The sequence below is a fragment of the Triticum aestivum genome, chromosome 3D (assembly GCF_018294505.1).
Source record: "Triticum aestivum cultivar Chinese Spring chromosome 3D, IWGSC CS RefSeq v2.1, whole genome shotgun sequence".
Lineage (NCBI taxonomy): Eukaryota > Viridiplantae > Streptophyta > Magnoliopsida > Poales > Poaceae > Triticum > Triticum aestivum.
The window spans coordinates 515,548,974-515,621,062 of record NC_057802.1 but is presented as its reverse complement, the minus strand read 5'-3'; the positions used below and the strand labels follow the sequence as shown (position 1 = coordinate 515,621,062).

Sequence of the window (72,089 nt, the reverse complement as noted above, 5' to 3'; positions counted from 1 at the left end):
GGAGCACCACCATCCTCTAAAGGAATCTGTTCACCCGTCTCCAGAATCACTGTCGGCTGCGAGCCAGACAGTCCGGGGCCTTTGTTATCATCAGCCCCGGATTCCCGGACGGACGGAGATCCACCTTCGGGCACTGCCTCTTTTGTCCCCTGCGTAACTTGTTGATTAAGAGGGACCCTCCGTGATGACACTTCAGAGTCGTCCGCCTTATTCAGCGAGGAGGTCGGGGGAGGTGTCTCACCTTCCATCATCTCTGGGAGGAGACCTCCTGAAGAGGAGGATTGCCCGAAAAAAGTCGGTGCCGACCTATAAAAACGCACGGACACGTTACGTATATCTTCGGTAACGACAAAGGAGCGGGATGCTATCAAAGTACTCCGGATTCACTTACGGTTTGGCCGAGGTCTTGTCCCCTAGTTGGAGCTATTCAATGGCATCGCTTTCCAAACCCAAGCCGCTCGACGGTGGCATCTTGCCCCTCTTAGAAGACCGCCCTCCCAATCTTCGGAGGCGGCCCTTTTACTCCTGCTAGGAGAAGGGATACTGGATCCTTTTCCACCTCTGTCTTTAGGCGAGGAAAGGTCAATTTCTCCGGACTCAGTGTCCAACTTACCTCCGGAACCAAGGTCCTCTTGGACCTTCTCACTCTCCTCTTTACCCTCCCTTACCGGCGCCTGACATGGTGCCGAGGCCAGCATCCTTATTAGCACAGGAGTAGCTGAGTCTTCGGGAAGGGGAGCCGGACACCTAATCCGTTCCACCTTCTTTATCCAGCCCTGAAAAAGGATGACACTGTCGGCATCTCGCCACTGGGTATCTGATTATAAGGTATTCGGCAAACGGGTACTTACCAGGGTATGCGGATGGTTACAGTCTAGGCTGACATCTTCGGTGGTGTCCGGCCATTGCCTTTGTTTCCCGAAGAACAACCTCCACATTCCTTCGTGCGTAGTGCCGAAGAAGTGCTGAAGAGTCCGCGACCCTTCTGGATTGAACTCCCACATGTGGAGTGGCCCTCGCTGGCACGACAGGGTCCAGCGAACCAACATTACTTGAACAACGTTGACGATGTTGCCGTCCCTCTCAATGAGGTTTCGGATGCGACTTTGCAAAGTCTGCACCTCGTCCGTTGATCCCCGGTCCAACCCCTTATTAATCCATGACGCAAGCTGAGTTGGGGGGCTGGATCGAAATGCGGGCGCAGCTGCCCACTTGGAGCCACGGGGCTCGGTGATGTAGAACCACCCCTGCTGCCACAGATCGGAAGACTTGGCAAAGGATCCTTTCAGCCAAACAGCGCTAGCAAGCTTGCTCACTACGACGCCACCGCACTCTGCCTGCTCCCCCTCTATCACTCGCGGCTCCACCTTGAAGGTCTTCAGCCACAAGCCGAAGTGCGGAGGAGTTCGGAGGAAGGCTTCACACGTTACGATAAACACCGAGATAAGAAGAATGGAGTCCGGGGCCAGATCGTGAAAATCTAGCCCATAATAGAACATGAGCCCTCGGACGAAGGGATTAAGTGCAAACCCTAACCCACAAAGGAAGTGGGACACGAATACGACCCTCTCGCCAGATTTGGGGGTGGGAATAACCTGCCCCTTGGCAGGAAGCCGATGAAGAATCTCTACGGTAAGATACCTCGCCGCCCGAAGCTTTGCAATGTCCCTCTCCGTGACGGAAGAAGCCACCCACCGGCCTTGACGGCTGGATCCGGACATGATTGGAGCTTGCGGTGGTCTAAATCAGGGTGTAGGAACTCGGGGTAGCAAGGGTCGAGGAAGAAGCAAGCGTAAAGGAAAAAGACGGGTCTGTGCCCCTATATGAAGGCCGCGAATATCGAACGTCTCCTCCCGGGCCTTGCCTGTTCCCAAGGAGTTGTACCCAGGTGACGGTTGGGTTACCCACGTCTGGGTTGATAAGAATCCCTTAAAAAGGGGAGACACGATCTCTGCTCGGATAAGACGCGCCGATAAAACCGCGCCTCGAGGTGTGGGACGGCGGGCCAGCCAAAACGGTTTGAAAATAATGGCCGAGCAGGCGTGACGTCATATTACCAAAAAGTTGTCAGCAGATCAAACTCGTGAAATATTATATCCTCTGCAGCTGTGTATATAAGTCTGGATACAATCATTGCATCTGAAGATTACCTTGGAGTTCGGAAGGGGGAACCCGCCTTGCAATGCCGAAGACAATCTGCGCGCCAGACTCCTCGTCATTGAAGCCAGGTTCAGGGGCTACTGAGGGAGTCCTGGACTAAGGAGTCCTCGAGCGTCCGGCGTATTATCCATGGGCCGGACTGGTGGGCTGTGAAGACATGAAGGCCGAAGATCGTACCCGTGTCCGGATTGGACTCTCCTTGGCGTGGAAGGCAAGCTTGGCGACCAATTATGAACATTCCTTCTTATGTAACCGACTCCATGTAACCCTAGATCCCCCCGGTGTCTATATAAACCGGAGGGCATAGTCCGGATAGGATATACTCATTACCATAGTCATACAGGCTAGGCTTCTAGGGTTTAGCCATTACGATCTCGTGGTAGATCAACTCTTGTAATACTCATATTCATCAAGATCAATCAAGCAGGAAGTAGGGTATTACCTCCATAGAGAGGGCCCGAACCTGGGTAAAGTTAGACCGTAGCCTTGTCGAACAACCTCGTTTCTCGCTTTTGTCGATTGACTTACCGTTTCGTAACTATGAGAACGAAAAGCAATTTCAAGCCCAGTCAATTTCAATAATTACAGGTTCTAGACCCAAAAAATAGACATATTCCTCAATTAACGCAAAAGTACAATTCCAATCGAAACTTAAGAAACAACAACCAACATTTAAGAAACAACAACCGGAACTTCACATGTTTCTAGTGATTCACATGGCATCATCAAATGATACAAGTCTTGGATAAGAATCTACAACGCACTAGAACGCAAACATCGTGTCCCCCGTCTCCTGTTAAGATCACGGATATGACGAGGAGTCTCGAAATGGTCGAGACATAAATATTGATATATTGGAAGGTTATATTCGGACACCGGAAAGGTTCTGGGGGTCACCGGATAAATACCGGAGTACCGGGGAGTTACCGGAACACCCCGGGGGTCAATGGGCCTTCATGGGCCTTAGTGGAAATAGAGGGCAGCAAGGGAGTTGTGGGGCACGCCCCCCTAGGCCCAAACCGAATTGGTTTTGGGCTTGGGGGGCCGCCCCCCTCTTTTCTTCTCCCCTCCTCCTCTTTCCGTCCCCTCCTAGTTGGACTAGGAAAGGGGGAACCTACTCCTAGTAGGAGTAGGATTCCCCCCTTGGGGAGCACCCTATGAGGCCGCCGGCCCCCTCCCCTTGCACCTTTATATACGGGGGAGGGGGGCACCCCTAGAACACACAACTTGACAATTGTTTTAGCCGTGTGCGGTGCCCCCCTCCACAGATTTCCACCTCGGTCATATCGTCGTAGTGCTTAGGCGAAGCCCTGCGCCAGTAACTTCATCATCACCATCGCCACGCCGTCGTGCTGACGAAACTCTCCCTCGGCCTCAACTGATCAAGAGTACGAGGGACGTCATTGAGCTGAACGTGTGCTGAACACGGAGGTGCCATACGTTCGGTGCTAGAATCGGTCAGATTGTGAAGACGTACGACTACATCAACCGCGTTGTCATAACGCTTCCGCTTTCAGTGTACGAGGGTACGTAGACAAGACTCTTCCCTCTTGTTACTACGCATCACCTAGATAGATCTTGCGTGATCGTAGGAATTTTTTTGAAATTACCGCGTTCCCCAACAGTGGCATCCGATCCAGGTCTATGCGTAGATGTTATATGCACGAGTAGAACACAAAGAGTTGTGGGCGATAATAGTCATACTGCTTACCAGCATGTCATACTTTGATTCGGCGGTATTGTTGGATGAAGCGGCCCAGACTGACATTACATGACCGCGTTCATGAGATTGGTTCTACCGACATGCTTCGCACACAGGTGGCTAGTGGGTGTCTGTTTCTCCAGCTTTAGTTGAATCGAGTGTGGCTACGCCCGGTCCTTGTTGAAGGTTAAAGCAACACACTTGACAAAAAATCGTTGTGATTTTTGATGCGTAGGTAAGAACGGTTTTTATTGTATCCCCGTTTATTTTTATATGTTCCTAGAGAAATACAAATTGAAAGATGATAGTAGCAATGATGCGGACTTGGTCCGTGATCTGAGGATTTTCCTCATTGCTGCACAGAAGAATTATGTCCTTGATGTACCGCTAGGTGACAGATCTATTGCAGGAGCAGATGCAGATGTTATGAACGTTTTGACAAAAGCTCGGTATGATGACTAATTGATAGTTTAGTGCACCATGCTTTACGGCTTAGAAGCGGGACTTAAAAAATGTTTTGAACGCCACGGAGCATATAAGATGTTCCAAGAGTTGAAATTGGTATTTCATACTCATGCCCGTATCAAGAGGTATGAGACCTCTGACAGTACTTTGCCTACAAGATGGAGGAGAATAGCTCAACCAGTGAGCATGTGCTCGGATTGTCTGGGTACTACAATTGCTTGAATCAAGTGGGAGTTAATCTTCCAGATAAGATAGTAATTGACAAAGTTCTCTAGTCACTATCTCCAAGTTACTAGAACTTCGCGATGAACTATAATATGCAAGGGATCACGAAAGTAATTCCCGAGCTCTTCGCGATACTGAAATCGACGAAGGTAGAAATCAAGAAAGAGCATCAAGTGTTGATGGTTAACAAGATCACTAGTTTCAAGAAAAGGGCAAAGGGATAGAAGGGGAACTTCAAGAAGAACGGCAAGCAAGTTGCTGCTCAAGTGAAGAAGCCCACTGTAATTGCTTTACTTTATCACTATGCGTTAGCGATAGTTGTATAAGCAATAGTTGGCGAGACGACCACGACGCAACGATGGAGATCAAGGTGTCGAGCCGGTGAAGATGGAGATCATGATGATGCTTTGGAGATGGAGATCAAAAGCACAAGATGATGATGGCCATATCTGAAGGAAATATGCCCTAGAGGCAGTAATAAAGTTATTATATATTTCCTTATATCAAGATAAATGTTTATTATTCATGCTAGAATTGTATTAACCGGAAACATTATACTTGTGTGAATACATAGACAAACAGAGTGTCACTAGTATGCCTCTACTTGACTAGCTCATTGATCAAAGATGGTTATGTTTCCTAGCCATAGACATGAGTTGTCATTTGATTAACGGGATCACATCATTAGGAGAATGATGTGATTGACTTGACCCGTTCCGTTAGCTTAGCACTCGATTGTTTAGTATGTTGCTATTGCTTTCTTCGTGACTTATACATGTTCCTATGACTATGAGATTATGCAACTCCCGTTTACCGGTGGAACACTTTGTGTGCTACCAAACGTCACAACGTAACTGGGTGATTATAAAGGTGCTCTATAGGTGTCTCCGAAGGTACTTGTTGGGTTGGCGTATTTCGAGATTTGGATTTGTCACTCCGATTGTCGGAGAGGTATCTCTGGGCCCTCTCGGTAATGCACATCACTTAAGCCTTGCAAGCATTGCAACTAATGAGTTAGTTCTGGGATGATGTATTACGGAACGAGTAAAGAGACTTGCCGGTAACGAGATTGAACTAGGTATTGAGATACCGACGATCGAATCTCGGGCAAGTAACATACCGATGACAAAGGGAACAACATATGTTGTTATGCGGTCTGACCGATAAATATCTTTGTAGAATATGTGGGAGCCAATATGAGCATCCAGGTTCCGCTATTGGTTATTGACCAGAGACGTGTCTCGGTCATGTCTACATAGTTCTCGAACCCATAGGGTCCGCACGCTTAACGTTTCGATGACAGTTATATTATGAGTTTATATGTTTTGATGAACCGAAGGTTGTTCGGAGTCTCGGATGTGATCACAGACATGACGAGGAGTCTCAAAATGGTCGAGACATGAAGATTGATATATTGGAAGCCTATATTTGGATATCGGAAGTGTTCCTGGTGAAATCGGGATTTTACCGGAGTACCGAGGGGTTACCGGAACCCCCCGGGGGCTTAATGGGCCATAGTGGGCCTTTGCGGAGAAGAGGAGAGGCGACCAGGGCAGGGCCACGCGCCCCTCCCCCTAGTCCGAATAGGACAAGGAGAGGGGGTGGCGCCGCCCCTTTCCTTCCTCTCCTCCACCTGTTTCCTCTCCACTCCTAATCCAACTAGGAAAAGGGAGGGAGTCCTACTCCTGGTGGGAGTAGGACTCCACGTGGCGCGCCCCTCCTGGCCGGCCGCACCTCCCCCCTTGCTCCTTTATATACGGGGGCTGGGGGGCACCCTAGAAACACAACAATTGATCGTTTGATCTTTTAGCCATGTGCGGTGCCCCCCTCCACCATAGTCCACCTCGATAATACTATAGCAGTGCTTAGGTGAAGCCCTGCGTCGGTAGAACATCATCATCGTCACCACGCCGTCGTGCTGACGAAACTCTCCCTCAACACTCAGCTGGATCGGAGTTCGAGGGACGTCATCGGGCTGAACGTGTGCTGAACTCGGAGGTGCCGTACGTTAGGTACTTGATCGGTCGGATCGTGAAGACGTACGACTACATCAACCGCGTTGTGCTAACGCTTCCGCTTTCGGTCTACGAGGGTACGTGGACAACACTCTCCCCTCTCGTTGCTATGCATCACCATGATCTTGCGTGTGCATAGGAATTTTTTTGAAATTACTACGTTCTCCAACAGTGGCATCCGAGCCAGGTTTTATGCGTAGATGTCATATGCACGAGTAGAACACAAGTGAGTTGTGGGCGATATAAGTCATACTGCTTACCAGCAAGTCATACTTTGGTTCGGCGGTATTGTTGGATGAAGCAGCCCGGACCGACATTACGCGTACGCTTACGCGAGACTGGTTCTACCGACGTGCTTTGCACACAGGTGGCTGGCGGGTGTCAGTTTCTCCAACTTTAGTTGAACCAAGTGTGGCTACGCCCGGTCCTTGCGAAGGTTAAAACAGCACCAACTTGACAAACTATCGTTGTGGTTTTGATGCGTAGGTAAGAATGGTTCTTGCTAAACCCGTAGCAGCCACGTAAAATTTGCAACAACAAAGTAGAGGACGTCTAACTTGTTTTTGCAGGGCATGTTGTGATGTGATATGGTCAAGACATGATGTTAAATTTTATTGTATGAGATGATCATGTTTTGTAACCGAGTTATCGGCAACTGGCAGGAGCCATATGGTTGTCGCTTTATTGTATGCAATGCAATTGCCCTGTAATGCTTTACTTTATTACTAAGCGGTAGCGATAGTCGTAGAAGCATAAGATTGGCGAGACGACAATGATGCTACGATGAAGATCAAGGTGTCGCGCCGGTGACGATGGTGATCATGACGGTGCTTCGGAGATGGAGATCACAAGCACAAGATGATGATGGCCATATCATATCACTTATATATTGATTGCATGTGATATTTATCTTTTATGCATCTTATCTTGCTTTGATTGACGGTAGCATTATAAGATGATCCCTCACTAAATTATCAAAGTATAAGTGTTCTCCCTGAGTATGCACCGTTGCGAAAGTTCTTCGTGCTGAGACACCACGTGATGATCGGGTGCAAAACAGTTGCACACGCAGAATACTCAGGTTAAGCTTGACGAGCCTAGCATATAATAGATATGGCCTCGGAACACGAAGACCGAAAGGTCGAGCGTGAATCATATAGTAGATATGATCAACATAGTGATGTTCACCGTTGAAACTACTCCATCACACGTGATGATTGGACATGGTTTAGTTGATATGGATCACGTGATCACTTAGAGGATTAGAGGGATGTCTATTTAAGTGGGAGTTCTTAAGTAATATGATTAATTGAGCTTAAATTTTTCATGAACTTAGTACCTGATAGTATCTTGCTTGTCTATGTTGATTGTAGATAGATGGCCCGTGCTGTTGTTCCGTTGAATTTAAATGCGTTCCTTGAGAAAGCAAAGTTGAAAGATGATGGTAGCAATTACACGGACTGGGTCCGTAACTTGAGGATTATCCTCATTGCTGCACAGAAGAATTACGTCCTGGAAGCACCGCTAGGTGTACCACCTGCGCCAGCAACTACAGACATTGTGAATGCCTGGCAGTCACGTGTTGATGACTACTCGATAGTTCAGTGTGCCATGCTTTATGGCTTAGAACCGGGACTTCAACGACGTTTTGAACATCATGGAGCATATGAGATGTTCCAGGAGTTGAAGTTAATATTTCAAGCAAATGCCCAGATTGAGAGATATGAAGTCTCCAATAAGTTCTACAGCTGCAAGATGGAGGAGAATAGTTCTGTCAGTGAGCATATACTCAAGATGTCTGGGTACTGCAATCACTTGATTCAACTGGGAGTCAATCCTCCGGATGATAGCGTCATTGACAGAATGCTCCAATCACTGCCACCAAGCTACAAGAGCTTCGTGATGAACTATAACATGCAAGGGATGGATAAGACGATTCCCGAGCTCTTCGCAATGCTAAAGGCTGCGGAGGTAGAAATCAAAAAGGAGCATCAAGTGTTGATGGTCAATAAGACCACCAGTTTCAAGAAAAAGGGCAAAGGGAAGAAGAAGGGGAACTTCAAGAAGAACAGCAAGCAAGTTGCTGTTCAGGAGAAGAAACCCAAGTCTGGACCTAAGCCTGAGACTGAGTGCTTCTACTGCAAGCAGACTGGTCACTGGAAGCGGAACTGCCCCAAGTATTTGGCGGATAAGAAGGATGGCAAGGTGAACAAAGGTATATGTGATATACATGTTATTGATGTGTACCTTACTGGTGCTCGCAGTAGCACCTGCGTATTTGATACTGGTTCTGTTGCTAATATTTGCAACTCGAAACAGGGGCTACGGATTAAGCGAAGATTGGCTAAGGACGAGGTGACGATGCGCGTGGGAATGGTTCCAAAGTCGATGTGATCGTGGTCGGCACGCTACCTCTACATCTACCTTCGGGATTAGTTTTAGACCTAAATAATTGTTATTTGGTGCCAGCGTTAAGCATGAACATTATATCTGGATCTTGTTTGATGCGAGACGGTTATTCATTTAAATCAGAGAATAATGATTGTTCTATTTATGTCGGAGTAAATAGCCGCGGGTACCCTAACCGACTCCCCCTGGCTCTTCGAAAAATTATCAGGCCATTCGAGCCTTTAAGTATCCAGAGCATGGGGCCGCCTTCCCCCGGCCGGCTATCCCCAGGGCCGACTACCAGAAGGCGACCCGGCCTCAGAAACCTTCCCAAGAAAGCTACGAGATGGCCGACTCCAGGAAGCCGGCCCCAAGAGGACCGACTCCCAGAAGCCGGCCATGAAGAAGCCGACTCCCAGAAGCCGGCCAAGACTGCACCCACCAAGACTGCATCCACATAACGGTGATAAGACGGGGCGTGGCCGCAGTACAGCCCACTACCCCGAATCCCGGAACAGGCATGGCCACAGGGCGCCGTACGGGTCAGCCATCTCCCGTCCGGCGCGGCACTGTAGCCATGTTGACCTCGATGTCACCCACGACAGGCGCCAGTACGGCCGCGGGCGGCGGGCCCCTTTAGCCAGAGAGACGCTCGAAGGCGGCCCGGCCTCCCCTAGTCGGCCAGGGGCGTAGCCGGCTCCCAATAGCCGGCTACCTCCCTCCCTCGAAACATGTGCCTCATTAAGGAGACAAGACGAGGTGAGGCTACAGTGAGAGCCCGCAAGGCGGCGGCACTGTAGCCACGCTTACCTCGACAAAGCCCTCGTCATCAGAGGCGAGGCAACAGTAACCAGCCGCCGACAAGGCCCCCAAGCGGTGGGGCCGGCCTGTCGGCCAAGAGGCCGGCAGCCGGCGGGACCCACCAGTCGGCGGGCCCCAATGGCCGGCGGAGAAGCCGGCGAGCACAGACACTGACGGCTGGGACCCGCGCCCAGCCGGATTACCATTGTACCCCTGGGGGTAGGCCTATATAACCCCCCGGGACACCCATGCAAAGGGTTGATCTCATAGAGTTTCACACACCACATAGAGAGAAAAGGAGAGCTAGCCTTGCCCTTCTTCTTCCTCTAGCCAAACAGCTCAAGGAGCACTTGTAGCTACTTGTATTGATCTAGTGATCATGCGGAGACCCCGCAGAGCAGGACTAGGGGTGTTATCTCCACGGAGAGCCCCGAACCTGGGTAAGATCCGCCGGCGTGCATGTCTTCGCCTTATCCCGTTTCCAGGCACCGGCGATGTCTTACTGGCTCCCACAATGATAAGCCACCCGTTGGCATATGTCGCACCTACCACCCGACATTTGGCGCCCACCGTGGGGCCAGGTGCACCGTCGTCCGGAGACCTGTTCTGGACGGGAACCCTTTTCCTCCCCCGCGAGCGTAGCCAGCCTGCTACGCCCGATGGCGCTTGCCCTGACGCGCTGCAAGGCGTCGACGACGCCTACGCGGCGAGCTGCCTCGCCGACCTTCTTGGCGAGACTCGCATCTCCGACGAGCCCGCGTCCGACGCGGGCACAGACTACCCCGAGAGCCGCCTCGTCAGCCTCCTCGACCAGCTTCACGTCTCCAGCGAGCTTGCTGTGGACTTGGAGTCGGTCGGCTCCACCGACCCGATGCTTGTCGACTTCGACACGGCATCGCTTGACGCCTACCCCACCGACGTGGTGATCTTCGACGACCCTCTCCCTCGAGCCGACAGTGGCAGCAGCGCTGTCACTGAGGTGCTGGTCATCAGCCACGGCGCCGACTCGGGCGAGAACGCCCACGACGCCCTACAAGCGGCGATGCATGACTTGTCCGTCCCCATCCCGGCCGACGCCGACGCCGAGACTCTGGAGGCACGCCGCCTCGCCCTCATCGCGGAGGGCCAGAAGATAGCCTCCATGAGACGCCTCACTGAGGCTCACCAGCGCGAAGTCGACCGCGCCGCCTTTGGTACGCCGCCTCATGGCGGGCCGAGCCGAGCCGGCCTCGTCAAGAAGCGCGGCGCGGCCATCGCCAGCATGCTGGGGGCAGACCGCCCAGTCTACGCCACACCGCTCGAGAATCTGCGAGCCGCTCAGGCGGCCGCAGAAGAGCTGAACGGGCTGGGGGCTGATGAGCTCCCCTACATGACAAGGCGCATCCAGCAGCTGATCGACGCGGCCGCAGAACGGCATGAAGCCGGCGCCCGCGCTGAGAGTCCTCCCCCACGCCGAGAACACGCCGCGACATCCCGGTCGCCGACTGCGAGCGGCGCCCGCGCAAGGAAAGACAAGGAGCCGGCTGCTAGCCGCAGCCGGACTCGAATCACCATCGAGCGCGACGCAGAAGGCCGCCCCGAGCGGTGGAGCGCCAAGGCAATCCGCCTCCTCCCCCGCCTCGTGGGGAGAGATATCCCACCCCGCCGCCTGTCACGCATCCGACTCTCGGTGGCCGACTAGGCCACCGCGAAGGAGTCGGCGAGAACGACGCCCGCCACCGGATCGACCGCCTAGCACGATCCCTGGCGCTAGAAGAAGAAGACGATGTCGGCCCGCCTTGCTTTGGCCCCCGCATCCGCGACGAGCCCTTCCCCAAAGGGTTCTCGCTCCCCAGAGACACGCCCAAGTACAACGGCTCCGTGAAGCCGGAAGATTGGCTGATCGACTACTCTACCGCTGTCAGCATAGCGAACGGCAACAGGCGCGTAGCCGTGAAGTACGTCCCTCTCATGCTTCAAGGCACGGCACGCACCTGGCTGAACAGCCTCAAGCCCTACAGCGTCAACAGCTGGCTGGACTTCACGGAAGTCTTCGTCCGCAACTTCACCAGCACGTACAAGCGGCCTCCCAAGCCCCGCCAGCTCTCCTTGTGCGTCCAAGGGCCCAGCGAATCGACTCGCGACTACCTCACGCGGTGGGCCGAGCTCCGCAACTCCTGCGAGGGGGTGCACGAGGTTCAAGCCATAGAATACTTCACCGCCGGGTGCCGAGAGGGCACCCTCCTCAAGCACCGACTCCTCTGCGACGAGCCGGCTACCCTCGACGAGCTGCTGGTCATAGCAGACAAGTACGCCACGGCCGACTCCTCGATGAAGACCGAGCTCCGAGTGGACGCCTCTGGGAAGGTGCTCGCTCCGGCTCCCAAGACGCCGGCTGGTGACTCCAACCGACGCCCCTACCAGAACGACCACAAGCGCAAGGCCCCTATGCCGCCTTCCACCAGTCGGCAGGTGGCCACTGTCGAAGACGAGCAGCCCGAAGAGCGGCCCGCTCCCAAGAAGAAGGGCGGCAGGCCGGCTTGGCAGCCGGCCTTCTCCTACGAGCAGACTCTCGATGCCCCCTGCAAGTTCCACAGCGGCGCGAAGCCGTCCAACCACACGACCCGGAAGTGCCACTGGCTCACACGGATCTCCAAGGGCGAGGGGCTGGTGCCGCCTCCGCCTCCCGGCCCGCCGCCTCCAGCCCCCCAGCAGCCGGCTGCTCGACCAGCAGTCGGAGCCATTCAGGATGAGTTCCCAGATGAGCACGCCGCCTACGTCGTCTTCACGAGCCAGGTTGAAGACAAGCGCAGCCGGCGCCGACAGCACCAAGAGGTCAACGCGGTCGCCTCCAGCAACCCCGAGTTCATGCATTGGTCTGAAAGGCCTATCAGCTGGAGCCGGGCCGATCACCCAGAGGTGATGCCGTCTCCTGGCTCCTACGCATTGGTGTTGGACGTCACCCTCGCGACGGAGAGGCGAGCTGCCCGATTCTCCCGCGTGCTGATTGATGGCGGAAGCAGTATCAACATACTGTACCGCGACACCATGGAGAAGTTGAACCTCAAGGCGAAGCAGCTCATGCCAAGCCGGACCGTGTTCCATGGCATCGTACCCGGCCTGTCCTGTTCCCCAATCGGCAAGATCAAGATGGATGTTCTCTTCGGAGACAAGGATCACTTTCGCCGAGAAGCGATCTGGTTTGAGGTAGTGGACCTAGAGAGCCCTTACCACGCCTTGCTTGGCCGACCTGCCCTGGCCAAGTTCATGGCTGTGCCCCACTACGCCTACCTCAAGATGAAGATGCCGAGCTCGAAGGGGATCATCACTGTAGCCGGCGACTACAAGAAGTCCATCGAGTGCGCTGCAGCCAGCAGCCGACTGGCCGAGTCCCTCGTGGTTGCAGAAGAGAAGAAGATGCTGGAGCGAGTTGTGGCCATGGCCGGCAAGCAGCCGGCCCTGTCCCCCAACCCCAAGGAATATGATGCTCAGGGCTCCTTCCAGCCGGCCAAGGAGACGAAGAAGATACCTCTGGACCCGGAGAACCCGGAGAGGTTTGCTGTCATTGGTGCAAACCTGGACAGTAAATAGGAAGGCGAGCTCGTCGACTTCCTCCGTGAGAATCGAGACATCTTTGCATGGTCCCCAAAGGACATGCCGGGTGTTCCGAAGGATTTCGCCGAGCACAAGTTACACGTCCGAGCGGACGCGAAACCAGTCAAGCAGCCTCTCCGCCGACTGTCGGAGGAGAAGAGAAGAATCGTAGGAGAAGAGATAGCCCGGCTCCTGGCCGCCGGCTTCATTATGGAAGTGTTTTTCCCAGAGTGGCTTGCCAACCCGGTCTTGGTGTTGAAGAAGAACAACAAATGGCGTATGTGTATAGACTACACTAGCCTCAACAAAGCCTGCCCCAAAGATCCGTTTGCCCTACCACGGATTGATCAAGTGATAGACTCCACAGCCGGATGCGAGCTGTTGAGTTTCTTGGATGCCTACTCAGGATACCACCAGATCAAGTTGGACCCAGCTGACCGCCTGAAGACCGCCTTCATCACACCATTCGGAGCTTTCTGTTACCTGACTATGACATTCGGCTTGAGGAATGCCGGTGCCACTTTTCAGCGTTGCATGCAGAAATGCCTCCTCAAGCAACTCGGCAGAAATGCCCACGTCTACGTAGACGATATTGTGGTGAAGACGGAGAAGCGCGGCACCCTGCTGGAAGACCTCAAAGAAACATTTGCCAACTTGCGCCGATTCCAGATCAAGCTCAACCCCGAGAAATGCGTGTTCGGAGTACCAGCCGGCCAGCTTCTAGGCTTTTTGGTCTCCGAACGCGGCATTGAGTGCAACCCTGTGAAGATCAAGGCCATTGAGAGAATGGAGATTCCCACCAAGTTGCGAGACGTTCAGAAGTTCACCGGGTGCCTGGCCTCCCTAAACCGCTTCATCAGCCGGCTAGGAGAGAAGGCTCTCCCCCTGTACCGACTCATGAAGAAATCCACTCACTTCGAGTGGAACGACCAAGCAGACCAAGCCTTCCATGAGTTGAAGAAGATGCTGACCACTCCACCTGTCCTGGCGGCGCCGACTGAGAAGGAGCCCATGCTCCTCTACATTGCCGCGACTAGCCGAGTGGTCAGTACAGTCATCGTGGTCCAGCGCCCAGAAGAAGGCCGAGCCCAGTTAGTCCAGAGGCCGGTATATTATTTAAGCGAAGTACTGTCCACCTCAAAGCAAAACTACCCGCACTACCAGAAGATGTGCTATGGAGTGTACTTCGCCGCCAAGAAGCTGAAGCCCTACTTTCAAGAGCATCCCATCACGGTCGTATGCACCGCCCCGCTTGCCGAGATCATAGGCAGCCGGGATGCATCCGGCCGGGTGGCTAAGTGGGCCATTGCGCTGGCTCCTTACACAATCTTCTACCAGCCCCGCACCGCCATCAAGTCCCAAGCATTGGCCGACTTCCTTGTCGACTGGGCCGAGACCCAGTACCTACCGCCGGCTCCCGACTCCACTCATTGGCGGATGCACTTCGACGGGTCCAAGATGCGCACCGGCTTGGGAGCCGGCATCGTCCTCACCTCTCCCAAAGGCGACAAGCTCAGATACACGCTGCAAATCCATTTTGCCGCCTCCAACAATGTGGCTGAGTACGAGGCGCTCATACACGGGCTCCGGCTAGCCAAAGAGCTCGGCATACGCCGGATCCTGTGTTATGGCGACTCGGACTTGGTGGTCCAGCAGTCATCTGGCGACTGGGACGCCAAGGATGCAAACATGGCGAGCTATCGATTCCTCGTCCAGCAGATCAGTGGATACTTTGAAGGGTGCGAGTTCCTCCACGTGCCACGGGCCGACAACGACCAAGCAGATGCCCTGGCACGGATCGGCTCCACCCGACAGGCTATACCAACCGGTGTCTCTCTCCAGCGCCTCCTCAAACCGTCTATCAAGCCGTCTCCAGAATCGGACTCTATCTTCGTACCGCCCGCCCCTGATGCAGCCGGATCCGACTGGAGGAACCCAGCAGGCGGCTCGGGGACTTCGACAAGCGGCCCGGGGACTGCCGTAGTCGCACCCGGCTCGGGGACTTCAGAACCCGGCCCGGGGACTGCAGCAGTCGGCCCGGGGACTGCAGCGACACAAGAGGCGGTGGCCGACTCCAACTCTCCACCACCCAACCCACCCACCCGGGTCACAGTGGCCGTACTGACAATAGAAGAAGTCACAGCTCCATCATGGGCCCAGCCCATCCTCAACTTCCTAGTCAACAGAGAGCTGCCGACTGATGAGATCTCGGCAAGACTAGTGCAACGCCGAGCCGGAGCATACGCAATAATAAACAGAGAACTTGTCAAGCGTAGCGTCACTGGAGTCTTCCAGCGCTGCGTCGAGCCAGAGAAGGGCATAGCAATCCTCAAGGATATCCACCAAGGCGAATGCGGCCACCACGCAGCCTCAAGATCACTTGTCGCCAAAGCTTTCCGCCATGGTTTCTTCTGGCCGACTGCTTTGGAAGATGCCAAGGAATTAGTCAAATGCTGCAAAGGATGCCAAGTCTTCAGTTCCAAGCAACACCTGCCGGCTTCTGCACTCAAGACCATCCCCCTCACCTGGCCCTTTGCCGTTTGGGGGCTGGACATGGTGGGCCCATTCAAGACAGCCCGCGGCGGCATGACACATCTGCTTGTCGCCGTGGACAAATTTACCAAGTGGATTGAAGCGAAGCCGATCAAGAAGCTGAACGGGCCGACTGCCGTGACATTCATCGCAGACATCACTACTCGGTATGGTGTACCACACAGCATCATCACCGACAACAGCACAAATTTTGCCAAGGGAGCACTGGCACGTTTCTGCGCGACACAGGGCATCCGACTGGACTTAGCGTCCGTTGCCCACCCGCAGTCAAACGGCCAGGTCGAGCGAGCAAACGGCCTCATCCTCTCCGGCATCAAGCCCCGACTGGTCGTACCACTGGAGCGTTCGGCCGGCTGCTGGCTCGATGAGCTGCCGGCTGTCCTCTGGAGTCTGCGTACTACCCCAAACAAGTCAACCGGCTTCACTCCGTTCTTCCTTGTATATGGTGCCGAGGCTGTCATCCCAACTGACATCGAGTTCGACTCGCCTCGGGTCACCATGTACACGGAGGCGGAGGCCAAGGAAGCACGAGAAGACGGCGTCGACCTGCTGGAAGAAGGCCGGCTGTTAGCACTCAGCCGGTCCGCCATCTACCAGCAGGGTTTGCGCCGTTACCACAACCGGAAGGTCAAGCCAAGATCCTTCCAAGAGGGCGATCTTGTGCTCCGGCTGATCCAGCGAACAGCCGGCCAGCACAAGCTCTCGGCCCCTTGGGAAGGCCCTTTCGTCGTCAGCAAGGCCCTAGGCAACGACTCCTACTACCTGATCGACGCACAGAAGCCAAGAGCACGCAAGAGGGATGATTCCGGCAAGGAGTCGGAACGACCATGGAACGCCAACCTCCTGAGAAGATTTTACAGTTAAAAGCAGTATGTATCATGCTACCTTTTTGTATTAAGTACGAGACAACGGGCCCCCCGAGGCGCACTCGGGGACTGCCCTCCTTTATCTATGAATGACGAGTGTCATACCCATGAATGTATTATTACATTTGATTTTCTATCTGGCACCGGGTTCGACTAGTCGGCCCGGGGACTGGCCGCCTTAAGTTATATTAAAAGTTCTACCTGAAGTCAGACAAGTAGTGTGCCAGCACCCGAGCCCTCTCTTGTTGTAAGTCGCAGCTCGAAGAACCGACTGTCCGACTGGCAAGAGCCAAAGGCAGAAAGGATGCCCACACGAAAAACGGCTAAGGACTAACGAACTTATATAACACAAGCCGGCCTCCAACCACGCCTACCGGCTGTCAAAACAGCCGGCTGGCCGGCTTCCCAGTCACTTCGCTACAATCCAACAAAGCTAGAGTACTTGCCCTCCCAACCGGCCAAGCACTTCTCCAGCCACAGACTGCAGAGCAGCTGTCCGGCTGGGAAGGCGGCAACCAAGGGAGGGCGGCAAAGGAAACAGCCGAAGGATGAAAAGCAAAGAACAAGGGAAAGCCAAACGCATGCATGATTATATTTACACATAAGGCCTTCAACAGGCCGGCAGTCAATATAGTTTGAATACACCCCCAGTGGGTGGAACTGTGCAAACTTAACAAAATACTGTTCCAAGAGTAATAAAACAGGAAAGTAGAGGCAGCAGATTAGACTAAGGGCGCAGCAGGGGAGCCGGGCTGGTCGGTGGAGACGGCAGCGCCGGCTGGAGGAGTGGCCGGCTGGCGAGTCTCGGCTTGATCATCGCCGGCTGCAGGCGGTGCGCTCGCACGCGCCTTGTTGCTGGAGGCACGGTCAAGCTGAGGCTGACCGGCTGCTCCACCATCTGGCGCGGCGCCTTCACCCTCCTCCTCCTCCTCCTCCTCGCCCTCGTCGCTGGAGTCGATCTCCTCCGCCGAGTCCTCGCCCTCTACCGGGTTCAGCCCGAACCACTCCTCCGGCTGGGCAACGCCGTTATCATCCACCTCAGGAGCAAAGGCGCTGGTGTCGGTGTAGTCGGCGATCGCCGAGGCTCGCTGGATGATAGCCGGCCGCACCGGCTCCAGCTCCGTGTCGGCCTCCTGCCGCCAGGTGGCCAGCTGGTCCAAGCTCAGCTCAGGATACCAGGCCTTGACGAACTCCAGCGCCCGCCTGGCGCCTGACCGAGCCGCAGAAGCCTTCCAGGCCTCGAAGCGGCCGGCCGCCACCTCCAGCCAGTCGGCAGTCCGACTGGGGGTGCGGGGAATCACCTCGCCGGGCCAGAGAGCGGCCAGCACCTGCGCCCCAACACGCTGAAGCCGGCGGAGCATGCGGTGAGCCGGCTGGAGGCGGGCTTGAATCGCCAGGAGCTGTTCCTCAAGCGACCGGCGAGCGTTCGGCGCGATCTTGGCGCCAGCCTGCCTTTGCGCCTCGCGGTGGGCCTCGACGACCTAGTTGGCGGCAGTAGAGTGGCCAGGGAAGTACTCTGCGCAAGAAAGAAAGAGAAAGAAGAGAAAAATACCAAGTCAGAAAATGAACCAAACGGCAAGCGGCAAGCAAGGGACGAAGAAGAGGGCGGCCTACCGTCAACCAAGTCTTCGATCTGGCCGTAGCCGTTGATCAACGACTGCCTCGCCTCGGCCCAGCTCGCCGCCTCCATCTCATATTCGGCTTGGAGGGCGGCCTCGCTGTCCTGCACCGCCTTTAGGGCCGCCTTGTGGCTCTCCTCCTGGTCGGCTAGCTTCTTGGCCAGGCGGTCACGCTCCTGGGCCAAGGCGTCAAACTCGGCTTCCTTAGCGCGAAGGGCGGCCTGAGTCCCACCCAGCTGCTCCCTCAGTTTGGCGTTGGCCGCTGCAGACATGGCAGAGAAGAAAGAAGCAATAAGAAAGAAGTCGTCAAGAAAGATCCGACCCGACTGCTCAGCAGTCGGCCCGAATCTCGGGGACTACACCCAGTGGGTGCGCTGACGCGCCCCCACGTGAGATAAAAGATGAAGTACTTACCCCGGCTCTCAGATAGATCAGCATTCTTCTGGGTCAGCTCCCGAGCCTGGGAGTTGAAGGCAGCCGCACGGAGGTTGTGGTAGTCCTGCAAGTCAGGCAGAGAAGCGAATGAGAACAAGATAGCAAACAAAGCCAGCTAAGAAGTTCCAAGCCGCCTGCTTAGCAGCCGACTCGGAACTCGGGGACTACACCCAGTGGGCGCGCTGACGCGCCCCCACGGAAGAAACCAAGATCAAAAAGCAAAAACGGGAAGACTTACCCGAATGGCCGCCAGCGTCGCGAGGAACTCGTCATTATATTGCCTCAACGCCGTGGCCTAGGACTGAAGCCGGTTCCGGACTTCCTGCGCCGCCACATTCACCACGGCCGTCCCTCCACCCGGCGTCCACCCCGAGCTGGCGCTGGCCGCCTCCACGAACTGGGCCGACGAGCTGGAGCCCGCGGCCTTCTGCGGGTCCGGAGCCGAAGTGGCTTTCCCCGCGCGCTGGCGTGATGGCGTCTGGACCATCAGGTCCGTCCTCGCAGCCGGCTCGCCCCCAGCCGATTGCGCAGGCGGCACGTTAGGCCGGCTGCCTTGGGCCGCCCCAGTCGGCGAGGACGGTGCCGCCTCCCTCTCCGGGACGACGACGTCGTCCTCCCTCTCCAACCCCGGCAGGTCACCGCCGGCTTCCTCCGGTGGGGGCTCTAGGACCTCGGGCGCCGCGACACGCAGAGGGGTGACAAGCAAGGCCCCCTCCACTGTCGCCGCGGCTGCAGCCTCCGCCTGGGCCTTGGCCGCCGCGTCGGCACGCGCCTTCGCCGACTCCTCCTCCTCCTGTGCCGCCTTGGCGGCAGCCGCCCTCAGCTCCTCCGCTTCCTGCTCCTCCCGCGGCTCCCGCGCATTACGCTCTGTCGCCGCTTGAAGCTTGGCGCGGGGGTCCACACGGTGGGTGCTCCCGGATCCTCCCGGCGATCCAACCACGGAGGCGGCAGTAACCCGCTCAAGAGAAAGCGGAGCCCTGATTTTTAAGAAAAGACAAAGATTCAGAAATCGACAAGAAGAGAAGAAAGAGTATGCAAAAGAATCTACACTTACGCCGACACCGTCTGCGGCTGCTTCACCACCTTGTGGAAGCGGGCCGCCTTCGCGGCCGCCTCATCCCGCCTAGTCGCCGCCGCCCCGTCCTTGGGCTTCTTCGGCCGACTGCCAAACAAGCCCGACGCGGCCCGGCGCTTCTGCCCGCCGCCCCGAGCAGGCGGCGCGACGGAGGAACCCGCGCCATGGCCAGACGCCGGCTGGCGGCGTGGGACGATTTCCGCCTCGTCGTCATCCGGCCAGTCGTCGAAGCTGGCTCCAAGCACGGAGCCGCATGCTTCGCCGCCGGCTTCGCCGCCTCCCGCCTCGGTGTTGTCGTCCATGGCGGCCGCCCCCAAGTCGTGGTCCTCCAAGTCATGCTCCGCCCGGTCGGGAAGAAATCGGAGATCCGCCCCCGACCCGGCCGCAGGTCGAAGGAGAGGGCTCTGCCAAGATGTGCCGACTGGTCAGAGTCGGCCAAGAAAAACTTGGCGGCAAAACTAAGAGAAGAAAGGATAAAGAGAGCATACCGTAGGCGGGGGATGAGCACGGGAGTACGGCTCCTTGCGAAACCGCCACTCTGCGGAGAGCTTGCAGTTCGCAAGATAATTCACCATATGAGCCACCTCGTCGTGAGGCATATCCTTGGTGCACATCCGACTCGGATGGAGTATATGAGATGTTCCAAGAGTTGAAGTTAATATTTCAAGCAAATGCACGAGTTGAGAGATATGAAGTCTCCAACAAGTTCTATAGCTGCAAGATGAAGGAGAACAGTTCTGTGAGTGAACACATACTCAGAATGTCTGGATATCATAATCAATTGACTCAGCTGGGAGTTAATCTTCTAGATGATAGTGTTATTGATAGAGTTCTCCAATCACTGCCACCAAGCTACAAAGGCCTTGTGATGGACTATAATATGCAAGGGACGGAGAAGACAATTCCCGAGTTCTTCGCAATGCTCAAAGCTGCGGAGGTAGAAATCAAGAAGGAGCATCAAGTGTAGATGGTTAACAAGACCACTAGTTTCAAGAAAAAGGGCAAGGGAAAGAAGGGGAACTTCAAGAAGAATGGCAAGAAAATTTCCACTACCGGGAAGAAGCCCAAAGCTGGACCCAAGCCTGAAACTGAGTGCTTCTACTGCAAAGGGACTGGTCACTGGAAGCGGAACTGCCCCAAGTATTTGGCGGATAAGAAGGATGGCAAAGTGAACAAAGGTATGTTTGATATACATGCTATTGATGTGTACCTTACTAATGCTCGTAGTAGCACCTGGGTATTTGATACTAGTTCGGGTCATATTTGTAACTCGAGACAGGAGCTACGGATTAAACGAAGATTGGCTAAGGACGAGGTGACGATGCGCGTCGGATGGTTCCAAGGTCGATGTGATCATCGTCGGCACGCTACCTCTACATCTACCTTCGGATTAGTTTTAGATCCGAATAATTGTTATTTTGTGCCTGCGTTGAGCATGAACATTATATCTGGATCTTTTTTTAGTGCGAGACATTTATTCATTTAAATCAAAGAATAATGGTTGTTCTATTTATATGAATCATATCTTTTATGGCCATGCACACTTGAAGAATGGTCTATTTCTGTTGAATCTCGATTGTGGTGATACACATATTCATAATATTGATGCCAAAAGATGCAAAGTTGATAATGATAGTTCAACATATTTGTGGCACTGCCGTTTAGGTCATATTGGTGTAAAGCGCATGAAGAAACTCTATGCAGATGGACTTTTGGAATCACTTGATTATGAATCATTTGATACTTGCAAACCATGCCTCATGGGCAAGATGACTACAACTCCGTTCTCTGGAACAATGGAGCGAGCCAATGACTTATTGGAAATAATACATACCGATGTATGTGGTCCGATGAGTATTGAGCCTCGCGGCGGGTAATGTCGGGGATATACCCCGCGGTATGACCCGGCCAGAAATATGACCCGGCTGAACTTGGCGGCTCGCCGTGGACCCGGCTGACACTTGGCGACGCACTGGAGACCCGCCCGAGCCTCGGCGACTTATTAGTGACCCGACGGGTGGGTCAGATGGACGACAAGGCCCAAGGCCCAGTAGGCCGGTTCATGTGATGGTGGGCCGGCTTAAGAGGAAAGGCATGAGGAATATTTCCCTTACAAGGAATCAAGACCTGGACTTGTATCCGGCTTGTATTAGAAGATAGACTAGTCCTAATCCTACTAGGACTCCACATGTAACCCGCCCCTCTAACTTATATAAGGAGGGGCAGGGCACCCCAAGAAGGGGAGAGAAATAATCTAGAAGGATAGACACAACAAAGGGGAGCCGGCTTATACAGCAACTCCCTCATGAGCATAATGAGACCTAGCCACAAAAAACATGTAGGGCTATTACCGGATGATGTTTCCCGGGGCCCGAAGCTGTCTAAACCCTTGTCTTGTGTTAATCCGCCTCGCGTCTCTCATCCCGATCAACCCCTCGCAAGCTACCACATAGATGCGTTGGCCTCACGACTAAGTCCTCACACTAGGACATCTGCCGTGACAAATCCACGACAGTTGACGCCCACCGTGGGGCTCGCGCACGGTGGTGTTGAGTTCTTGAAGGGATCTTTTCCAAGGGATCGAAGAGTTCATAATTTTCTAGATGAAGAAAGGATCTACATCAACGACGAGCAGTCGGAAGAGCATATACAAGATTGAGATCAGGAAGGTTTAGGGTTACAGTTTTGTTGAGCCGTCGTCTTGCGATTGGTTTGATTGCTTCCAAGTCGCCGAGACCGACAGCGATTGTTTCTTGAGTCGCCGAGACGGACAGACTTCTGAAGAAGACGCGTCAACTCTGAGTCGGCTAGCTACCTCTGGTTCTGGTCCGGTTTACCACGACCTGGAAGCGGGTGCAGTGTTGACTCGGCCTCGTCAGACTGCCTTCGTTGACAGGCATCACCTCTAAGCCGCCACGGCCAGAGCTCGCACCTGTGGCCCTGCGTCATCGAGTCGCTGTCACCGCCTCTGCGTCTGCCTCTGCAGATTTTCCATCTTAATCCCCGCGGCCAAATCACCAGGCCATGCCTGAGAGTCGCTCGGTGGCGTGGCTGCCTCATGTCCGGAGGCGACCTGCTAAAGTCTTGATGTGAAGACCGAATCAGACAAGTACTCCAATTAGTACTATCTCAACTAGTATTCACGTACCAAGACTGAGTCAAATCACATCAGCAGGCTATTTTGGTTGTTTCCCTGATGCTACTACTAATCAAGACCGCATAGCAACTTTATCTGATGTCAGATGAGCTATACTAGAAACTTGCGCATGCATGCGTTCTATCTGCTGTAGATCAGAGACAAGACGAAGAGCAACACGGTGTTCTGCCTCCATCAAGTCGCCGGGCGGCTTACACTGGCCGCTCTGCCTGCCCATTTTCCTCCGGCCGCGCCACGCAGCCGTGACTCGCTCGGCCTTGAGCCGCTGCCGGTGCGGGCGGCATTTGAGCCCGTAGAGGCCATCTTGAGTCGCTGGGACCACTCTAAGCCGCCATCAAGCCCGGGCCCTCGGGGCCGCGTTGAGCCGCTCTTGCTGTGTTGAGCTCGGGGCCGCGTTGTGCCGCCTCTGCTGTGATTGAGCCGCCGGGGTCGCGCTGAGCCGCCTCTGCTGTGTCGAGCCGCCGGGGCCGCGTTGAGCCGCCTCTTCCGTGTTGAGCCGCCGGGGCTATATTGGGTCGTCGGTCTGCCTGAGCCGCCTCTGTCGCGTTGAACGAATCATCGATCATCCGAACAAATTAGGTGATATCTATTTAAATTTATCTTATTGGCACATATTATTTTTGTCAAAGAGCAGTTTATCTTTGCCTTGGTCTGCGATATTGTTTATGCAGGACAATTATTCACTGCAAGAGCGATGGCCGTGTCATGGATGTATAGCTCGCGCTACCATTATCATGCACCAGCATCTGACCGTACCATGATGCTCGATGAATATATGTGGAAACCGCCGTTTTTACGGCCCAATTTACATCAATATGACGTGGTCGATTCGCCCGTCCCCGCTGGCTTACAAACGCATGTGATTGACTCGCCCGTCCGCAATGCCGCGGCCGGCTCATCTGTCTGCTCCCGCGGCCGATTTTGCCGTGATTGATTTCAGCTTCACCGTGGTGATCATCAACTCCGCGGTAGATAATTACTGGCCTGGCATATCAGGTGAAATCCATCCAGTATATTTTTATATTACATATTGCTTTCTTTGAAAGAGCAATTACTCTGTCTTGTGAGGTTTTTTGGTGCAGGACAAATTGTCTACTGCAAAAGTGACCGTCATATCACAGAGGTTTATTGAATAACTCATACCGGAAGTGTGCAATGAATGTTGCGAAGATTGTCAATTCGCTTCAAACCTCCGGTTTACATAAATTTCAGCGTTCCGCTGTTCAACTATATGCCGGTTTATATCACGGCCAAGTATGAAGAATCTCAAGTCAACTCCTCGAGTCGTCTTGAGACTCGGGGGCTACAATGACATGACTCGGCAGAATTGGCCGGTATCAATGAATTCAAGAACTCCGAGTCATTGGAGGGAACAATAACCCAGCCCCGGAGACTACTGCTATATTGATGAAAGTTTAAAGGCCGTCAGAAAGTTTCTGGCTCAAAATGAAGTTTCCGGTTTAAAATTCGGTTCAAGGGAAATCTGTCTCCCAAATCTTTGAAGCTCTCAAATATCCGGTTTAAAATTCCAGTTCAAAAAGAATTTATCTCTAGCAAGATTCGAGTTCTTAAAAAGTTTAAAGGTTGCCGAAGAGGACCTGCTGCCATGATGCGCGGTTCAAACATGGGCATCCTGCCTTATGGGCTTATCTTGTTACAAATTGCATGGGGGCTTCCTGCTCATCGAGCATAGCTATGACTACCCTTTTGATCCGGCTTATACGCCATGATTTCAAAATACTTGGGGGCTTCCTGCTCATCGAGCATAGCTATGACTACCCTTGTTGACCCGGCTTGTAAGCCTGGAATGAAACATCACTTGGGGGCTCTTTGTTAATGAACAAGAGCTTTGTTGACCCTTGTAATAGGCTTGGACGCCAAGTGTATTCACCAAAAAATCCGGGTTATCCTGCCTTTTTAAGTCTGCCACTTCGCCCAGGTAATCCTGGAATGACTCGTCGTACTCTTGACAGTCAATCTTATACAGACCCTGAACTTGTCAAAGTTAAAACGGCGATTGGTCATGTGAGGGCCGGCTTATAAGGTTGAATGAAGGTTTAACTCAGTGGTTGTGCGGCCCTTGAAAAGCACTTGAATTGAAGGCTTGGCAGCCTGTGAAAGCCTTGTTTTGTCTTTAATTTGTATTTGATTTAAACATTTTTTTAGATTCGTTTCTTATGACATGTTAATACATGGTGGAAAACCGACGAGGACTATGTTGCCTTATGGTTCATATATGAATTTATCCGGCGTACCTCAACCCGGCCTGGCTTTGGACTTTAAGTCGCCAGTATATGATGATTTTATGTGCTTAAAGCCCTGTGCTCTAAGTTTTGGAATATTACCACTTGTTGCATGCAGCGTTGTAAGCCGGCAGTATGAATCAATTGAACAGGGCGTTGTGCTCTCAATCTTTGGGTTGTAACCCTTACTGCACAGGTATGGTAAGCCGGCAGTATGAACCAATTTCACAGGCCATTTAGCCTTGATTGTATGACTCATGATTGAGTATCTTTGGGTTTGATTACCCGCCCTGATAGCAGACTATAAGTCGCCAGAATATTTTGCCTTGAGCAATCAAAATGATGACATTTCATGACTCCGGGTTGATATTGGCCCCGGATTATAATTATCAAGGCATCACCATGGTATTAATCTACAGGTATGTCTTTCAATAAATGGTATGAATATTTTTGGTTTGGTAAGCCGCCCTGGCTTTGAACTTTAAGTTGCAGGTATACTTTGATTGCGCAATTGGAACTATGCGCTTATGAGTACTTGGGTTGTCACCCTCACTGGATATGGCGCTGTAAGCCGGCAATTTGAGCCAATCTTCCAGGTATATTTTAAAATTGTTGGATGAATACGCGAAGTTTGATAACCCGCCCTGGCTTTGGACGTTAAGTCGCCAGTATATTTTGGATTGCGCCATTGGAATAATGCGCTTATAAATCATTGGATTATTACCCTCACTGGATATGGTGATGTAAGCCGACAGTATGAGCCAATTCTACAGATATTGCCGGATTATTCAGCTCCGGTTTATATTGTTCAATATTGAGTTATTGAGGCTATGAGCCGCCAAAGTGATCTTGTCAAAAACTGGACATGACTATGAGCCTCCATGGATGGGGTTATCAGTTCTTGATTTTTACAAAGGCTATAAGCCGCCGGGTTACAAAAATTCCGGCTTACAATGAATGCGCATTAAGTCGCCATCGGCCAAGAGCCGCCGGGTATTTAAACTCCGGATTTACTTGTCAACCGATGAGGTATTCAAATCTTTAATAGCCAAATTGGCTGGATTTTCATGATGATATTGAATGATTGAGGTTTTCATACCGGATTATAATTCAAATCTTGAATAGCCAACATGGCTGGATTTTTATTATGGATATCAATAACCAGTATTATGATTGAGGTTTTCAAAGTCGCTTTAGCGCAATGGCTATTATTTATTTATCAATGGATATGATTTATTCTGCAATGAAAGGAATAGTCCCGAGTCGCTGCAGGCTTACGACCCGGTACTTGGGGGCTACATTATTCAAATCATGATTATATTAAATATGGAAGTCTCATGTCGCTGCAAGCATGCACCATGACACTTGAGGACTAATGCAAGGTCATTTTTTACTTGCCTTTTTGAAGACCCGACTCATCACATCATAATGATCCGGCCCTTGGGGGCACCAGTTGCTCCTGTCAAAAGTACACAAGCCTTAATCCATTATATTGAAGGGTCCACTGCTCAGTTGGTAGAGCACAAGGCTCTTAATATTATGGTCGTGGGTTCGAGCCCCATGGTAGGGGTTACATCATTTGGTGTTATTTTTTGAAGTACATATGAAGTCCCAGCTCAGAATTATCTTACTGAGCCGGCCCTTGGGGGCTACACGTTGCTACTCAAGTTTATAGGATCATATCTACCGAGACCCTGCTCATTATTGCATAATGACCCGGCCCTTGGGGGCTACACTGGTTGAAGTTTTTATGAGCATAAGGCAATTTCAAGTCCCAGGTTGCTGCAAGCATGACAACCTGGCACTTGGGGGCTACATATGTGGAATATTCAGTTTTGACTAGTGATTGAGATGAACAACCTGGATTTCTTCAAATTGCAGCATTATATTGAAGCAAGTCTTAAGCTGTTACTACGCTCCCTTTTTAAGACTTGGGGGCTACAAGTGATATGCATATAAGGGAGGTACATTTTCAAGTTTGATGTTAGCAACAATTATGACCCGGTGCTATCAATATTTACAAACCGACAATTTTGGCAATGATAAACCGGCAAGTTCTACATCTTCAAGCCGGCTAAAAATCAGATGAGTATTTCAAGACCAATATTTTGGTTAAGCACTGGGAGCTGAATCAAATGAATTATTCTTCACAATATTTTTCTATGAGAAGCCAATGTCAGCAAATTAATTATGAAGCCTGCCTATTGACCCGGATTTTCTAGAAGAAGGAAATGACAAGGACTTAAGGATGATCAGGTGCCGGCTTACAAGATATTTAACCCGGAGCACAACCTGTCAAAATTGTTCTTGTGTTTATGTTGTAGGATCAGTTTAACATGGATAAATCCAAATTAAACTGGGGGCTAATGTCGGGGATATACCCCGCGGTATGACCCGGCCGGAAATATGACCCGGCCGGACTTGGCGGCTCACCGTGGACCCGGCTGACACTTGGTGACTCACTGGAGACCCGCCCGAGCCTCGGCGACTTATTAGTGACCCGGCGGGTGGGTCAGAAGGACGACAAGGGCCAAGGCCCAGTAGGCCGGTTCATGTGATGGTGGGCCGGCTTAAGAGGAAAGGCATGAGGAATATTTCCCTTACAAGGAATCAAGACCTGGACTTGTATCCGGCTTGTATTAGAAGATAGACTAGTCCTAATCCTACTAGGACTCCACATGTAACCCGCCCCTCTAACTTATATAAGGAGGGGCAGGGCACCCCAAGAAGGGGAGAGAAATAATCTAGAAGGCTAGACACAACAAAGGGGAGCCGGCTTATACAGCAACTCCCTCATGAGCATAATGAGACCTAGCCACAAACATCATGTAGGGCTATTACCAGATGATGTTTCCCGGGGCCCGAAGCTGTCTAAACCCTTGTCTTGTGTTAATCCGCCTCGCGTCTCTCATCCCGATCAACCCCTCGCAAGCTACCACATAGATGTGTTGGCCTCACGACTAAGTCCTCACACAAGGACATCTGCCGTGACAAATCCACGACAGGTAACGTTATTTTCTGACCTTCGCAGATGATTTAATCAGATATGGGTATATCTACTTAATGAAACACAAGTCTGAAACATTTGAAAAGTTCAAAGAATTTCAGAGTAAGTGGAGAATCATCGTAACAAGAAAATAAAGTTTCTACGATCTGATCGTGGAGGTGAATATTTGAGTTACGAGTTTGGCCTTCATTTAAAACAATGTGGAATAGTTTCACAACTCACGCCACCTGGAACACCACAACGTAATGGTGTGTCCGAACGTCGTAACCGTACTTTATTAGATATGGTGCGATCTATGATGTCTCTTACCGATTAGAGACAACTGCATTCACGTTAAATAGGGCACCGTCTAAATCCGTTGAGATGACACCGTATGAACTGTGGTTTGTCAAGAAATCTAAGCTGTCGTTTCTTAAGTTTGGGGTTGCGACACTTATGTCAAAAGGCTTCAGCCTGATAAGCTCGAACCCAAATCGGAGAAGTGCGTCTTCATAGGCTACCCTAAGGAAACAATTGGGTACACATTCTACCACAGATCCGAAGGCAAGATCTTTGTTGCCAAGAATGGAACATTTCTAGAGAAGGAGTTTCTCTCGAAAGAAGTGAGTGGGAGGAACGTAGAACTTGATGAGGTAATTGTACCTTCTCTCAATTTGGAAAGTAGCTCATCAGAGAAATCCGTTCCCGTGATGCCTACACCAACTAGAGAGGAAGCTAATGATGATGATCATGAAACTTCAGATCAGGTTACTACTGAGCCTCGTAGGTCAATTAGAGCACCATCCGCACCAGAGTGGCATGGTAATCCTGTTTTGGAAGTCATGTTACTAGACCATGGCGAACCTACGAACTATGAAGAAGCTACGATGAGCCCAGATTTCGATAAATGGCTTGAGGCCATGAAATCTGAAATATGATCCATGTATGAGAACAAAGTGTGGACTTTGGTGGACTTGCCCGATGATCGGCGAGCCATGAAGAATAAATGGATCTTCAAGAAGAAGGCTGATGCTGATGGTAATGTTACTGTCTATAAAGCTCGACTTGTCGCAAAAGGTTTTCGACAAGTTCAAGGAGTTGGCTACGATGAGACTTTCTCAACCGTAGCGATGCTTAAGTCTGTCCGAATCATGTTTGCAATTGCCGCATTTTATGATCATGAAATCTGGCAAATGGACATCAAAACTACTTTCCTTAATGGATTTCTTAAAGAAGAGTTGTATATGATGCAACCAGAAGGTTTTGTCGATCCTAAAGGTGCTAACAAAGTGTGCAAGCTCCAGTGATCCATCTATGGACTAGTGCAAGCATCTCGGAGTTGGAATATACGCTTTGATGAGGTGATCAAAGCATATGGTTTTATACAGACTTTCGGAGAAGCCTGTATTTACAAGAAAGTGAGTGCGAGCTCTATAGCATTTCTAATATTATATGTGGATGACATATTATTGATTGGAAATGATGTAGAATTCCTGAATAGCATAAAGGGATACTTGAATAAAAGTTTTTCAATGAAAGACCTCGGTGAAGCTGCTTATATATTGGGCATCAAGATCTATAGAGATAGATCAAGATACTTAATGGGACTTTCACAAAGCACATACCTTGACATAGTTTTGAAGAAGTTCAAAATGGATCGGTCAAAGAAAGGGTTCTTGCCTGTATTGCAAGGTGTGAAATTGAGTCAGACTCAATGCCCGACCACTGCAGAAGATAGAGAGAAAATGAAAGTCATTCCCTATGCCTGAGCCATAGGTTCTATCATGTATGCTATGCTATGTTGTGTACCAAACCTGATGTGTGCCTTGCCATAAGTTTGGCAGGGAGGTACCAAAGTAATCCAGGAGTGTATCACTGGACAGCGGTCAAGAACATCCTGAAGTACCTGAAAAGGACCAAGGATATGTTTCTCGTTTATGGAGGTGACAAAGAGCTCGTCGTAAATGGTTACGTAGATGCTAGTTTTGACACTGATCCGGATGACTCTAAGTCACCAACAGGATACGTATTTACTTTCAATGGTGGAGTTGTCAGTTGGTGCAGGTTCAAGCAGAGCGTCGTGGCGGATCTATGTCTGAAGCGGAGTACATAGCTGCTTCAGAAGTAGCAAATGAAGGAGTCTGGATGAAGGAGTTCATATCCGATCTAGGTGTAATACCTAGTGCATCGGGTCCAATAAAAATCTTTTGTGACAATACTGGAGCAATTGCCTTAACGAAGGAATCCAGATTTCACAAAAGAACCAAACACATCAAGAGACGCTTCAACTCCATCCGTGATCAAGTCAAGGAGGGAGACATAGAGATTTGCAAAATACATACGGATCTGAATGTAGCCGACCTGTTGACTAGGCCTCTTCCACGAGCAAAACATGATCAGCACCAAGACTCCATCGGTGTTAGAATCGTTACAATGCAATCTCGATTATTGACTCTAGTGCAAGTGGGAGACTGAAGAAAATATGCCCTAGAGACAATAATAAAGTTTTTATTTTATATTTCCTTATTCATGATAATTGTTTATTATTCATGCTAGAATTGTATTAATCGGAAACTTAAATACATGCGTGAATACATAGACAAACACTGTGTCCCTAGTGATCCTCTACTTGACTAGCTCGTTGATCAAAGATGGTTAAGGTTTCCTAACCCTGGACATGAGTTATCATTTGATAACGGGATCACATCATTAGGAGAATGAAATGATGGACAAGACCCATCCGTTAGCTTAGCATTATGATCATTCGGTTTTATTGCTATTGCTTTCTTCATGTCAAATACATATTCCTTCGACTATGAGATTATGCAGCTCCCGGATACCGGAGGAATGCCTTCTGTGCTATCAAACATCGCAACGTAACTGGGTGATTATAAAGATGCTCCACGGGTATCTCCGAAGGTGTTTGTTGAGGTGGCATAGATCGAGATTAGGATTTGTCACTCCGAGTTTCAGAGAGGCATCTCTGGGCCTTCTCGGTAATACACATCATAAGAAGCCTTGCAAGCAAAGTGACTAATGAGTTAGTTACAGGATGATGTATTACGTAACGAGTAAAGAGACTTGCCGGTAACGAGATTGAACTAGGTATAAAGATACCGACGATCGAATCTCGGGCAAGTAACATACCGATGGACAAAGGAAATAACGTATGTTGTCATAACGGTTCGACCGATAAAGATCTTCGTAGAATATGTAGGAACCAATATGAGCATCCAGGTTTCGCTATTGGTTATTGACCGGAGAGGTGTCTCGGTCATGTCTACATAGTTCTCGAACACGTAGGGTCCGCACGCTTAACATTCGATGACGATATTGTATTATATGAGTTATGTGATTTGGTGACCGAATGTTGTTCGGAGTCCCGGATGAGATCACGGACATGACGAGGAGTCCCGAAATGGTCGAGAGGTAAAGATTGATATATAGGAGTGTAGTATTCGGACACCGGAAGTGTTCCGGAGTGTATCGGGTATTTATCGGAGTACCAGAGGGGTTACCGGAACCCCCGGGGGCAATATATGGGCCATATGGGCCATGAGAGGGGAGCACCCCATCCCACAAGGGGTGGCGCGCCCCCCTATGGCAGGTGGCCGAATAGGAGAAGGAGAAGAGGGGGTTCGGCCCCCTTCCTTCTCTTCTTCCCCCTTCCTTTCTTCTCCGGTGAAAAAAAGGAAAGGAGGGCGCCACTTGGGGAAACCCCAAGTAGGATTCAGATCCTACTTGGGACGCCCCCTGGCTGCCTCTCCTCCACTCCCACCTATATATATGTGGGGAGGGGGCGCCTAGAACACACAACATCAATTGTTAGCCGTGTGCGGCGCCCCCCTCCATAGTTTACACCCCGGTCATATTCTCGCGGTGCTTAGGCGAAGCCCTACGCGGATCACTTCACCATCACCGTCTCCACGCTGTCGTGCTAACGGAACTCATCTACTTCCTCGGCATCTTGCTGGATCAAGAGGACGAGGAATGTCATCGAGGTGAACGTGTGCAGAACTCGGAGGTGCCGTACGTTCCGTGTTGTCAAACGCTTCCGCTTTCGGTCTACGAGGGTACATAGACATACTCTCCCCCTCGTTGCTATGCATCTCCATGGATAGATCATTGCGTGTGCGTAGATTTTTTTTTGTTTTCCATGCAACGTTTCCCAACACTTCGATCCTTCAAATTTTCTTCACAAATGTAGACCAAGATGGATAGATTCCATCGGCTAAATAGTAGCCTTGGTCATATTGTGGCCATTCACAATGTAGTTCCAAGGTGGAGCAGTACAACTAGCTAGCCTTACAACGTATGAGATCTCCGTGGATAATGACGTCATTGTGAGATCTAGGAAACTGAAAGTAGCAATGCCAAATACACAAATATTTGGTGGCAACAACTTCCAAAAGACTTGTTGGATCATGGCATTGCCGGCTGAATTGTCTATGCCAAGGTACATGGCAATTCTTCCACTTCCAATGCATGCAGTCAAGACTCCATAGGATATCCCATGCAATCCACTTGTTGCATCCATCGCTAAAAGCATTGCCATGTCATCGACATTGAGTGCTTGTTGATACTGCTCTACATAAACCCTCACCATAATTTCAACGAACACTTTCGTGCACTTAATGGTTGTATCTTCGGCCATTTGAAGATACTCGTCCAATTCATCTACAAGAACGCTATATGCAATCGTTCGAGGTGTCGCGGTCACCTTCTAAGAAGGGAAAATCCATTAGATCAACGCTTCTTTGTTTTTGGAAGAAAGATTTATTGGCTTCCATGGCATCGGCATTTCGATGGAACAATCGTTCGGTAATGTGGGATCATCGACGGAACATGTAAGTAGGGAAGGTACAACCAGACAGAAAGTAGTCACGTATGACCTTCTCGTGGCCTTCGGTTATGTTCCCATGAAATATTGCACGACCAACCTTCAATCTCCCATGCTTCCTCTTTGTTCTGGCTACCGCTATCCAGTCAGCAACCACTATGAGAACCTCGTTTTCTTCGGCGTCTATGATTTCACTCTCCGACTTGGAGTTTGAATCCTAAGATAAATCATCAAAAAATAGCTCTACCAACGGATCCATGTACACATAATGTGAATCATATGTCATGTACACGAATCTATGAGCCACTAAACTTTGATTTACAAGGATACGTTGGGAAAATGTACCTTTTGTCAATTCGTCAAACACCTTGAGGTTGCACGGAGAAAGGGGTGGCACGGCCGGATGACATGAAGCAGGCACGGGGCTGCGGCGGAACGTTTGGAGGTCCAGGGACGTCTTTGTGGAGGCGACCGGGGCCAAATCATGGCGGTCCGGACGGCGGAGGTGGCACCAAACGTCGGCAGGGCAGGGATGAGGTGTGGGTGGCGCATGAGTCCTGGAATTTCCGTGGCGCCAAGATTTAGATGGATGGAGGACGTGCTATATCGCACCTCCCAACCGCCAAATATGGAGACTCACGTGTTCAATTTAGAGCGGCCTCCAAAGATTATGTCGATCGAGCATGTGATGGTGGATCTGCTAGAGCGTTTTCTTGGCGAAAATCACCACACTAGCGGTTATTACGACTACCGGGCCCATACGACGACTTAGCTAGAGTTGCTCTTATGCAAGATAGCTTTGCAACTGTTAAAATTTCCAGCTAGATTTGGATAATTTATTTATACCTCCTCTAAATGCTCTATTTGATCGTTTGGTATGGCTCAAGTTTTTCCTTGGTTGGCCAAACTTTTTCTTCAACCATTAAACATTTCAGAGCTACAGATTAAACTCCACATGACTCGGTTTTGTAGAACGAACCATAGAACCACTCCAGGTCTGTCAGAACAAAGTTAGTGACAACTGTTCTAATCAGAATGCCACTGTAACCTGCATCAGTGGCTATTAGTCCTCACCCTTTCGAGTATTTTTCAACACTCCTCTAGTCCTGTGTCTATCAGGTTCAGACGGAGCTCTCAGAAAAGTTCAGCTTGAACCGTGTCATTTGCGTCAGCTGAACAGTTAATCCAGAAGACCAATCGAGAGACGATGCTGGCAAGCTATTACAGCATGAAAAGAGCTTGCGTCGTCGATCCTAGTACGTCTCATGCATTATGTTATTTCTAGGTGCACCTAGCCTTAGCAGCAGGAAAGAGCTGAGCGTGATACACGAGCTACCGTCGCTAACGTCGACTGATCGATCGTACCAAGTAGACCAGGAACACCGAGCCGCGAAATCAGCATTCATGCGTGATTGAAGTGACGGCGACGAAAGAAGAAGAAGATAATTATTAGTCCTATCACACAGCCATGATATTTCTTCTGAAGTTCCATCTGATTATGTAGCCACAATCATTACAAGAGGATTCTGAAATCCATGGGTTCAGTACTTCATTAACTCACCTTTTTTTTCCCGGGGAATGAGTAGTTAAACCCTGGAGACGAGCCGGTGAGAGGTGCAGCTTATGCATAGGGTTTATTGTTCTTCCAGTGCCGCGTTTGTTAGAAAAAAACTGAAAATGCATGATTCGGTTTGACAGTGCTGTGGGTGTTGCAGAAAATATGATAGTAAGTCTATTCTGGTTTGTTGTTGTTCAGTTCTAATCTTGCGTCCAGATTGCGCTTTTGGCATCTTTGGTGGCTCCATGTTCAAAATGTGCAGTCATTGTCTTGCTGCTGAACAGACACAGTGCCTATTTCCTGATCCTACTTTGAGCTTTAGTTTTACAAAATTTGAAGTTCGATTCTGAAGATGCCACTGAAATTTGAAACATGTAGTCGCATTAATTTAAAGGACTGCCGCATCTAGGAGTACATGAAAGGGGGTTAATGGAGATGGTACTCTGGATTTGGATGTATTTCCGGTATGCTTAATGGAAAGGGGGTTAGCCCGGTTCAAGTAAATAAACAAATCGAGGAGTACACGAACAAAATTCTCATAATGAAAATCAGGTACTTCCAAATGGTGCACAATTGGTGTGTATTGTTCAACATGCGTGGAGAGAAAAAGGCTTACAACAACATGATTGTGCTTTGCATGAAAACCGAGTCTTGCAACACGACGATGACACAACAGGAGATTACAGGAGAGAGTTGCAACCAACAGATTCAAGAAACTGTACAAAGTAGCAAAAAATAGTTACCACAAACGAGAGCAGCCAGCAGACTCAATGGGCATCAAATAGTACAGAAGATATTCAGAGCACACTGTCGGCCTTGTGCGACAATCGCCTATAGAAGTTCCAAACAAATGACGGCATCTTCCGTTGAAGCTTGGGGTGCCTCATGATGTAGAGTCCAACCATCGCGACGAGAATTTTCCATGGTGTAAAACACATGATAACGGCTGCTGCTAAAGTAAAGAGCCCAAATACTGCTGTTGCTGTAGGATCCCTCCATGTTGTCAATGCAGTGATCCTCTCGCCACAAGATGCTACGTCTCCCATGACCGTCTGTATCCTGCTGGCAAGGCACCTCAGCCTATCATACCTCATCATTGTTAAACCAGAGCTACGAGAAGTAGGGAAGGTATCAAATTCCTCGTCAAGCTCATCTGGGTGTACAGTGTCTGTCAAAGATATCTTGATGTCGACGTGGGAAGGATGAGTAGGGCGATGCCGGTAGTTCCATACTATACTGAAGAAGGTAAATAGGAGCGTTGACGGGAGTATGAATCGATGGAACATAAGAGCCAAGAGGAAAACAGCATGGACCAGCAAAGTGATCGCGGGGTTCTCCCATGAACAAACATAGAGAAACCGCTGCCAAAATGTGATGACGATTGAGAGGGCGGACATGATCCTGTAGAAGTTGACCTTGCTTTTCCGCATGCTCCACAGGTGGCTTTGCACATCACACATGTATTCCACTGCTTCCTTGCGTAGGGGTGGATCCATCTGGCTCAGTCGGAATGCCACAATCTGGACAGCATGAAACTGCAGACCTTCTATCAGAATCTGCAGTGGGTCCCGATGGTGCATCTTTGGTAGATTGGGGGAGCCATACATACGCACCATGTTTGTTAATGACTTTGATGTAAATCTCACAGACAGGCACAGTTCACCCATTTTCTTCACACCTGAAGGCTGTAGAACGAGAAGAGGGTATGCATGACAATATATCCGACCAGGTTGGAGATCGGAAAGATGTATCCTTATTTTCCCTATGTTGACACCCTTGTAGCCTCCTGAACTTGACTCTTCCACCTGGGCATTATCAAACACTCCAACGATCAGGACTGTTGCTGTATCATAAACATCCCATGAGTACTGCTCTTGGAATAAAGGATCGCGGCTGTTGATGATGGTACGAGTTCGTACCCACTTCCGGCCATATCTTGCCACACAATATGGATGCGACGACAATCTCCCATTTTTCCTTTTTATAGGAGGCAGGCCCCGTGCTCCAATGATGCCAACCTCAAGCAAGCCAACAAGTGGAGGATTTGCGATTTCATCCGTGTGGTCTCCAGAGCCATAGTGGGCACCGTACTCACTGTCGAGGCAGGTAGTGAGATGAACGCGGCACGATGACACAGTCAACTCATCCCCAGCACCATTGGCAACTGCTGCATTGGGTGGAACTTGAAGATCATGCCATTGATGCTCGAGTTCGGCAGACGACAGACCTCCAACTCGACGCTGAACTGTTTGCACGGGTATGATGATTCGGCCGAGAACCTTGTCTCTGCCAGGCCCTAGATGTGCTTGGATAGATATTTGAAGGTCATCCTCAAATGGCTCTGCAGCAACGAATGTCAGTTCTTCATCCCAGACATAATGTGCTAGTGGCTTCTTCATTCTCTTCGTCGTCTTTCGCTGACAACCTACCACCACTGTGACATATGACTCTACAATTTTGCTTCCACATGCTAGTGCAATACATTTGAACTCAACTATATGGACCCGCAGACACCACAGCCTGGGTAAGTTGTACACTTTGGGCACAATGTGCGGTCGCACAACTCCGCTCGCCTCTAACCAGTCGGACTTCCATGAATCACAGAATGCCTCATCAGACTGCATGCCCTTCCAAACCGAAAGCATCAACTCACCTTGTGCTGTCCTTCCGCTTTGGTCAATAAGTTGGTGCCACTTCGGTACTACTGGTTTGTCATTTCGGGAACGCTCAGGAATGTCACTTAGGTCAAATGAGATCAACCCAACAGAATCATCTGTGAACCCGTCATAGACAACAACATAGATTCTAGTTATCTGTGCATTGTCCAACTGGCGTCTGGAGAAAGCAAAAGTCGAGTTCCACTCTGGGTTCTGCTCCTCAGGTACAGAGTTTGTGATGCTTCTAAGGTTACCAGCATTTACCTCTACATATGGATCAGGCTTTTGGTCAACATCCACATCAGGCAAGCATCGAGCCTTTACCACACGTACAAACAAGTAGCATATACGCCCAACAATCATTCCATCTTCAAAGTTTGGTTGAACGTACTTGACTACAGCATCCGCGGGTGCCTGTACAGGAAGTCCCAGAACAGGAGAGGGTATAACTTGTGAGACAGGGGCTTCATTTTTCAGAAATACTCTAAGAAGCAACACTCCCTTCGATCGCTTGAACATCCGACCCTTCAACTGATAGTCTTTGACAATTTCATCAGATGAGTCAGAAAAGCTAGCCCCAGAAATCCGGATCTTACCAAGGAAAAACTGGCAGCCATCAATGACATTATAGACATAAGCTTCAAGAGCAAGAGAAGGAAGCCTTTCCTTGTCCAACACATCAAACAGGGTCTTCTCGAACCATACAGGACATCGAACCTTCCTCTTGACCGATGTAGTGAAACTTTGGTCAGCAAAACGAAGCTGAACACAGGGACTCAGTAGCTCAAGACTGTCCGAAAGGTCATTGGCGCTTACAACTTCCACAAAGAGTTTCTGTCTGAACATTATTTCTTCAAATATGACCTGATTATGGCCTGCAAAAGGTAATACGACTTTCATAATTTCTTCCAATTGGATGATGGCCTACGAGAATAAATTGAAATCCTTCAAAAAGACACAGCAAACAGTAGAATACCCCTACTAGGAAACAAAAGGATCAAATTATAACATACTAGGTATGCATAATTTGAAATCATTCTAAATACAATGAGGATATCTTCTGAAGCATGTTTGAGTAAGTTCTCACAATGTATATCTGGATCCAGACAAAAGCTAACTGAACGGAAAAAGTAATCTCACCAATCCTCTGATCGTGTATGTAACAGAAATAGTGAAATACTAGATCAGAGTATTCATACTTGGGAAAAATTTCAATGCACCCTGCACCTTGTTAGGTTGATATTCCAGTTACATAGCACCAGTTACTTCTTTTTATGGAATAGGACCAGTTACTCTTAAACCTTAAGTAAATGGTTTGCCTCTTTAAACCTGACTTTGAACTGTAGTACTCAGACTAAAAAGCAAATATTGCTGATTACTACCATCACTTTATTACAGTAAGTTGAAATATCAATTTTGAATACAGAACCCAAAAGTTTTTTTTTTACGATACAGAATCTAAAAGTTGATTACTTCACCCCTTTAATCTGATCTTCACATATGCTGCCTAATTCATTTTTCAAGCCTAATTCCATAGTTTCACATATGCTGCCACCTGCAAGTACACCCTCTGTTCCTATATATAAGACGTTTTGGCAGTTCAATGAACTGCCAAAACGTCTCACATTAGTGAACAGAGGTGGATGATGCAAATTTCAGCACTCTCTAATTGATTCCACGGATAAGGAAAATATATGGGCCTGCGTTTTGGATTGAAGCTAGTAAGAGTCTCAGGGAAAGGATCTCGGGGAGGAAAACTGAAGCACCTGGACGGCCGAATGGCACGGCGCCATCGGTGGCAGACCTCGTTCAGCTGCTGCTCCCGGCCGCCGCCGCGACAGGGACTGCAGCCACGCCCACGCCTGCGCCCGGCTTCCGTCCGCATCCCCTTGCTCGGACGGCGGAAGCCGCGGAGCCGATGTCCAAGGCGGAAACAAGAGCATGGCTACCTACGGCAGCGTCTAGTTTGAGGGTACGCCCCTACACCCCCAGCCCGCCCCCCGACCCCCGTGAGACCGGCCCGCCCCCGCCCGCGGCCGACGCACTCGCGTCAGCTCGCCCGCCGCCACTCGGAGTTGGGGTCAGCGGAGCGGAGCACGGGTCGCAGTTACCACGGCGGTAGAGCGGGTACACGGTGACTTTTTTCTTTAGTTTACCCGTGGAAATTTCTGCTGGTCCCTTAGTTTTACGGAAATGATACATACCTTAGGTTTTTTTCTGGACCTGATGGCAATTTTAGCTGGGAAACATGACAACTTTGTGCGTTTTATTGACAGAAAATTACCAACTAGCTTGTCATCTTTGCGTCACTAGAATTACCATCTAAAACGTTTGATTTCTCGTATACTTGTACATGACGTAAGGTACTTATCATTTCTGCTAATGTTGTTATCTGAAAAATGGGGGACATCTTTCTTCTACAACTTGACAGTGAAAGTTTTTGTACTAGATTTCAACATGAATTTCAACTAATTTTAACATAGATTTACTAAATGGAATTCAAGAAAGATTACAACTAGGATTTTAACAACCTTTAAATTATGATTTTCTACTAATTGAACTACGAGCTTTTCCTCCTCTTGAAAGTGACCTCATATGTGGGGAAGGCTTCGGTTACGGAGACTTCTACGGTCGTGGAACGTATGTACATTCTTGATGCATGATAAGGCCACAGTCTTGAACGTCGACGTGAATCCAACGTTCATTTCTACCCAGGAGGCCGTTGACCTGCAGTCAAAGCAGGCGAGGGCGGCAAGTAGGCGAGCGTTGTCGACGGCTGATTCGGCCTTAGGGTGCGTGTCGTCCTTGATTCACTCGCCGTTGTCTCACACCCTCTCGCAGAACTCTCTCTCTCTCTCTCTCTCTCTCTCTCTCTGTCTCTCTGGTCCACTTCCATCTCGCCAGGGAAAGGTCCACGAGGAGGGCGCGGTGGCACCAAAATGATTGATGTTTTTTTAATAGTGTTTTCAATTTTTTTGCCTCTATTTCTTGGTTCCTTCGGCAACGGGAAAAAGGGGAGGGGGTAGGGGCACAGTAGCGAAGGAGGCCATGGGGTATATATACCCGCGAATGGTCGCGCTCTGTGGGAAACATGGGCGGATTGGTCCGCCTATGGGTGGGAAACGAGTGTGAAACCCAACGTCAGCCATTAGTTAGCGCTCTTTTTGGTGGAAAATCGGTTACAATATTGATAGGGGCGTATTGCTAGCAATGTATACTTAGAGGTGTATTTCAATTATTTTGCATTTTTATTTTAACATTGTAGACTTATTTTAATTTATAAACATTGCTAGCAATAAATTATTGTAATAAAATACTTAGAGGAGTATTGCTAGGTTTATTTTGAATTCGTTGTAATATTACAGTGGAGTGAAGAATTATAGTGGTGTGGAGTTCGAATTTGAACTCACTTGTAAATTGTAATTCATATTTATACATAGTTTAAGCAAAAATAAGAAACTCCGTCCGCCTCGGTTGACATTTTGGAGGGAAGATCACCTTGGGCCTTAATTGGATCCGCGGGCATGGCTATGGATATCCGATGCAACTAGCAGAAAATCTGATCAATGTTCAACATCTGACGAAAAGATAGTCATGGGTGGAGGCGATTTCTTCGGAGGTGGCGAGCTGAGCGTAGCTCAGATGATCTCTTCGAGCTTGGGATTGTTTGACTCCGAAGCCACCATGAATAGATAACCCACGACCACGAGCCTCTGTATAAATCACAGATCCACTGTTCCACAGCGCGCCGCCTCCGAAGAGATCGTCTCCACCTATGATCCCCATGACACGACACTAGTTTCCGGATGCAACCTATGCTAGGCTGAAGCTCACACAAACTGAATACGCAGCCGACCAAATCACGAAGGAATGTGATGATCGCGGGCTAATTGACCGCTCGATCCGTAGTTCCGTACAAGCAGCAACGCAGCATTGCCGCTGCAGATCATCCAGCAAAAAAGCCAAACGAAATGGAAAAAGGCGAGCACCCATGGTGTTAGTAGCTACAGTACCTTGCAAGGGTAGCTCTCCGAGCTTGACTCCACGGATGGGTTGCGGCAGCGGCGGACGGCTCACTTCGATGAGACTTGATCGCTCGCTCGCTCTCGGATCTTAAGCGTAGTTCTGTTGACTATTGGTGCCCGGCCGGAAGCGAGAAAGCGCCAACACGCGGCCCATTAATGGCGTTGGCTAAAAATATGCCCGGCCGGTCAAGTCAACTCGCGGGCGGCCAGCGTGTAGGGCGCATGCAGCTCGATCGATCGTCACGTGCATGCATGGTCATTGGGTTTGCCAGGTCGCGCATGAAGAACGATCCGGCTTTTTTTTAGAATGAAATGGACATGTTTATGTAAAAAAGAAGTAGGATATAAAGAAAAAAGAGCGAAAACGATTACTAAGAATCTTCATTCTACGAGGCCACGGGTCCCCTCCCTCGCTTGCCACTCCAGAGGGGGGATGCAATTTGGTTGAGTCGCTTCGCTTACGGTTAGAGTTTGCTTGTCCGGTTACGACAATGTGGTGGCGATGGTAGAACCGTACGGATCAAGGATAAGATTTTCCTAATTCTTAGTCCAGTTTGCGATGGTGTGAGGGGTCGTCTGGTCACCGCTTTCGTAAAATGGTGAGTTTGGCTATGCCTTCGTGTTATAAAGATAGTCCTTAAAGGCATCTTCTGGCGAGGTGGACGTGCCGCTTTAGGGCATGTACAATGGGAGCGGCACTTGGTGCTGCCCCAGTACATCCACGACAAAAAAAATGAGACCATCGTCCTTGACTCTAGCCACTGAATGGGAGCCACCATCTATGGGACCTAGTGACCCATACAAAGGAGGATGAATGCTCGTCCTTTTCTCGAATAAGGACAACATGAGCACAGCAAGCGGGGGTCATTTCGCTTGCTTTTTCTTCTTTATCTAGCTTTTGGCAGCGAGGAGACGAGTTCTTCTGCAGGAGTCCGCTTTCATCTGCAAGCAGCAGGTAGATGTGAGCTGGACTGTTGAATCCAACATGGAGACCTGGGGCACCGGTCCAGCCTGGCCCGTTGGCCATGCCCTATGTCTTGACCCTCTGGTCCCTTGTCAGATCAACGATGTTCAACCAATTTCTGCACTGTCAGGAAGTTTGTGATGTTATGTTTCCCTAGATATGACGGGTCTAGGGTGGTTGCCGAGCCCTTTTTTGTCATGTTCAGCATGTTTCTATGGTAAAATAAAATCATTTTTGCTTAAACCTAGTTGCTATATGCACAACGAGCCTAAGCAAGCATCACTGGTCCATCTGCAAAAGACAAAATAAACAGTACCTTACTAATTAATTTTTTTAAATACCTATAACTGAACTTTGACATAAATAACCGAACTTTTTTGACACCTTAACTGAACTTTGACACTATCACAAGTTTTACTGCTTCAACCCTAACCCCTAACTCTCATCTGTTACAAATGTTCTGTTTCTGAAAAGATCCTTAAACACACATCAAATCAAGTAGTAGAACACATGAATAACTATTCAAAGGCATTTCCTTTATCTCTGGTTAAACCATATCTTCAGCAAAAAGATCCTTCTTTTTCCAACCAACCTTCTACAGACTAGATTCAGACCATGACATTCCCACACCATACAGAGCACAACTAGCATAACCAACACATGGACATGGAGCAGATCCAACACATGGAGATGGAGCACTGACAGGACATGGAGATGGAGTAGAAGAAACATGGGTGAGGTTGTGCTTACTCGTACATGGACATGGACATGGAGGAGATGGATGATACGCCCATTTTGCATCATGTTTTCCTACCATTATTTATGATGTTTTTATCCATAATAATGCTTTTTGGAGTAATTCTAATGCCTTTTCTTTCATAATTTGCAAGGTACACACCAAGAGGGAGAATTCCAGCAGCTGGAAATGTGGACCTGAAAAAGCTAGGTCAGGCTACCTATTCTGCACAACTCCAAACAAGCTGAAACTTCACGAAGAAATTTTATGGAATATTTGAAGAATATTGGAGCAAATAAGTACCAGAGGGGGCCACCAGGTGGGCACAACCCACCTGGGCAGGAGCGGTGGAGCAGTGAGATGAGCAAACGACACAGGAGCTCGGGCAGCCAACACAGAAGGAACCGCAAGCAACCCAGCAGAGCGAAGGCGGGTCTCCTCAGCACGAAGCTCAACAAGTACCTCCGAGATAGGAACACGACCACGAGCAAGCACGTGAGCACGGCGAGGCTCGAACTCGGAATGGAGGCGCGATAAGAACTCATGGACACGCTGAAACTCCAAGTCAGATCGCATAGTCTGGCAGCAACGACAAGTTCCACACACAACTGTCCGAAGAGAGTCAAGCTGACGCCAGATGGTAGAACTCTGTGTGTAGAACTCATCAACAGAAGAGTCACCCTGCTGAAGAGCATGCTCCTGACGCACCACAGATAAGTAGAGAGCATCACCAGAGGGCTGATAGCGCTGACAGAGATAAGACCACATGGTTGCAACTGTGCTGAGGCCCATGAACTCCGAGGCAAACTGAGGGAGGACACTTGTGACGCCCGGATAATTATGCTACAGTAAACCTACGCTAATGATGCCACGTCACCTCTGTTAGTGTTGATAATCTCGCGTTAGTTCAAAACCGGATCAAAATTCAAATTCAAAATATGGCAAACAACAAAGTTTTCAAAAATTAAAATTAAAATGTTCGGAATGAACCAAATATTGCATAGATAATTATGGTGGGGAAACCACACCTTTATAAAATGTTTAAATAATATGAGATGAATAAAACAGCAGCAAAAACAATTATTTAAATACCTTTTGTAATTAATAAAATGTCAAACTAATTTATTGAGGACTGGACTTTTTGAGTATGGGCTAAGTTGAAATACTAATTTATAAACAAAGTATATATTTATCTAAAACTAAAATAATAGGGTACAAAACTATAACAGAAAAAAAGAAAAAAAAAGGAAAAGATAAAAGGCAGGAAACAAAATAGAAAGAAAAGGGAAACCCCCAAAACCCCCCGGGCCAACCGGCCCAACCAGCTGGCCCATCTGGCCCAGGCCGCCCCCACACTCCCCTTAGCCCCCGAAACCCTAACCCACTGCTACCCCCACGCAATCTCCCCCTCCCCACTCTCCCCGATCCCCTTCTGGATCGGGGCAACCACCGCACGCACGCTCCCCTCCCCACTCCCTCTCGCTTCTCCAGCGCTGCCACGCTCCCCGCGCGGGAGCCCTACCCCCGCCGGTGCGCCCGCCCCGAGGAACCACCGTCCTTGCGCCACCGTCCCCGCCCCGGACTTGGCCGGATCCGCGCCTCCACGTCCTTCGGCCCCGACCTCCGCCGCACCAACGAGCAAGTCCGGCCGGCCTCCGCCGCCCCTTCCCGTTCCAGGACGGATCCGGCTGCATCCACGTCGTCCCCAGCACCAAGCCGCCGCCTGGAGCTCCGTCCTGAAGCTCGCTGCTGCCGCCTCCCCGACCTCGTCGGGATTCGCGTCACCATCGCTGTCCTCTCCATCCTCGACCTCGTCCCCGCTGTCGCTGGACCCCGCCGCATCAACCTCCATCGAGCCCGCTGCCCTGGACCCTACTCCCCGCCGTGAGCCGCCGCCTTTCCCTCCTCCTCTCCCCGCGTCCTGCCTCTGCTCCTCGCGCCGTCACGCACGCGCGCACTGCCGCTCGGCCGTGTCACCAACCCCTGCCGCCGTGCGCTGCCTGGTCCCAAGGCCGCCCGTGGCCGTACTCCGGCATCTCCCTGTTCTGGCCACTGCTCGTCGCCGTCGGCTGGCCTCACCGTGGCCCGCGCGGCCGACGCTCGGGCCTGCCTCGCGCCCGGTTGGACGCCCGCACCCGCTGCGTTTGTTCGGGCGTCGCCTGCAACGCCCGGTGCCCGCTAAGGCCCCTAGGGCCTATGACAAACGGGGCCCAGCCCCAGAACGTTTTGTAAAAAGAAAAAAGGAATTAATTAAATAAATAATTAATAAAAATAATTAATAAAAATAAATAAATAAATTGTAAAATTAATTAATAAAAATATATAAATAATTAATTAACTTAATTAATCCTGTTAATATTAACTAATTAAGATTAATTAACCTAATAACTAATTAACCTAATTAACTACTGTTAATTAGCTAATAGCTCCCTGACAGGTGGGACCCACCTGTCAAGTTGACTAGGTCAACGGTCAACGTTAACTGCTGACGTCATGCTGCTGCATTAATTAAACTTCGAATTAAATTAATTAAATAAATTCTAAAATGATTTAAAAACTTTAGAAAATCATATAAAATAAACCGTAGCTCAGATGAAAATACTTTCTACATGAAAGTTGCTCAGAACGACGAGACGAATCCAAATACGCAGTCTGTTCGTCTGCCACACATCCCTAGCATAGCAAACACGCAACTTTCCCCTCCGGTTCATTTGTTCGAAAACGCAAAACACCGGGGATACTTTCCCGGATGTTTCACCCCTTCGCCGGTATCACCTATCCCTACGTTAGGTCACCCCTAGCACAACGTATCGCCGCGTCTTGCTTTGTGTTACATTTGATTGCTTTGTTATTTATTGTGTTCCCCCTCCGTTACTTCTTTCCGGTAGACTCCGAGACCGCTGCCGCTGTTCGTGTGTTCGACTACATCGAAGACGACCCCTCCTTGTCTGAGCAACCAGGCAAGCCCCCCCCTTGATCACCAGATATCGCCTATTCTTCTCTATACTGCTTGCATTAGAGTAGTGTAGCATGTTACTGCTTTCCGTTAATCCTATCCTGATGCATAGCCTGTCATTGTTGCTACAGTTGTTACCCTTACCTGCTATCCTACTGCTTAGTATAGGATGCTAGTGTTCCATCAGTGGCCCTACACTCTTGTCCGTCTGCCATGCTATACTACTGGGCCGTGATCACTTTGGGAGGTGATCACGGGTATATACTATATACTTATATACATGACACATGTGGTGACTAAAGTCGGGTCGGCTCGTTGAGTACCCGCAAGTGATTCTGATGAGGGGGCTGAAAGGACAGGTGGCTCCATCCCGGTAGAGGTGGGCCTGGGTTCCTGACGGCCCCCGACTGTTACTTTATGGCGGAGCGACAGGGCAGGTTGAGACCACCTAGGAGAGAGGTGGGCCTGGCCCTGGTCGGCGTTCGCGGATACTTAACACGCTTAACGAGATCTTGGTATTTGATCTGAGTCTGGCCATTTGGTCTATACGCACTAACCATCTACGCGGGAGTAGTTATGGGTATCCCGGCGTCGTGGTATCAGCCGAAGCTCTTTTTGACGTCAGCGACTGAGTGGCGCGCGCCGCATTGGACCGTAAGCTCGCGCTTGTATTAAGGGGGCTAGGTCTGCTTCCGGCCGCGTACGCAACGTGCAGGTGTGCATAGGGCGATGGGCCCAGACCCCTGCGCGCATAGGGTTTAGACCGGCGTGCTGACCTCTCTGTTGAGCCTAGGTGGGGCTGCGACGTGTTGATCTTCCGAGGCCGGGCATGACCCAGAAAAGTGTGTCCGGCCAAATGGGATCGAGCGTGTTGGGTTATGTGGTGCACCCCTGCAGGGAAGTTTATCTATTCGAATAGCCGTGTCCCTCGGTAAAAGGACGACCCGGAGTTGTACCTTGACCTTATGACAACTAGAACTGGATACTTAATAAAACACACCCTTCCAAGTGCCAGATATAACCCGGTGATCGCTCTCTAACAGGGCGACGAGGAGGGGATCGCCGGGTAGGATTATGCTATGCGATGCTACTTGGAGGACTTCAATCTACTCTCTTCTACATGCTGCAAGATGGAGATGGCCAGAAGCGTAGTCTTCGACAGGACTAGCTATCCCCCTCTTATTCTGGCATTCTGCAGTTCAGTCCACCGATATGACCCTTTACACATATACCCATGCATATGTAGTGTAGCTCCTTGCTTGCGAGTACTTTGGATGAGTACTCACGGTTGCTTTTCTCCTCTTTTCCCCTTTCTATACCGGATTGTCGCAACCAGATGCTGGAGTCCAGGAGCTAGAGATCCCGAGGATGATTCTACGTGGAGTTCGGCTTCGAGGAGTAGTTAGGAGGTCCCAGGCAGGAGGCCTTGCCTTTTCGATCGTTGCTACTTTTGTGCTAGCCTTCTTAAGGCAAACTTGTTTAACTTATGTCTGTACTCAGATATTGTTGCTTCCGCTGACTCGTCTATGATCGAGCACTTGTATTCGAGCCCTCGAGGCCCCTGGCTTGTATTATGATGCTTGTATGACTTATTTATGTTTTAGAGTTGTGTTGTGATATCTTCCCGTGAGTCCCTGATCTTGATCGTACACATTTGCGTGCATGATTAGTGTACGGTCAAATCGGGGGCGTCACAAGTTGGTATCAGAGCCAACTGCCTGTAGGAATCCCCCTTCCACACTCCTTGGCCGAAGTCGAGTCTAGTCAGTGAAAACTGTTTTACTAACATGGCTGTGTGGCTTACGGGCCCACGTCGCCATTGGGTGGTATTAGGATCTTTTACTCCTTGCCTATACTCTGGGACTCTGATCTCTCTTCTATTCGGGTTAAGTGAATTTTACTAAATCTAACATTAGGATCTCGTTATCACTTTCACCCGGAGAGCCCCTTATTACTGATGATCGTCTGCTGCACGTGAAGACCCTGAAGATACTCTCTGCTGATAACCCGAGAACTTGTGTTCATCGCTTTTGCAATTCCCTTTCATCGATAAACTCCTATGGATAACCACGTATACTCGCCATTCATACAATGTTTCCCAGTTGATCTTGTTATTACAAGATACCCCGAAATTCTCTCTGTTGTTCCGAGAATCCTTTGAGCTTACTGCCTTGCTGTTCTTTGTCACCTGAATACCCCTACGGATAATTCTCGCACTTACCGAGTATCCGGTCATCCCCAGTTGATTCAAGTATTCCACAATAGTCTTCAAAATACTATTCGATCTTTCGAAAATCCTCAGGAGCCTATTGCTCTTGAAATTCTTGTTTGCTTGCATTATGGTTAATCCCATAAGTCTCGTAATCTTATTGGCATCTCTTGTCATTATCATTTTGAGTCCGTTGATTCAATTTGTTGCGAATGCTCGCAATCCTCAATCATATCCTAGAATTCATTCTTCCGGCTCAGACGTCATTTTAAACGTGAGTTGGATCTCGACCTATCAAATTGCCATCGATTGTACCCCTAAGCCTACTCAACTTATCCATCCTTGATCAGAGCGTTGCTTCTGACCCCATGATTTGGAAATCATAATTATTTTGCACTTGAACTTTGAGTTAGTCAGTTGTTTCTATAATCAGATCTGCTTGCATTCTTCTTCCTCTGGTTGAGTACCGATGCTCACATCAGATCCCTTGTGGACCATCGGTTCCTTTGTTGGATTTTATCCGACAGTGTCCTTCATATTGAATAACCTTGTGAGCCTTTCCATGGGTATATAATGCCTTTGGTAAATTGTATCATCTGTTTTTGAACAATGCTCTTCTTTCGAGCTTGTAATATTTACTCCGAAGTTTGTGGTATATGTTCCTAAGATGCCCTGATGGGTTGAACCTACGCCTTCCCTAATCCGTGTGAACCCGAAAGATTACACGGGTCATACTTATCTGGTATTGCACCAGGTAAAAACTTTCAACAACTAATGTCATTTTCGAAATACGAGAGGTGAATGAAAGGTTATGCGTTGAACAAGTGGGAGTCGACCTTGAACCCTGTGTTCATGCCCATGGACACGATGTATACCTTATCATGGAAGCTTCTCTTAAAAATAATTATCCCCTTGTTATAAGTTCATCTGGTATCCGTGGACGTGGTTCCGACCATGTTTCTCCTTGATTCCGTTTCTCGTGCAAGTTTGAGCACTTGTCTTCTGCAGAGCAATACCCTAGTCCAACCTCTACCTTGATCTGTCGTCGAGTATTACCCCCTGGTATCTCGAGATTATCATGGAACTGCATAACTTCTTATGAGTTCTTCATCAAGTGCTACATTCTCACTGATTCCAATTTTCCACGGGCTCTGAGTTATTAGTCACTCGAGAACACCGATAAGTGAATCGATTCCGCACTCCGATTCAATAACTCTAAGTAATTCTTGTTGCTTACGAGTTTAATAATCCTTCAAGTCATTCCTAGCCTTATCGGCTATATCATTATCGTGCAAACTTTTTAACTACGCTACCCGGTCCTTCCCGGAACACAACTTTCAACGATGAGCTAAGCTTATGTCGATCTCCCTTGTCTTATTGTTTCACCTCGAACGGCAAGCTTGATTCCTAGTTGGTGTTGTATCCGTAGTTCCAATAATCTTTTGCTGCATCAGTCCTTCTGCTTGAGCAGGCGCTGTTCGATTACATCTTCATGAAACCTGTCGGCATATGTGTCGTGATCATCATCAACCTTATGAGCTCTTCCAGGATATCAATTGAGTTCATGATGAGAAATACCATCCTTGCCCTCGATGATCTGTGTTATCATAGACCACTTTATTGCCTTCCCACCAACACAAGCTTGTTCGTGTTTGGTGTTATACCTTGAGTTCCTTGCTATCCAGCAATTGTTCTTCTTTACCTTGGAACATTAACATCTCTTATGTCATCTATGTTGTGAGAATTTCACCACCTCTTCAGAATTCTTGGTATGGTGATACTTCTCACCATCACCATTCTTTCTGGGGTCCTCGTGTTGATTCCAACCGGGGTACCAACAAGTGGGCGGTGCTGTTTGGATTCTGCCCTTCTAGCAACCCTATTCCTTTGAAGTTAATGGTCGGACGTTCATTCTTAGACTATTGATTATTGAATCACCATTCCGACGTTGGTCGTGCAACCCAGCCCATATTTCGGGTGCACCTTTCAACCAATGTTTAATTGTGTATGTTTTCCTCGAGCATACATCATTATACCATTTAAATTGACAAATGTTATCTCCTTGTTGACATACTTGTGGAAATCCATCTTTTGGAAATCTGGAGGAATTGTCGCTGAGTCCATCAGCCACCCCTCACCCTCTCCTTGATTTAATGATGAACTCTTCAGAACTCGCTTCCATAGTTCAATTCTCGAGAATCTTACAATGTCATCTCGACAATTTGTCTTGCACCTTTCTTCTCAGGCATCCTGAGTCTGAGTTATCCTGACACCAATCAGATCTGAATCTCGGTCAGATATGATGGTTGGAACATATTTCCAAGAGTTACAACATTGGTCTTATGTGACCCGGTAAGGTGATGTCGTGCCTAGCACACCTGGCCGGTTGGCCCTATTGTTATAGATTCCTTTTCAGCAAGGTTATCCATTCTTCCATGAGGAAATTGTAAGACTTATTCCACAAACTATTCCTGATGGATCCTTTGTGATTTCAAAGTCTGATCTTCACCTGATGACCATGTCGATGCTATCTCGAAGCATGTTTGTGATACTCCGATTTTCAACAAGAACATTTGGAGCCCAATGCTAAATGTTTCCTGCTCAATTATCCAAACACCGCTGTATGGGTAATGTCTTGAAATTTCTCTCCGCTTACCCCAAAGAGTTTTCTACATTATATCCTGTCATGCATATCTTGCTTGGCTTGTCCTTGGGAAGGATATACCATTGAAATATGTGTTTAAACACATTTTCCTTTCCATTCTTCTGTTTAATCTGATAATCATATTTTCCTTTCCATTGTTTGGTTTAACCTTTCTGGTGATCTATATGATCTAAGCAGTAATATTCTCCTGCTTATGTAAACACTTCGGTGTACAACTCTGTCAGTAAGACCCTGTTACTATTGTTGGTGACATTTCGGTAACCACCGATGGACGAGAACTTTGCCTAATGGCCCGCCTCGTTTCAACGAGCAGGAAAATGGTTCTCTTCGTCCCTCGCCCTTGGTACCGACGATGTTGCTGACATATAACTGACAGGCTACCCTCTGACATGCCTTGCTATCATGATCGTGCAAGATGTCACCGCCCTTCCTACTTTTAACCCACATGGTGGGCCCATAACCCACAGTTCCACAGGATCGAAACCTGACTCTCCTGTGCACCCCTTGTTCCCAAATTTATTCATCGCGCGTGGCCTCGTATGTAATTCACGGACCACCGTCCTACTGATCTATACTGGCATCAGACATAATACTTATTCCGATTGCTTTGAACCCCTTTCACACTTTGTTTCAGGCTTCAAACGATTGCCTACCCGTTTGAAACTTCTCATGGTACTTTCTTACTTGCTCTCGGCTTTTCTTAAGATTTAGTTCGAGAGTTACTTTCCGCCACCTTCCCCGATGATATTGGCCAGATAGTAAACCCTGCAGAGGTCCGTTCTTCCAGAATACCCCCCTTACTCTGTCGTAAGTACGATGGAGTTCCCGAAGAAAGGACGACAACTTTATCATGATGACCTGAAACAGCAGAATGAAGACATCAATGTAATGGATCAACCTCTTCGAGAAGAACAACCAAGACCAAGAACACTCCCTAGAATTTCGTAACCCGAACCTTCCCCCTTTACTTCCCTCTTAAATCTCGGGACGAGATTTCTTGTAGTGGAGGAGAATTGTGATGCCCGGATAATTATGCTACAGTAAACCTACGCTAATGATGCCACGTCACCTGTGTTAGTGTTGATAATCTCGCGTTAGTTCAAAACCGGATCAAAATTCAAATTCAAAATATGGCAAACAACAAAGTTTTCAAAAATTAAAATTAAAATGTTCGGAATGAACCAAATATTGCATAGATAATTATGGTGGAGAAACCACACCTTTATAAAATGTTTAAATAATATGAGATGAATAAAACAGCAGCAAAAACAATTATTTAAATACCTTTTGTAATTAATAAAATGTCAAACTAATTTATTGAGGACTGGACTTTTTGAGTATGGGCTAAGTTGAAATACTAATTTATAAACAAAGTATATATTTATCTAAAACTAAAATAATAGGGTACAAAACTATAACAGAAAAAAAGGAAAAGATAAAAGGCAGGAAACAAAATAGAAAGAAAAGGGAAACCCCCAAAACCCCCCGGGCCAACCGGCCCAACCAGCTGGCCCATCTGGCCCAGGCCGCCCCCACACTCCCCTTAGCCCCCGAAACCATAACCCACTACTACCCCCACGCAATCTCCCCCTCCCCACTCTCCCCGATCCCCTTCTGGATCGGGGCAACCACCGCACGCACGCTCCCCTTCCCACTCCCTCTCGCTTCTCCAGCGCTGCCACGCTCCCCGCGCGGGAGCCCTACCCCCGCCGGTGCGCCCACCCCGAGGAACCACCGTCCTTGCGCCACCGTCCCCGCCCCGGACTTGGCCGGATCCGCGCCTCCACGTCCTTCGGCCCCGACCTCCGCCGCACCAACGAGCAAGTCCGGCCGGCCTCCGCCGCCCCTTCCCGTTCCAGGACGGATCCGGCTGCATCCACGTCGTCCCCAGCACCAAGCCGCCGCCTGGAGCTCCGTCCTGAGGCTCGCTGCTGCCGCCTCCCCGACCTCGTCGGGATTCGCGTCACCATCGCCGTCCTCTCCATCCTCGACCTCGTCCCCGCTGTCGCTGGACCCCGCCGCATCAACCTCCATCGAGCCCGCTGCCCTGGACCCTACTCCCCGCCGTGAGCCGCCGCCTTTCCCTCCTCCCCTCCCCGCGTCCTGCCTCTGCTCCTCGCGCCGTCACACACGCGCGCACTGCCGCTCGGCCGTGTCACCAACCCCTGCCGCCGTGCGCTGCCTGGTCCCAAGGCCGCCCGTGGCCGTACTCTGGCATCTCCCTGTTCTGGCCACTGCTCGTCGCCGTTGGCTGGCCTCACCGTGGCCCGCGCGGCCGACGCTCGGGCCTGCCTCGCGCCCGGGTCGGACGCCCGCACCCGCTGCGTCTGTTCGGGCGTCGCCTGCAACGCCCGGTGCCTGCTAAGGCCCCTAGGGCCTATGACAAACGGGGCCCAGCCCCAGAACGTTTTGTAAAAAGAAAAAGGAATTAAATAAATAAATAAATAATAATAATTAATAAAAATAAATAAATAAATAATAAAAATAATTAATAAAAATAAATAAATAAATTGTAAAATTAATTAATAAAAATATATAAATAATTAATTAAGATAATTAATTAACTTAATTAATCCTGTTAATATTAACTAATTAAGATTAATTAACCTAATAACTAATTAACCTAATTAACTACTGTTAATTAGCTAATAGCTCCCTGACAGGTGGGACCCACCTGTCAGGTTGACCAGGTCAACGGTCAACGTTGACTGCTGACGTCATGCTGCTGCATTAATTAAACTTTGAATTAAATTAATTAAATAAATTCTAAAATGATTTAAAAACTTTAGAAAATCATATAAAATAAACCGTAGCTCAGATGAAAATACATTCTACATGAAAGTTGCTCAGAACGACGAGACGAATCCAAATACGCAGTCTGTTTGTCTGCCACACATCCCTAGCATAGCAAACACGCAACTTTCCCCTCCGGTTCATTTGTTCGAAAACGCAAAACACCGGGGATACTTTCCCGGATGTTTCACCCCTTCGCCGGTATCACCTATCCCTACGTTAGGTCACCCCTAGCACAACGTATCGTCGCGTCTTTCTTTGTGTTACATTTGATTGCTTTGTTATTTATTGTGTTCCCCCTCCGTTACATCTTTCCGGTAGACTCCGAGACCGCTGCCGCTGTTCGTGTGTTCGACTACATCGAAGACGACCCCTCCTTCTTGTCTGAGCAACCAGGCAAGCCCCCCTTGATCACCAGATATTGCCTATTCTTCTCTATACTACTTGCATTAGAGTAGTATAGCATGTTACTGCTTTGCGTTAATCATATCCTGATGCATAGCCTGTCATTGTTGCTACAGTTGTTACCCTTACCTGCTATCCTACTGCTTAGTATAGGATGCTAGTGTTCCATCAGTGGCCCTACACTCTTGTCCGTCTGCCATGCTATACTACTGGGCCGTGATCACTTTGGGAGGTGATCACGGTTATATACTATATACATTATATACATGACACATGTGGTGACTAAAGTCGGGTCGGCTCAGTGAGTACCCGCAAGTGATTCTGATGAGGGGGCTGAAAGGACAGGTGGCTCCATCCCGGTAGAGGTGGGCCTAGGTTCCTGACGGCCCCCGACTGTTACTTTATGGCGGAGCGACAGGGCAGGTTGAGACCACCTAGGAGAGAGGTGGGCCTAGCCCTGGTCGGCGTTCGCGGATAATAACACGCTTAACGAGTTCTGGTATTTGATCTGAGTCTGGCCATTTGGTCTATACGCACTAACCATCTACGCGGGAGTAGTTATGGGTATCCCGGTGTCGTGGTATCAGCCGAAGCTCTTTTTGACGTCAGCGACTGAGTGGCGCACGCCACATTGGACCGTAAGCTCGCGCTTGTATTAAGGGGGCTAGGTCTGCTTCCGGCCGCGTACGCAACGTGCAGGTGTGCATAGGGCGATGGGCCCAGACCCCTGCGCGCATAGGGTTTAGACCGGCGTGCTGACCTCTCTGTTGAGCCTAGGTGGGGCTGCGACGTGTTGATCTTCCGAGGCCGGGCATGACCCAGAAAAGTGTGTCCGGCCAAATGGGATCGAGCGTGTTGGGTTATGTGGTGCACCCCTGCAGGGAAGTTTATCTATTCGAATAGCCGTGTCCCTCGGTAAAAGGACGACCCGGAGTTGTACCTTGACCTTATGACAACTAGAATCGGATACTTAATAAAACACACCCTTCCAAGTGCCAGATATAACCCGGTGATCGCTCTCTAACAGGGCGACGAGGAGGGGATCGCCGGGTAGGATTATGCTATACGATGCTACTTGGAGGACTTCAATCTACTCTCTTCTACATGCTGCAAGATGGAGATGGCTAGAAGCGTAGTCTTCGACAGGACTAGCTATCCCCCTCTTATTCTGGCATTCTGCAGTTCAGTCCACCGATATGACCCTTTACACATATACCCATGCATATGTAGTGTAGCTCCTTGCTTGCGAGTACTTTGGATGAGTACTCACGGTTGCTTTTCTCCCTCTTTTCCCCTGTATATACCGGATTGTCGCAACCAGATGCTGGAGTCCAGGAGCTAGAGATCCCGAGGATGATTCTACGTGGAGTTCGGTTTCGAGGAGTAGTTAGGAGGTCCCAGGCAGGAGGCCTTGCCTTTTCGATCGTTGCTACTTTTGTGCTAGCCTTCTTAAGGCAAACTTGTTTAACTTATGTCTGTACTCAGATATTGTTGCTTCCGCTGACTCGTCTATGATCGAGCACTTGTATTCGAGCCCTCGAGGCCCCTGGCTTGTATTATGATGCTTGTATGACTTATTTATGTTTTAGAGTTGTGTTGTGATATCTTTCCGTGAGTCCCTGATCTTGATCGTACACATTTGCGTGCATGATTAGTGTACGGTCAAATCGGGGGCGTCACAACACTCGCAGTAAGAACAACAGCAGCACGAGCATCATCATTTCACCACTGAGTGTAAGCAGACAGATCATCTCGGTAGGCAGAAAGAGCATCTGAATAAGTTGACATCTACTGATCATAAGCATCAACCGCGGCATCATCGAGAGCCTTGGCTGCATCCCGATCAGCCTGAGAAGCATCAGCAGCAAGAACCAGCGGTACTGGCGGAGTAGGAGCCACGGGGGCTACAGGGCATGGCGGACAGGGGACCTCGCCAGAGAGAACACCCCACAGAAGAAGACCGTGCATATGGATACACATAAAAGCTGCAAACTTGGCATAGTTGGTGCCATCGAAGATCACCGAGCACCGAGGAATGGCTACATAGCCCGAAGAAGACATGAGGAGCTCTCTGTTTTTTTGAAGTCAACTGCTACAGTAGGCCCGATCTGGATCGGGCAGACCCGCTCACGAGGGGATCGAGCGGGGGACCTAGCGGGAGGGGGATCGACAACTCACGAGGGGCTCGTGCGGAGGAACGAGCGGACGGGGTGGCCAGCGACAGCAGCCGGAGGAGGCAGCCGGAGCAGCCGACCCGAGAGACAATCGGTAGCGGGAGCTGTGGATCCGGTCGGGGACGAGGTTGGAGGGCCAGACGGGGTGGCCGTTGGCCGCGGCCAGACGAGGCAGCCGGCTACGGCGGCCAGAGCAAGCCGCTGGAGATGGCAGCCACCAAACTGGCCGGACGGCGTCGGCGGCCTGACGAGGCAGCAACTGCAGGCAGGAGGAAGGAGCCGGACGAGGCAACAACTGCAGGCAGGAGGAAGGAGTCGGACGGGGCAGGAGCTGCAGGCAGGAGAGAGGAGATGGCCGGAGACTACCTGCGGCGGCTGGAGACGGGCAGGCTAGGAACAAGGCGCACGGAGTTGCATCGCGCGAGAGGAAGAGGCTAGCCTAGCATCTGATACCATGTTAGATAATGAGCAACTAGTATTCACTGAGGGCCAAAGGCCAATACATATACATGTGTGGTAAAGTGCAGCAAACCCCTTATACAATGGGGATATACGGAAAGAAGGCTATACACATCTAACAATTTCCACATCATACAGAGCACAACCAGCATAGCCAGCACATGGACATGGAGCAGTTCCAATGAGATGAAGCACTGCCAGGACATGGAGATAGAGCACTGCCGGGACATGGAGATGGAGTAGAGGAAACATATAAGAGTATGTACTTACCAGGATATGGAGGAGAGCTTACCTCTAGAGGGCGCGGCCCGTGCTCTGGCCAGTGCTTCGTCCATGTGATCGCCTCGTCTCCAATGTCAATGAGGGAGCGGGAGCAACATACCCAAACAAGGAAATAGCAGGGCGCGGCGCTGTCTCCAACACAGGAGGCGGCACGGCGACCTGGTGCGGTCAGACCAGTTGGGCGCGGTGTCGGTGTCAAAACCGGCAGATCTCGGGTAGGGGGGCCCGAACTGTGCGTTTAAGGATCGAAGGTAACAGGAGGCAGGGACACGATGTTTTACCCAGGTTCGGGCCCTCTCGATGGAGATAATACCCTACTTCCTGCTTGATTGACATTGATGAGTATAGGAGTTACAAGAGTTGATCTACCTCGAGATCGTAATGGCTAAACCCTAGATGTATAGCCTGTATGATTATGATTATGATTGCCTCTACGGACTAAACCCTTCGGTTTATATAAACACCGAAGGGGGCTAGGGTTGTACAGAGTCGGTTTACAGAGAAAGGAATCTTCATATCCAAACGCCAAGCTTGCCTTCCGCGCCAAGGGGAGTCCCATCCAGACACGGGGGAACGCCTTCCATCTTGTATCTTCACGGCCCACGAGTCTGGTGATACGTCTCCAACGTATCTATAATTTTTGATTATTCCATGCTATTATATTATCTGTTTTGGATGTTTAATGGGCTTTAATATGCTATTTTATATTATTTTTGGGACAAACCTATTAACCGAAGGCCCAATGCCAGTTTCTGTTTTTTTGCCAATTTCAGTGTTTTGCAGAAAAGGAATACCAAACGGAATCGAAACGGAATGAAACCTTCGCGGCGATCTTTCTTGGAACAAACGCAATCCAGAAGACTTGGAGTTGAAGTCTGGAACTCTGCGAGGCGGTAAAGAAGCAGGAGGGCATGCCCAGGGGGGTAGGCGCGACCCCACCCTCGTGGGCCCCACGGAGATCCACCGACCTATTTCTTCCGTCTATATATACTATTATACCCTAAAAACATCAGGGGGAGCCACGAAACCACTTTTCCACCGCCGTAACCTTCTGTACCCGTGAGATCCCATCTTGGGGCCTTTTCCGGCGCTCCGCCGGAGGGGGAATCGATCACGGAGGGCTTCTACATCAACACCATAGCCTCTCCTGAAGGAAATATGCCCTAGAGGCAATAATAAAGTTATTATTTATTTCCTTATTTCATGATAAATGTTTATTATTCATGCTAGAATTGTATTAACCAGAAACATAATACATGTGTGAATACATAGACAAACAGAGTGTCACTAGTATGCCTCTACTTGACTAGCTCGTTGATCAAAGATGGTTATGTTTCCTAGCCATAGACATGAGTTGTCATTTGATAAACGAGATCACATCATTAGGAGAATGATGTGATTGACTTGACCCACTCCGTTAGCTTAGCTCTTGATTGTTTTAGTATACTGCTATTGCTTTCTTCATGACTTATACATGTTCCTATGACTATGAGATTATGCAACTCCCGATTACCGAAGGAACACTTTGTGTGCTACCAAACATGACAACGTAACTGGGTGATTATAAAGGTGCTCTACAGGTGTCTCTGAAGGTACTTGTTGAGTTGGCATATGTCGGTGTTCTGGGAACGGGGGTCCCCAGACTTGCCTGCCTGCGGCCCACGGCGTGGCTGTGCTAGCGGGCCCGTACGGCCCAACTCCATCAACGAAGCATTCAAGACCCTCGCGAGGGGCCAGGCCTCGCGAGGCGGACGACGCAAGACCTCCTTAGGAGCGGCCTCCCCAGGCTGCCTCGCGAGGAGCAGAGATATCAAGGCGCGGCAAATCTCGCGAGGCTGTCGTGACGTGAGCCATGACGATCGACACCAGGCGGGCGCCAGCGCGTGCAGCGTCCTTGTTTCCTCTTTGGTGCCAAGGGAGCAAGCGCAGGCGCGGAGTACCGAGGCATCAGGCAAAGGTTTCCATATCAGTGCAACGAGACCAAGACCAGCAAGACGCCAGTATGGAGGTCACCGTGGAGCCAAAGACAGCGTCACCGCCAGAGCCCTTTCGCAGGCGAAGACCGCTTTTGTCAGGATAGCTTGTACTAGCTATACCCTTTCAAATTGGCCGCCGTTGTTGGCTCCATTCCCGCTCAATATTTGGGGAGAGGACCAGGGCCTCTATAAATAGGACTAGCCACCACCAAAGAAGGCAGCTTGATCGGATCGTGAGCCAATCCTTAGCCACGCACCGAACACAAGAACACCTCAACCTCAGGAGGCTGTTCTTCCCCTTTGTACTGTTCCTCATCAGCCCAAGAGGCAATCCACCACCACACACCGGAGTAGGGTATTACACCACGAGGGTGGCCCGAACCAGTATAAATCTTGTGTCTTTGTGTTGCTAGTTCGTCGAGTTCGTCTGCGAGATCTTAGTGAGCTAGGGTGTAGATCGGTAGGAGGGAAAGAACTTCGCGCGCACCCCAGTGTTCGAACCTTAAGGGTTTTGCCGGAACCCCAGATCCGACATTTGACGCGCCAGGTAGGGGTGCGCCGTAGCGTCCCTTCCGTTGATCGACGCTCCGTCGCTCCGTCGTCTCCATAGGGGACGCTCGCCGCACTAGAGCTGATTGCCGCCCGTGTCTCTCAGACGGCTCCCGTCGGCGGGCCACCTCGTTGTAGGGTAACGTAGCAGAAAACAAAAAATTTCTGACCTACGCACCAGCCCAGGACCACTATGGAGACTGCATACAAGGTTTGATCTTTTTCGTTACCGACTCGTAGCGCAGCGGGAAGTAGAGTCGATGACGATCGGCGGTGCAGATCCCCGCAGCTAGGATTTACAACCTCCCAACCGCGAGGATGTATACCCTCATCCGCCATACGGACAGCCCTCCGGGAGGCGACGAACAGTCCCCCGGACGGTGTCACAGACAGCCCTTCGGGAGGACCTTCGAAACTCGAACGGTCACTCGGACAGCCCTCGGGGAGGACCCACAGAACTCGGACCGTCACTTGGACAGCCCTTCGGGAGGCACTCTCGAACAGCCCCTCAGGGCACTAAGATCGAAACTATGACCTCTCTATAGAGTTGCACACATACGGTGTCAGCTATCCGGCAGGGCTTCGCCGTCCAGAACTAGTTCCTGCTGGAACCCAGACAGCCTTTCGGCTCTACGAAACTATTTCGCTGGGAGGGAGAGAAGAAGCCAGATCATTGCAATGGCATGTATGTGAGAAGGGATGATCCTTTAGGCAGCCCCCTCCACCCCTATTTATAGGCCAAGCCCAAGGGTGGCTTCTCCAAGAAGCCAAGGGGGGAAATACCAAAAAGGCCCTCAAGGTGGCTTCTCCAAGAAGCCAAGCAAAAAGCACTTTCACTATTCATGACGACATATTTCAGCGTCCGTTTGAATTGAAAATATTTATGTGGGCTCAGAACATTTCCAGTACCCACTAAAATAATTTTCAACGCGTTCCGAAACAAATTCGGTTTAGTAATTTTCATCTGCGAAAAGCAAACAAGAATGCGTTTTCACTATTCATGAAGACAATTTTTCGCGTCCACTAAATCCGAAAATATTTCTATGGGTCTTAGAATAATTCCAGTACCCACTAAAATGATTTTGGATTCATTCTGAAACAATTTCAGATTAGTGAATTTCATCTGCGAATAACAGCCAAAGCGGTACCGGGAGCTCCGAAACATTTTCGGTTTTTATTTCTGAAAATTCCAAAAAGTTTCCAGAATGATTCTGGCACCCTCCAAGAATTATCAGGCATGTGCCGAAACCATTTTGACTTAATGGCATACCCCGAAACAACTTTTTCGGTTTCACCGAAACTCATCCCGTGACCTCTCTCTGCGGTACGATTCCGCTGTCCGAAACTTTTCGGTGTCTGAAACTTTTTCGGTGATTTTCTCTCAGACTCCCTGTCTAGTATTCAGCAGATAGATGACCCTTAAGCGTGTGACCCTATAGGTTCGGTGAAGTATAGACATGACCTGGAACCCCTTCCGATCAATGATCAACATCGGAGCCGTGGACACCCATATTGACCCCTATACCCACACGAATAAATATTCGAGTGAACCTCCAGTTGCCGTGTGCTATTCCTGTTGCTTCGCGATATGTTACAAATACCCAAGGTGAGACATGTTGGCATTCCCGTGGATCAACAACTTGTCCACTATGCTAGTTACCTCGTTACCGGTTTTGTTCTCTTTTCTCGTTTCGTGTTCCGGCATCCCCGTGATCAAATCACAAAGTGTCTGGCCAGACGATGATGGACACCGTAACACCGAGAGGGCCCGAGTATATCTCTCCATCGTCGGAGGAGCAAATCCCAATCTCGAGCTATCAAGTTACTTAACATACTTTCCCATGAACCCGTAAGACGCCGTAATAGCCATCCAGTTACGGATGACGTTTAACAAACCCCAAAGTTCATGAAGCAAGCATGAAGAAACTCGATACTCTCATGGTCTAAGGAATTATGCAAGCATTAACTATCTCTGTGTTATAAACCATTAACTTGTGACGAATGTATCTCATAGCATAACATCAATTCGGGTCGATTCAACACAAATGTCCTTCCTGACATTGTGCCCTCAAAGTTGCTTGGCATAGACATGCCCATGATTGGGAAAACATAATCATCATGCAACACTTGAGCTAGTCTTAGAGGCACGACTAGGAATACATTTTACCGTTTATTATTCCACACGTGCATATGGGTTCTCCCCAGAGCCTTTATGGATATACGGGCTCGGGAACCACAACAGTTATAGCATGGAACATAAACATAATTATGAACAGGGAGATAATCAATAACATTTATTATTGCCTCTAGGGCATATCTCCTACAGACTCCCACTTGCACTAGAGACAATAATCTAGCTTATGCTAATGCACTTCACACCTGTTGCACACCGGTGTAAATATGCTTCGCTTGTGGTATAGCCTGATGTCCAACGGATCTGACGACTTCAGTTCCGTGTGTATCTTTGCATGTCCTCGCGTTTTCACAAAATTCATATTTTGTGTGGACTTGGCTTTGTATGTATGTGAATCACAGGTCGAACCTGGATTCCTCAGACTGAGTTATGGAGCAACTACCTGCAGTAGTGTCCCATTGTCAAAAGCCATCTTGGAACTATACTAAGTTCATGAATGAACTATATGATTCAACATCTTCTTTGTCGCTTCTAAAGCGTCAACATACTTAGCCCTTGTTATAGAATTCGCCACAGTAACTAGTTTGAACAAATTCCAACTAATTGTGCCACCACATTGTGTGTTACACAAAACCCTTAATTTAAATCGAAAATCGCATGGAGAAAAGATGAAGACTGTATCGATGTAACATTTTACAACGAACTCTTCATGATCTCTGCTTGCGAGAAAACCATGTCATCAGTACTTACTCTAGTACTCTGTGACATCTTTCACTGTTGTCCCATGATCAGTAATTTGATCACTTTGGTATCCATACTCGCAACACCTTGGGAGTATCGGACATATCTGGTTGTTTTACATACCATGGAATACATGATTAATCCAAACACAAAAGTGTGTGGAATCTGCATCATGTATTTTACTCATCAATGTTTTGGGACACCGAGTCTTGCAAAAACTCTTTCCATGTGACTTTGGCAAGAATCACTCCTTGGCGTTTTAAATGCTAAAAGGTTTTAGCATCTTGTCAATATGTATTCATTGCTTAGCCCCATTAGGTAAATCTATCTCCATAGATCATCATGCCTAATATTGAGGCTATTTAGCCTAAGCACTTCATCGAAAAACTATTTTCAAATGAAGTCCTAATTTGTGTCAAGAAATTTATTTCCAATTACCAATGTGCCAAGCACATAAGGTTTTTAGAAATATTATTACGCTCCCACTTACTTTCTTGAATTACAAGCATCTTCGTTACCCATTGATGAAGTCAAAACCCCTTTGACCATTTCATCAAAACACGAAGATTCCAACTCCATTTTGCTCTCTTCTGTCCATTGCTGGAACTCTGAAGTTTGCATACCTACTAGCATCCTCTGGATCGACAAATTACTTTGGACTGTATCATATACAAGTCCTAGCTTTCATTTCCATCAGATGGAAATCCTTTTATCATCCATGTTTCATATCTCATGATTGAAATATGTATTAATTGCTAGTTCAACCCGAACCGACTTTAAGCATCGCTACGATGAAAACAACCTCATCGTAGTCAAATCTTGAACTTGTTATTTCAACAAGTCGAGCTTTATGGATAAAACATTTTTATCCGTATCAGTTTTAAGTTCCATAAATATTCGTTAGACTCTAAGTCTTCCGAAAGGTGTATCAAGGTTTTAATCTTGAATCACTTATATGGAAACTAACTCGGGTTGTATTGGCATTTAGCCAATTCTGGAGTCAGGGCCCATCAACGCTTCCTTGTGTATCGTAGGTATAATGTTGTCTAACAACAATATCTCGTTTGCGCACCTGAGAGGTTTGCACGAGCCTTGCCTACGTGGTTCAGCTGCAAGTTCGACCGAAGTTCATACATTTTATTGTAGAGACTTCCGTATCAGTCGCAGTAGGAAACTCTGGAATTACTTCCAAGGTCTCTTTCCTTTGATCTGATGAAGATACTGTTTATCTCGTCGAGTTGCACTATTCTCCCACTCACCTTTTAGAAAGAACCATTCTCTTTAAAAGCATACCGTTCTTTGTGGCAAACCTATTTGCCTCGGTATAGTGAGGGAGGAATACCCAATGACTTGGGATAACCTACAAAGTAGCACTTGTCTGATTTGGAATAGGTTTGTAACCTTTTACACAAGCCCCATTTTCAAATGTTAAGAAAAGATACAACATGGTTGGGCGTACCATACCATGGCTTCATTTCAACAGACCCGATGTAGCTCTTTTCAGTGTAAAAGCCGCAGTCTCTAAAGCATCACTTTAAAAAGGATAATGGCAAATTTATTTATGTCATCTTTGACCTTACCATGTCATAAATGGTTAGATTACATCTCCACGGACTTTTCACTTGCAGTGGTGTTCCGGGAGGTGCAAGTTATGAAACCCCTTTCACAACTCATCAGACATTCGCTAAACATGTAACTCAAATATTCCTTTGTGCAATCAAATTGCAGAAACATAATTTTCTTGTTACAATAACTTCTACTTCATTTTTGAAAACCTTTCGAATGATTTCAAAAGATCCAGACTTACGTCTCATCAAGTAAATATCCATATATCTACTTGAGTCATTTCTGAAGATAAATAAATCCACCACTAACAACACTTATCGGACTACACACATCAAATGTATGATCACTAATAAGTTTGTTGTTCGTTCCTTATGGCCTGTGAACGGTATTTTAGTCACTTCACTTTTTGGAGGAAAGTTGCAAGTGTCAGATGATTCAAAATCAAAAAGACTTCAAAATCCATCATAATGGAATTTTCCATGCGGGTTTCTCCAATGTGACCAAATGTAGTGCCACACTTGTGTGGTATTCTTTTAGTCTTGCGACATTTAGCGTCAGTGTTATGGATGTATCATATTACCCTCAATATTCATAACATACGTCCCATCTTGGATGGAAGCATGGCCCTTCATGTTATTTATAATACTTAACAACAATTGTTGTTTTTATGAACAACTCTTTTGCAACAAACATTGGCAATGGGCTAGAGTGTATGAAACTCTAAAATGAATTATGAAAGTAAACCCAGAGGTATTGTATTATTATCAATATTCATAACATACATCTCATTCATAATGAAAGTATGGCCCTTGTGTTATTCATAACATCGAACATAAAAGGTTCTCTTATGAACAACCTTCTTGCAAGATACCTTATGCAATGGGCTAGAGTTTGTAAAACTCTAAATGAATTATGAAAATAAATACAGACGGCAATACATCGATGGAAGGTATAGTAACATTTACTATGTTCCTTGTGTATACCTTAACCTCATTTCTGGCTAGTCTTTTTAGGCCACAGTAGCTCTTACAGTGATTCGCAATTGAATGCAATCGAGCGGGTATCTTTGTGATTAACTCACAATACCCAAGAATTAGTGATTAACATGTTTAACCATAATTCCCAAGAACTATATCTTTGACCAGCCTACTATACATCAAAAACTTGTATGACATTCATACATGAGCTGGATATTCCAGTCATCTTTCTTTCTGCCTTTATACTTCTAACAGTTTAACTTTTAGTATTTCTCCTACTCGCAAAAGAAGCACCCAACTTAAGAGTGGCGTTAGCCCCGGACTTCCTAGGCGTGTAAGTCATACTAACACCCTTTGGACACTTCCTTTCTCTTTAAGTTGTTGTTTTATTCACCTTTCATTATATGACAGGCGTTCTTCTGGATCCCTTTCCCAACAGTCAAATGCATAGTAAACACTTTTACTAATACTTGCAAACAAACATTGCTTTGTTTGTATCTGAAAATAATTTTCAGTTCCATGAATATCATATAACTATCCCAACTTTCGAAGTTTGGGTTTCATGGAAGCAAACATATTGCACTTGACTGAAACGGAATTATAGCTTTTGGATCGAAGGACGAGAGTCACATGATCCATAGCATTAGCGGGAGGATACGGAAAGCATGCGATAGGACAAAGTCCTTCTCGGCACTTTTGAGGACAATCCTCATATTACGTTACCAATCGTAAAGTTTTAACCAGATATTTAACAGTTATTCAATTTTAATAGGGAAGGTGGAAACGCGAGCCATTATTCTACAACTATTTTGCAAGAAACACTTAGACAGTGTTCATAATTAATTGCACTGAGAATTAAACATGTTAATTCAACAGTGCGCTCCCACTCAAATCAATATCTCTCAAAATTGATTGTGAGTGATACAAGACCCACATTTCAATTGTTCGCCATTGGTGTAACACCACTGATGATGAAAAATCTCAACCGGTAGGCCAACTTGCCAATCACATCTCTATGTGACTCTTGTTCATCTTTCGATGCATGTGTTCCGAGCTCATGACGGTCATGCCTGAATGTCAAGACAACCAAGTGATCTCGCTGCGAGGTCTCAACTCACCCGCCTGACACTTCTCTAATCGTTCGTACCCGTGTGACACGGCGCACCACGAAAAGATAGGTGCCGTGACGGTGCTACACTTGGGAGAACACTAACTACTTGGTATTTTTGTGAGAGATCACCCTAATAAAAAGCGACTACCACGCAATCAAGAAGGGTGCAACATAAGGGATAAACATCTCAGGCAATTCATAATAGCATGATATGGTATAGCCCTTTCTGACGGAGAAGTATTTCATTTCTTCATCTTCGGCATTCGTGTTGGTGTTCACCTTCGCGAAGATTGCCACCACCTTGTCAATGCACCAGATAATATTGCTATCTCCATAGCGTATAAAATTAATGCATTACTTAAGGTTGACACGCAGGTCATTAAAGTGCAATCATATGGCTCCAGCCATCATGCCGAACCATGACACGCAGGTCATGTTAATCAAATTACATCATATAGTCATCTCATACATAATCGAATTAGTATGAGCACTGCTATACCACATCACATGCACATCCTGCAAAACCAAGTTAGACACCTCTAATCGGTTTATGCAAAATTTTATTTTACGTGGCTTCTAAGGTTTTGACTTAAACCGCAGCTACCAACGTTTTATCATCAAGTATGATTATTCAAGTTGCTAGATTAACATCTCGGGGTGTATGAAACACGAGATAATTAAATCTCGAGCCCCATACTGAACTTCTTCATACGCATGACCCCCGTGCTGATAATATCTGCAATGCCCTTTCATCTGCGAATTTCATCTTTCTTTTGACTACGGCAGAACCCAAAGAACTGATAGCACTTCCATGATCAATCAGGATCACGGATTGCCAGAACTTTGTCAAATTCCACCATGCTGTCTCGAGATTGAGCAAACGCAAATTCTAGGGAAGCAACAAGAACGTCGGGTAACAGATTTCATCTGTCACCTGCATAAATAATTTTCAGCAATAGATCTCATCTACTACCTAATTATATTATGCAATACCCATACATCTCCATGTATTCTAGATCGAAACCTGCATCTACGCATAGCACGACTCTTGATGCCACTGTAGGGTAACGTAGCAGAAAACAAAAAATTTCTGACCTACGCACCAGCCCAGGACCACTATGGAGACTGCATACAAGGTTTGATCTTTTTCGTTACCGACTCGTAGCGCAGCGGGAAGTAGAGTCGATGACGATCGGCGGTGCAGATCCCCGCAGCTAGGATTTACAACCTCCCAACCGCGAGGATGTATACCCTCATCCGACATACGGACAGCCCTCCGGGAGGCGGTCGAACAGTCCCCCAGACGGTGTCACAGACAGCACTTCGGGAGGACCTTCGAAACTCGAACGGTCACTCGGACAGCCCTCCGGGAGGACCCACAGAACTCGGACCGTCACATGGACAGCCCTTCAGGAGGCACTCTCGAACAGCCCCTCAGGGCATTAAGATCGAAACTACGACCTCTCTACAGAGTTGCACACATACGGTGTCAGCTATCCGGCAGGGCTTCGCCGTCCAGAACTAGTTCCTGCCGGAACCCAGACAGCCTTTCGGGTCTACGAAACTATTTCGCTGGGAGGGAGAGAAGAAGCCAGATCATTGCAATGGCATGTATGTGAGAAGGGATGATCCTTTAGGCAGCCCCCTCCACCCCTATTTATAGGCCAAGCCCAAGGGTGGCTTCTCCAAGAAGCCAAGGGGGGAAATACCAAAAAGGCCCTCAAGGTGGCTTCTCCAAGAAGCCAAGCAAAAAGCACTTTCACTATTCATGACGACATATTTCAGCGTCCGTTCGAATTGAAAATATTTATGTGGGCTCAGAACATTTCCAGTACCCACTAAAATAATTTTCAATGCGTTCCGAAACAATTTCGGTTTAGTAATTTTCATCTGCGAAAAGCAAACAAGAATGCGTTTTCACTATTCATGAAGACAATTTTTCGCGTCCACTAAATCCGAAAATATTTCTATGGGTCTTAGAATAATTCCAGTACCCACTAAAATGATTTTGGATTCGTTCTGAAACAATTTCAGATTAGTGAATTTCATCTGCGAATAACAGCCAAAGCGGTACCGGGAGCTCCGAAACATTTTCGGTTTTTATTTCTGAAAATTCCAAAAAGTTTCCAGAATGATTCTGGCACCCTCCAAGAATTATCAGGCATGTGCCGAAACCATTTTGACTTAATGGCATACCCCGAAACAACTTTTTCGGTTTCACCAAAACTCATCCCGTGACCTCTCTCTGCGGTACGATTCCGCTGTCCGAAACTTTTCGGTGTCTGAAACTTTTTCGGTGATTTTCTCTCAGACTCCCTGTCTAGTATTCAGCAGATAGATGACCCTTAAGCGTGTGACCCTATAGGTTCGGTGAAGTATAGACATGACCTGGAACCCCTTCCGATCAATGATCAACATCGGAGCCGTGGACACCCATATTGACCCCTATACCCACACGAATAAATATTCGAGTGAACCTCCAGTTGCCGTGTGCTATTCCTGTTGCTTCGCGATATGTTACAAATACCCGAGGTGAGACATGTTGGCATTCCCGTGGATCAACAACTTGTCCACTATGCTAGTTACCTCGTTACCGGTTTTGTTCTCTTTTCTCGTTTCGTGTTCCGGCATCCCCGTGATCAAATCACAAAGTGTCTGGCCAGACGATGATGGACACCGTAACACCGAGAGGGCCCGAGTATATCTCTCCATCGTCGGAGGAGCAAATCCCAATCTCGAGCTATCAAGTTACTTAACATACTTTCCCATGAACCCGTAAGCCGCTGTAATAGCCATCCAGTTACGGATGACGTTTAACAAACCCCAAAGTTCATGAAGCAAGCATGAAGAAACTCGATACTCTCATGGTCTAAGGAATTATGCAAACATTAACTATCTCTGTGTTATAAACCATTAACTTGTGACGAATGTATCTCATAGCATAACATCAATTCGGGTCGATTCAACACAAATGTCCTTCCTGACATTGTGCCCTCAAAGTTGCTTGGCATAGACATGCCCATGATTGGGAAAACATAATCATCATGCAACACTTGAGCTAGTCTTAGAGGCACGACTAGGAATACATTTTACCGTTTATTATTCCACACGTGCATATGGGTTCTCCCCAGAGCCTTTATGGATATACGGGCTCGGGAACCACAGCAGTTATAGCATGGAACATAAACATAATTATGAACAGGGAGATAATCAATAACATTTATTATTGCCTCTAGGGCATATCTCCTACACTCGTCGTTCCCCGTCGCCTGCCGCCACCGGCCCGGCGGGGAACGAGCAGCAAGCGTCCTCGCTGCACCCGTCGGTGCGGCAGGACGGCCGCACCGCCACTCCATCGCTGACCCCGGCCGGTTCCTCGTCCCACGCACGTCGCGCTCCCATGGACGTGCAGGCCGCGCTCCTCATGGCGAACGAGCTCCTGCGCTACCGCCCGGTTGACGACCTCTACGAGGACTGGCTCGACCGCATCGCCGAGCTCGTCCGTGCCGCAGGGGGCTCCCCGGCGCCGTCCCTCTCTCTGCCACGCCCCCCGCCAGCCACGGGCGACGTGGCTCATGGAGCGCCTCCACCACCTCTGCCCCAAGACGGTGCCTTGGCTGCAAGGCGCGCGGCCCCACGGCGCTATCCACCACGCCCGGTGCCCGCGCGCGAAGAGAGAAGCTGCCAGGAGATTCCTCGGTCGCGAGAAGCTACACCTGCGCTCCCCGCGCCGCCTCGCCAAGACCGTGCGCTACCTGCGGTGGCGGCATGCGGGCCTCATCAAGACCAAGCTCCACCTCCGAGACGGGCCCCGGCAACCACGGTCGGCTGCCGCGCCTTCACCACCGAGCTGCGTAGCATCGCTTGGCCGGGCAAGTTCAAGCCGGATCTGCCTCCTCGCTACGACGGCACCCTCGACCCCGCGGAGTTCTTGCAGCTCTACGAGCTGAGCATCGAGGCGGCCAACGGCGACGAGAAAGTCATGGCAAACTGGTTCCCAATGGCGCTCAAAGACGGCGCGCGTTCGTGGCTCCTGAACCTGCCTCAGGGCTCGATCTCCTCCTGGGACGAGATGCGCGACCGCTTCGTCGCCAACTTCCAGGGCAGTTGTGACCACCGGCCGGCCGTGGGTGACCTGCGCCGCATCAAGCAACAACCAGGAGAGACCCTCCAGAAGTACATCCAGCGCTTCAACAACACTCGCCTCAAGATCCCCAAGGTCACGGACGAGGCCATCATCTCCGCGTTCTCTGACGGCGTCCGCGACATCAAGATGAAGGAGAAGCTCGCTATCCACGAGGAGCTGTGCATGTCTCAGGAGCTGTTCAACCTGGCGACCAAGTGCGCAAGAGCTGAGGAGGGGCGCCTCTCCCTCCTCGAGCTGCCGGCTGCGGGCGTAGAGGAGAAGAAGGCCAAGGCCAAGGACGTGAAGCGCAAGGAAGCAGCCGTGCTCGCAGCGGAGCTGGACACCAAACGAGGCAGGGACCAGCCCGAGTCATCCAAGGGCAGCCGACCGTTCTGCGCCTTCCACAACCTGAACACCCACGACACCAGCGACTGTCAAGAACTCAGAGCCATTCGCGAAGGACGCTTCGGTCGACGCCCCGAGCGCAGCGACCGGGGCTACAGCCGAGGAGGAGGACGTGGAGGCGGACGCTGGGATGACCGTGGCCCGCGCCAAGAATGGCGCGACAGGCCTTGTAAGGACCGCTGGCAGGATCATCCTCGCGAGGGCGCCTGGAGGGACCAGCCTCGTGAGGATCGTCCTCAGGGCAACGCCGGTCTTCCCCCGCTGTCGCCACCGCCAAGAAGGAATGACGACCACCATCAAGACGAGGGGGCTGGGGGCTTCCAGGAGCCGCATGCAATCGCCTGCATCTTGGGCGGCGCTCAGGCCCCAGCCTCGCAGCGTATCTTCAAACAGTTCACTCCTGAGGTGAATGCGGTCCTCCCCAAGCTCGAGGCCACGCGCCCGCTCAGGTGGTCCCAGTGCGCCATCACCTTCAACTCGGCAGATCAGCTGAAGTGCGCAGCCACCACTGGCACTCTCCCGATGCTTTGTTCACCAGTCATCAGCAACGTGCAAGTTACCAAGACCCTCATCGACGGCGGCGCAGGGCTCAACGTCCTGTCCGTCGATACGTTCGACAACCTCCAAGTCCCATATGACTAGCTTCAGCCTACCAAGCCTTTCTCAGGAGTGACCGATGGTTCCACCACACCGATAGGGCAGGTCCGCCTCCCTGTCACCTTCGGGGAACGCAAGAACTACCGCACCGAGCTCATCGACTTCGACGTCGCGCACATCCGTCTGCCATACAACGCCATCCTCGGGTATCCAGCCCAAGCCAAGTTCATTGCGGTGACACACCACGGCTACAATGTCCTCAAGATGCCAGGAAGCGGCGGAATCATCACGGCCGTGCGAAGAAAGAGATGCGGTGTGCTCCCTCGAGCGCGCCTTTCAAGCTGCCGCAATCGACGACCCCGACAGCCAAGGCAAGGGCCCTCCTGAGGCCCTCCCCAAGAAGAAGAAGCAGCTGCGCCGTGCAGGACCTCAGGAGGATGGCGTCGCGGCTAGAACCTCGTCGGGATCAGCGCCCGCTCCAGGGGCGCCTCCCTCTATCGCATAGGAAGGCGCGCCCAGCGCCCTCCTCGGGCAGGGCTCGGGGGCTCTCTTCTGGAGGGCCTCAGACCTTGCCAACATCACGAGGGAGGCGCTCGGGCACCACTTGGAGGCGTGCTTCGCGGCACGTTTCCCTCAGGAGAACACAGGGCAGGGAGCGCCCGCCACTCAGGAGTTCATCAGCAAGACCACTCAGGAACTGCAAGACGCAAGGGCCATGCGCGGCGACTGCCGCTTGCGAGGTGCAACTCCCCATCCAGGCGAGGATGCCGGGCTGCGCGTCTGCATCGATGTTCCAGGGCTCAACAGGGCCGCATCTCAGGAGCTTTTCTGGCCTTCGCGCGTGGGCCATTGCAAGGGTCCACCACACAGCTACGTTCGCATGCCTTTCGGCCTGCCGAGCGCGTCATCAGCCTATCAGCG

The 72,089-nt window shown here is 49.4% G+C and overlaps 1 protein-coding gene across 2 annotated transcripts; it reads right to left on the bottom strand.

The window, feature by feature from the left end:
- Positions 1-35,218: 35,218 nt before the first annotated feature.
- On the bottom strand, positions 35,219-41,464 carry LOC123080116 (FT-interacting protein 7). Of its 2 annotated transcripts, none has more exons than XM_044502998.1 (2): positions 41,332-41,464; positions 35,219-38,193 (listed from the first exon to the last, which is right to left on the bottom strand). In XM_044502998.1, the coding sequence occupies exon 2, from the start codon at positions 38,162-38,164 to the stop codon at positions 35,459-35,461; it is 2,706 nt and encodes a 901-aa protein (XP_044358933.1). In that variant the 5' UTR covers positions 38,165-38,193; positions 41,332-41,464; the 3' UTR covers positions 35,219-35,458. The 2 variants fall into 2 exon arrangements, with proteins under 2 accessions (XP_044358933.1, XP_044358932.1); XM_044502997.1 differs by lacking the exon at positions 41,332-41,464 and adding an exon at positions 39,085-39,315.
- Positions 41,465-72,089: the final 30,625 nt, after the last annotated feature.

Bases quoted from the DNA above. Each gene is read 5' to 3' on its own strand.
- LOC123080116 (XM_044502998.1), bottom strand. From the start codon at position 38,164: ATGTTCAGACAGAAACTCTTTGTGGAAGTTGTAAGCGCCAATGACCTT.